The sequence below is a fragment of the Coffea arabica genome, chromosome 11e, assembly GCF_036785885.1.
Source record: "Coffea arabica cultivar ET-39 chromosome 11e, Coffea Arabica ET-39 HiFi, whole genome shotgun sequence".
NCBI lineage: Eukaryota > Viridiplantae > Streptophyta > Magnoliopsida > Gentianales > Rubiaceae > Coffea > Coffea arabica.
Window position 1 is genome coordinate 48,998,034 of NC_092331.1, and position 71,687 is coordinate 49,069,720.

General features: G+C 37.0%; 5 protein-coding genes, 3 long non-coding RNA genes, 1 other non-coding gene and 1 pseudogene across 10 annotated transcripts; 5 read left to right on the top strand and 5 right to left on the bottom strand.

The window, feature by feature from the left end:
- Positions 1–1,506: 1,506 nt before the first annotated feature.
- Positions 1,507–2,712, bottom strand: LOC113718371 (uncharacterized). Its single transcript, XM_027243279.1, has one exon. The coding sequence runs from the start codon at positions 2,710–2,712 to the stop codon at positions 1,507–1,509; it is 1,206 nt and encodes a 401-aa protein (XP_027099080.1).
- A 2,703-nt stretch (positions 2,713–5,415) lies between these two features.
- Positions 5,416–8,112, top strand: LOC113718373 (uncharacterized). The gene is made up of 2 exons (XM_027243282.2): positions 5,416–5,491; positions 5,567–8,112. The coding sequence occupies exons 1-2, from the start codon at positions 5,416–5,418 to the stop codon at positions 8,110–8,112; spliced, it is 2,622 nt and encodes an 873-aa protein (XP_027099083.2).
- A 3,382-nt stretch (positions 8,113–11,494) lies between these two features.
- LOC140021609 (uncharacterized) lies at positions 11,495–23,008 on the top strand. The gene is made up of 3 exons (XR_011825512.1): positions 11,495–11,725; positions 11,911–11,957; positions 22,395–23,008. It is a non-coding gene; the product is annotated as an uncharacterized lncRNA (long non-coding RNA).
- Positions 17,628–17,734, top strand: LOC140026301 (small nucleolar RNA R71). The gene has a single exon (XR_011830246.1). It is a non-coding gene; the product is annotated as a small nucleolar RNA R71 (small nucleolar RNA).
- Positions 23,009–27,762: 4,754 nt separating the features above from the next.
- LOC113718374 (abscisic acid receptor PYL4-like) lies at positions 27,763–28,572 on the bottom strand. Its single transcript, XM_027243283.1, has 2 exons — positions 28,568–28,572; positions 27,763–28,258 (listed from the first exon to the last, which is right to left on the bottom strand). Exons 1-2 carry the CDS (start codon positions 28,570–28,572, stop codon positions 27,763–27,765), a joined length of 501 nt encoding a protein of 166 aa, XP_027099084.1.
- Positions 28,573–32,465: 3,893 nt separating this feature from the next.
- On the top strand, positions 32,466–35,896 carry LOC113732494 (uncharacterized). The gene is made up of 3 exons (XR_011825764.1): positions 32,466–32,702; positions 34,493–34,571; positions 35,713–35,896. It is a non-coding gene; the product is annotated as an uncharacterized lncRNA (long non-coding RNA).
- Positions 35,897–38,134: 2,238 nt separating this feature from the next.
- Positions 38,135–42,386, top strand: LOC113719201 (uncharacterized). Its single transcript, XR_011825407.1, has 3 exons — positions 38,135–38,402; positions 41,644–41,772; positions 42,233–42,386. It is a non-coding gene; the product is annotated as an uncharacterized lncRNA (long non-coding RNA).
- A 736-nt stretch (positions 42,387–43,122) lies between these two features.
- LOC113719199 (phenylcoumaran benzylic ether reductase POP1-like) lies at positions 43,123–44,697 on the bottom strand (annotated as a pseudogene).
- A 4,268-nt stretch (positions 44,698–48,965) lies between these two features.
- LOC113719146 (disease resistance protein RPM1-like) lies at positions 48,966–52,153 on the bottom strand. Of its 2 annotated transcripts, XM_027244235.2 has the most exons (2): positions 50,174–52,153; positions 49,765–50,021 (listed from the first exon to the last, which is right to left on the bottom strand). In XM_027244235.2, the coding sequence occupies exons 1-2, from the start codon at positions 51,982–51,984 to the stop codon at positions 50,009–50,011; spliced, it is 1,824 nt and encodes a 607-aa protein (XP_027100036.1). In that variant the 5' UTR covers positions 51,985–52,153; the 3' UTR covers positions 49,765–50,008. The 2 variants fall into 2 exon arrangements, with proteins under 2 accessions (XP_027100035.1, XP_027100036.1); XM_027244234.2 differs by having other exon boundaries at positions 48,966–52,149.
- A 13,955-nt stretch (positions 52,154–66,108) lies between these two features.
- LOC140021731 (putative disease resistance RPP13-like protein 3) lies at positions 66,109–69,477 on the bottom strand. Its single transcript, XM_072073036.1, has one exon. It carries the CDS (start codon positions 69,274–69,276, stop codon positions 67,339–67,341), a length of 1,938 nt encoding a protein of 645 aa, XP_071929137.1. The 5' UTR covers positions 69,277–69,477; the 3' UTR covers positions 66,109–67,338.
- Positions 69,478–71,687: the final 2,210 nt, after the last annotated feature.

Consider the following 71,687-nt stretch of genomic DNA (forward strand, 5'->3'; position numbering starts at 1 on the left):
TAACCATATCCGCATACCAAGGCAAAGATGAGTTAATAGAAAATAAATGGTCATTGGGGAATGCTTCTCTCAATGGGAGCTCATCTTTGACGACTTGTACTCGACTCAAGTGATCTGCTACCAGATTCTCCGTACCTTTCTTATCTCGGATCTCTAGGTTGAACTCCTCTAGCAATAATATCCACTGTATCAATCATGGTTTAGCCTCTTTCTTGGTCAACAGATACCGCAAAGCTGCATGATCAGAAAAAATAATAACTTTAGCACCAAGTAAATAAGATCGAAATTCTTCTAAGGCAAAAACAACCGCCAAGAGCTCCTTTTCGGTGGTTGAATAGTTCAATTGAGTTCCGTTCAAGGCTCGAGATGCGTAGTAGATAGTATGGGCTGCCTTTCCCACTCTTTGACCCAGTACCGCACCCACTGCATAGTCGCTGGCGTCGCACATGATCTCAAATGGGAGGTTCCAGTCGAGGGGTTGGATAATAGGTGATGAGGTCAATAGCTCCTTTAACTTATCAAATGCCCTCTTACCTGTTTCATCGAACTCGAAGGATACATCTTTTTGCAAAAGTTGGAACAAGGGTGCTCCAATTTTCGAGAAATCTTTGATGAACCTTCTATAGAAACCTGCGTGACCCAAGAAGGAACGAACTTCCGGCATACTCGCGGGGTAAGGTAAAGTAGATATAACATCTATTTTTGCCTTATCAACCTCGATACCTGTAGATGATACTACATAACCTAAAACTATCCCGTGTTCGACTATAAAGTGGCATTTTTTTCAATTAAGCACGAGATTAGTTTCTATACACCTTACTAAGATTAATTTCAGGTTATCTAGACAATTTTCAAAACTTTTATCATATACAGTGAAATCGTCCACGAAAATCTCAATAATCTTCTCAACATACTTTGAAAAGATACTTACCATGCATCTTTGGAAGGTAGCAGGTGAATTGTACAATCCAAATGGCATCCTTCGATATGCAAATGTTCCAAATAGGCACGTGAAAGTAGTTTTCTCTTGGTTCTCGGGTGCAATGGAAATTTGGAAATAACCTGAAAATCCATCCAAGAAACAATAGTAAGCTCGACATGCCAATCTCTCTACTATCTGGTCAATGAAAGGGAGGGGAAAATGGTCCTTTTTCATGACGGCGTTTAGCTTCCGATAATCGATACGCTGTCGCCATCCAGTGGGTTTTCGAATTGGTACGAGCTCACCCTCTTGGTTTGATTCCACCGTCATCCCTGCCTTTTTCGGGACCACCTGTACTGGACTCATCCACGGGCTATCTAATATTACAAATATAATTCCAACGTCCAGCAGCTTTAAAATCTCCTTCTTTACGACCTCCATCATGAGAGGATTTAATCTTCGTTGAACCTGCCGCACGAGTTTAGCACCCTCCTCGAGTCGAATTCGATACATACACACTCGGGACTAATTTCTTTGATGTTGGCAATGGTCCATCCTATCGCCTGCTTATGTTTCCTAAGAATTCAAAATAGTTTGTCTTCTTGAACCTTTGATAAACCCGCGGAGATGATCACTGTAAGTGTCTCCCCTTCACCCAAGTATACATACTTCAGATGTTTCGGCAGCGGTTTCAGTTTCAAAACAGATGTTTGCACCACATATGGAAGTAACCTTTGGTGAGGTTCGGGTATGAAAATCGGTGCAAGATCATACCTTGTCTTTGTGGTTGGTAACGTTTGCAACGATCCAACCACACATTTAAGCTCTTCACTCAACTCTATCCCAGAGGTCATCTCGGACTCGAAGTGCCTGGTTAAGACGACCTCTAACGCATCCCTGCCTTCAATTTCAAAAACCTCCTGTATAGCAGGGTTAATAACATTTATCGAGAAAATAGAGCTAACATTTGAATCGGATGGATATTTTATGGTCTCAAAGATGTTAAAGTGAACAATCTCACCATCAAATTTCATAGACAAAGTACCCTTATTAACATCAATTTTAGTTCGGGCTGTGCTCAAAATGGGTCTACCTAACAATAAAGGTGACGGATCATGGGAGTGTTTATCCTCCATGTCGAGCACATAAAAATCAGTTGAAAAAATCAATTCATTAATTTTTACCAAAACATCTTCAATCAATCCATCAGGGTATGCATTGGTCCTGTCAGCTAGTTGGATTATTATCCCAGTCTCTTTCAAAGGGCCTAAATTCAAGGAAGCATAAATGGACTTTGGCATGACATTAATCGAAGCTCCTAGGTCTAACATGGTCTTTCCGATCAAAATATTACCTATCCTACAAGGAATAGTAAACATACCTGGGTCCCCGCATTTTGGTGGAAGTTTCCTTTGTAGAATTGCTGAAACATTTTCCCCAACTATAACTCGTCCATCCCTCTTCAATTGCTTGTGGTTGGCACACAACTCCCTCAAAAACTTTGCGTATTTGGGTACTTGTTTAATCGCATCCAACAGGGGTATGTTGATCTCTACCTTGCGAAAGATCTCTAAGACTTCTTTCTCCTTATCTTGCTTCTTTAGTTTCTCTAACCTGTTAGGAAAGGGAGGTGGATTAGTCTTAACTGTACTAATTGGGTTTGGGAGTACCTTTGTATCTTTGTTGTCTCTGCCCTCCTCTTTCAACTCTTTCTCAATCCGTTTCTCGTCCTTGTCTTTAGAAATCACAGGTTCGGGTCCTTGGACTTCCTTGCCACTCCTCAAGGTCATTGCGCTTACATTCTTTGGATTCACCTCAGGTTGAGATGACAAACTTCCCTTGAACTTGGGACTCCAAACGGTTGATCGTTATGGCCATTTGATTCATTTGATTTTGCAATGATTGCACATGTCCCAGTTGATTCCTCATGCTTTGCAGGTCTGAATCCGTCTTTTGTTGATTAGTAAGTAATTGTTTCATCATCTCTTCCATGGACGGGCTTGAATTTGAAGGGAGTGGTGGTGGATGAAGACGGTACTGCTGTGGGTGCCCTTGCTGTCTAATTGACACAAAGTTAGACTGCCTATTCCCTCCATAGCTAAGGTTGGGGTGATCCCTCGAACCAAGATTGTAGGTACTTGAGTATGGGTCGTACTGCTTTCTTGGCGCGAGCGCGTGGCCAACCATATTCACCTGTTCTGCAGTTTCTTCCTGAACCAGCGGATACATTTCCATAGGATGGCCCACGGCAGTGCATGTCCCACACACTTTGGCTTGTGAGGCACTCCCCACAGCTAGTTGTCGTACGAAAGACGTCAATTCGGAGAGTTGCTGTTGGATAGAGGACGTTTCTACCTCATTTACCTTACGCGTCGTGATGCCCTCTCTTGAACCAAACTGCTGTGAGTTCTCATCCATCCCTTCAATCAACTCCCATGCTCCTCGAGGAGTTTTGTTCACCAATTCCCCTCCACTTGCAGCATCGATTATACTTCTGTCCCTGAAAAGTAGTCCCTCATAGAAATATTGGATGAACAGTTGCTCACTTATCTGATCTTGAGGGCATTTGGTACACAGTTTTTTAAACCTCTCCCAGAATTCATAGAGAGACTCGCCTAGGTGTTGTTTGATGTCACATATCTCCTTCTTTAGGCTTGCAACTCGAGACGCCGGAAAGTACTTGTCCAAGAATTTTTTCTTCAGTTGGTCCCACATGGTGATACTGATAGGGCGTCATTTGTTAGTAATTTTATTATTAATTTCCCCTTTTATCCCTGCCAAATATTGTGTTAATTGTTGATATCTACTTATATTTGGTATCTGGACTTAATTTCAGGAATAAAACAGAAAACTACCAAAAAGGAGGGACTTTATGGAGAAAATGGAGACTTCTAAGGGTTTCAATCCTTGGGCCCTTGAATTGGTGGGGGACCACAAAGCTAGTGAAGGATATTTGGTCATTTGGGCTCTTCAAAGAAAGCAACGTAGAGAGACTTGGAACAAGGAGTAATTTGGAGACTTTGTCCACATGTGTGGGGACCACCTAGATAGCTCTTAGTCATCTTCCTTTTGGTCCTTTAAAAGGGAACAATGTAGAGAAGAAAAGGACGGCTTGAGTTTTAGCTTTTTAGTTTAGTTCTAGTTTTCTTTCTTTTGACTGGCCTCTGACACACGCCAGGTGTTCGACAATATTCCCCAACGGGGAAAACATCTTTTATTCTCTGCTTTCTATTAAAAAATGCAATGCCTTTGCAATCTATTAATTCGTATGGTGATTTAATTATGCGGCGCAGCTAAGCCTCCCATCTAGTCAAGGGTCAACTCGACGGCGCAGTCTCGAAAATCTGTGAGATCTAATTAGTTTTCACGCATTTCTCAATTTATTAATATTTGCACGTTGTCTGCTTGAATTTTCTTGGGATTATTTTATTAATTGGATGTCAAGGGCCCGATGTTCAATGTGATTTATTAATCTCGTGCCAATTTAGTCAATTAAATCCGTAATTGTTTGATTGATTAATATTAGTGGCAACTGGTGTGTTTACACATTAGGGAACGTGCAATCTAATTTAAATAACTCTCGTAGTGTGTTATTGATTAGGGTTAGGTTTTTCTAGTTATTAATGCAATTGGCAAATTAATTCCTACGGTCGTATCTAGGAGTATTTTTCTGGTTAGGGGTGATCAATGGTCGTACATCGGTCATCTATAAATTAAGGAAAAATTGGTCGTTAGAGTTCATCGGCGACTATAACTAGTCTATTAATAAATTAAGTGAACCTCTCTTGCATCAATGATCGGGTAAATGGACTGTGTCTGAGTAGTTGTATCCTTGGTTAGAATTTATTTATTCTTGATTTAATTCCTGCTATATCTGTGCTAGTTAATTATTTATTTTTAGTTGGATTGTTTAATTATTTTTAGTTGCCTATCGGTGAAATCCCCCTCTTACCAATTGGATTTTAAAAGAGACAAATATCTCCAGTCCCTGAGGAGACGACCCTATTTGTCACTGTCTACTATTCAGTAATTTTCGTCAACTAATTAATTCTGGTATATCGGATTCAGCAAACTCTTCGGGAACAGGGTGAATCAAGTAACCCATTGCACACCTAGAGTCCCTGCTCCAGTATCTAGGATTAATTTTTGACTGCTTTTAGTAGTATTTAAGTTTTTATTATTATTATTGCACAGGTTCGGCACCTGTCAATTTTTGGCGCCGTTGCCGGGGACTGGCGTTATTATTTGTTTCTTTTTAAATTCATTTTTGTTCTAATTTTCTGGCATTTTTCTAGTGTATGCCTCGGTCTTCTCGTACAGGTGATTTGATTTTTGACCCTGAAGTAGAGAAGACCGCGCGTAGAACGAGAAAGGAAACCAGACAGCTCAGAGAGGAGCAATCCAGTGCTACGTCTCAGAGACCTGAGTGAGAAGTTGAACCAACAGATTCATTTGGTGACACTTCGAGTGACTCGGAGCAGGAAGAAATCCCCATGGCTAATGCACGAACATTAAGGGAGTTGGCTGCTCCTGATTTAAATCAACAGCCTTTATGCATTACTTTCCCGAGTTTGAGTGATAACACTTCATTTTAATTGAAATCGGGTCTAATTCACCTTTTACCCTCTTTTCATGGTCTACCAGGTGAGAAGCCACATAAGCATCTGCAGGAGTTTGATGTCGTGTGCAACAGTATGAAGCCCCCGGGAATTACAGAAGAGCAGATAAAAATGAGGGCATTTCCCTTTTTCTTGAAGGATTCTGCAAAGGACTGGTTGTACTACCTACCGCCAGGTAGCATCACCACATGGGACCAATTGAAGAAAAAGTTTTTAGATAAATATTTTCCTGCATCCAGGGCTGCGAGTCTAAGGAAAGAAATTTGCGGGATCAAGCAGCACCCAGGGGAGTCACTCTATGAGTATTGGGAACGGTTCAAGAAGTTGTGCGGCAAGTGCCCCCAACACCAAATAAGTGAGCAGTTGCTCATACAGTATTTTTATGAGGGGCTCCTTTTTAGAGACAGGAGCATAATTGATGCTGCAAGTGGAGGGGCACTGGTGAACAAAATCCCTCGGGAAGCAAGAGAGCTAATAGAAGGGATGGCAGAGAATTCACAACAGTTTGGTACGAGAGAGGATGTCCCAGTACGTAAGGTGAATGAGGTAGAAACATCCTCTATCCAGCAGCAGCTAACTGAGTTGACCTCGTTTGTTAGGCAACTGGCTGTAGGAAATGCATCTCAGGCCAAGGTGTGCGGGATTTGCACTGGTATGGGTCACTCTGCAGACATGTGCCCAATGACTCAGGAAGAAACTGCAGAACAGGTTAACATGGCTGACCACGCGCCCGCGCCAAGAAAGCAGTACGACCCTTACTCAAGCACCTACAATCCCGGGTGGAGAGATCATCCCAACCTCAGTTATGGAGGAAATAGGCAGCCCAACTTTGCACCGAACAGGCAGTCTAATTTCGTGCCAAATAAGCAACCAGGGTACCAGCAGCAATACCAACCCCGAGCACCTCCGCCCCCAAACTCTGGTCCATCTTTGGAGGAGATGATGAAACAAATGATGGCAACTATTACGCAAAATCAGCAAAGGACGGAGGCAACCATTATGCAAAATCAGCAAAGGACGGACTCCGAAATGCAGGACATAAGGAATCAGATAAGTCAAATGGCTACTACCATCAACCGTTTGGATTCCCAGAACCAAGGTAAATTACCGTCTCAGCCTGAATTAAATCCGAAGAACGTGAGCGCAATGACCCTAAGGAGCGGGAAGGAAATTCAGGGGCCCGAGTCTGTGACTCCTAAGGACAAGGACAAGGAACGAATCGAGAAAGAATTGGAAGAGGAGGGCGGAGACACCAAAAATCCAAAGGTAATCTCGAATCCAATCATTGCAGTTAGGACTAATCCACCTCCCTTTCCTATCAGGTTTGAAAAATCAAAGAAGCAGGACAAGGAGAAAGAAGTCCTAGAGATCTTTCACAAGGTGGAGATCAACATTCCCCTTCTAGATGCAATTAAGCAGGTACCCAGATACGCAAAATTTTTGAGGGACTTGTGTGTCAACCGAAGGCGGTTGAAGGGAGATGAGAGAGTGGTAGTGGGGGAAAATGTGTCAGCAATCCTACAACGAAAGCTTCCACCGAAATGCGGGGACCCAGGTATGTTCACTATTCCTTGTAGAATAGGCAATACCTTGATTGGAAAGGCTATGTTAGATTTAGGAGTCTCAATTAATGTCATGCCGAAATCTATATATGCTTCTCTGAAATTAGGACCTCTGAAAGACACTGGAATAATCATCCAACTGGCTGACCGAACCAATGCATACCCTGACGGATTGATTGAGGATGTTTTAGTGAAAATTAATGAATTGGTTTTTCCTGCTGATTTTTACGTGCTTGATATGGATGATGAACACTCTCACGACCCATCACCTTTACTGTTAGGAAGACCCTTCTTGAGCACAGCTCGAACTAAAATTGATGTAAATAAGGGCACCCTATCTATGAAATTTGATGGTGAGATTGTTCATTTTAATATTTTCGAGTCCATGAAATATCCTTCAGGATCACATGCTGGCTTTGTTTTCTCTATAAATGTTATTGACCCTGTTGTACGAGAAGTTTTTGAAATTGAAAGCAGGGATGAGTTGGAAATCGCCTTGACCAGGCACTTCGAGTCAGAGATGGCGTCTGGAGTAGAGTTGAGTGAAGAGCTCAAATGTGTGATTGGAGTGTTGCAAACGTTGCCAACCACAAAAATAAGGTATGGTCTCGCACCCGTTTTTACACCTGAACCTCACCAAAGGTTACTTCCATCTATGGTGCAGGCACCTGTGTTGGAGTTGAAACCGCTGCCGAAACACCTTAAGTATGCATACTTGGGTGAGGGGGAGACACTCCCGGTAATCATCTCCGCGAGTTTATCAAAAGTCCAAGAAGACAAATTGATTCAAGTTTTGAGAGACCATAAGCAAGCGATAGGATGGACCATCGCCGATATCAAAGGAATTAGTCGCGCGGTATGTATGCATCGAATTCGACTCGATGAGGATGCTAAACCTATTCGGCAGGCTCAAAGGAGACTGAATCCCCTTATGATGGAGATAGTGAAGAAAGAGATCCTGAAACTGCTGGATGTGGGAATAATCTTTGCTATATCAGATAGCGCCTGAGTGAGTCCGGTACAGGTGGTTCCAAAGAAAACAGGGGTGACGGTAGAGTCAAATCAGGAGGGCGAGCTCGTACCAGTTCGAAAGCCCACCGGGTGGCGGCAGTGCATAGATTATAGGAAATTGAATGCCGTCACGAAAAAAGATCACTTTCCCCTTCCTTTCATTGACCAAATGGTAGAGCGATTAGCGGGTCGAGCTTACTATTATTTTTTGGATGGATTTTCAGATTATTTCCAGATTGCTATCGCACCTGAGGACCAGGAGAAGACTACCTTCACGTGCCCGTTCGGAACATTCGCATACCGGAGGATGCCATTCGGGTTATGCAATGCACCTGCTACCTTCCAACGATGCATGGTAGGTATCTTTTCAGAGTATGTTGAGAAGATTATTGAGGTTTTTATGGATGATTTTAGTGTTTATGGGGAAAGTTTCGATGATTGTCTAGATAACCTGAAATTAATTTTGGTTAGGTGTATAGAAACTAATCTTGTGCTCAATTGGAAAAAATGTCATTTTATGGTCGAGTACGGGATAGTTTTGGGTCATATAGTGTCATCTAAGGGTATTGAGGTTGATAAAGCGAAAATAGATGTTATATCTACTTTACCTTACCCTGCGAGTGTGCGGGAAGTGCGTTCTTTCTTGGGACATGCAGGTTTCTACAGGAGGTTCATAAAGGACTTCTCCAAAATTGGAGCGCCCCTGTTCCAACTTTTGCAAAAAGAGGTGCCATTTGAATTCAATGAAACATGTAAGAAGGCATTTGATAGGTTGAAGGAGCTATTAATCTCCTCACCTATTATCCAACCGCCCGACTGGAACCTGCCATTCGAAATCATGTGTGACGCTAGCGATTATGCAGTGGGCGCGGTGCTGGGTCAAAGAGTGGGGAAGGCAGTCCATGCTATCTACTACGCATCTCGAGCCTTGAACGGAGCTCAGTTGAACTATTCGACCACCGAAAAGGAGCTTTTAGCTGTAGTTTTTGCTTTAGAGAAATTTCGGTCCTATTTACTTGGTGCTAAAGTTATTATCTTCTCTGATCATGTAGCTTTGCGGTATTTGTTGACCAAAAAAGAGGCAAAACCACGACTTATAAGGTGGATACTATTGCTACAAGAGTTTGATCTGGAGATCAGAGACAAGAAAGGGGCCGAAAATTTGGTAGCAGATCATTTGAGTCGAGTACAAGTCACCGAGGACGACCTGCCACTGAGAGAAACATTCCCCGATGAGCATTTATTTTCTGCTAATTTATCTTTGCATTGGTATGCAGATCTTGTTAATTTCCTAGTTACTGACAAGTTTCCTGCAGGATGGCCTAAGGCAAAACGGGACAAGTTAAGGAGTGACGCAAAGTCTTACATCTGGGATGACCCTTACCTCTGGAAGCGTGGTGCCGACCAAATCATTTGCAGATGTGTAAGTGAAAATGAATTCCAATCTATTTTAGCTTATTGTCACTCTTTTGCATGTGGAGGTCACTTTGGACCAAAAAGGACGGCTCGTAAGGTTCTAGAGAGTGGATTCTATTGGCCGACCCTCTTTAAGGATGCCTACTCGTTTTGTAAGTCATGTGATAAGTGTCAACGAGTGGGTAATATTTCTCGTAGGGATCAAATGATCCAAACCCCAATGATTTTTGTTGAGATTTTTGACGTTTGGGGTATTGACTTTATGGGTTCTTTTCCTTCGTCTTATGGTTTTCTTTATATATTGCTTGCCGTAAACTATGTTTCGAAATGGGTGGAAGCAAAGGCCACCCGTAATAATAACTCCAAAGTGGTTGCAGAATTTGTCAAATCTAATATCTTTGTCCGCTTTGGGATGCCGCGAGCAATTGTAAGTGATAGGGGTACCCATTTCTGCAACAAGACGATTGCTGCACTTTTCAGGAGGTACGGTGTCTTGCACAAAGTCTCCACTTCTTACCATCCTCAGACAAACTGTCAGGCGGAAACATCAAATCGGGAGATCAAGTCAATTTTGGAGAAAGTGGTTCGCCCCGATAGGAAGGATTGGAGCATGCGACTTGAAGATGCCTTATGGGCGTATAGAACGGCGTACAAGACGCCAATCGGCATGTCCCCTTATCGTTTGGTATTTGGGAAGCCATGTCACCTCCCTGTCGAGTTCGAGCATAGAGCATTTTGGGCAGTTAAACAATGCAATATGGACATCGAAGAGGGCGGAATTCAAAGGAAGTTGCAATTACAAGAATTGGAGGAAATTCGCAATGAAGCCTATGAGAATGCTGTGATTTATAAGGAGAAGAATAAGATATTTCATGACCAGCAGGTGTCTAGGAAAACGTTTGAATGTGGGCAAAAAGTTCTACTGTACCACTCGAAATTGAAGTTATTTCCAGGTAAGTTACGTTCTCGTTGGATCGGTCCCTTTGTTGTAACTAATGTCTTTGATTATGGTGCAGTGGAGATCCAGAGCCTAAGGACGGAGAAGAAATTTGTGGTAAATGGTCATCGTCTCAAGCCGTATTATGATGGGGCTCCAATTGAACGGGTAGAGACAATGCATTTGGAGGTCCCGATTTGCTTGGTTTAAGCAAATTATGGGCTATGTCTAGCCAAAGACACTAAAGAAAGGCGCTTGTGTGGGAGGCAACCCGAATATTGATTTTATTGTTTTTAGTTGTTTATTTCTTTCGTTTTGTCGTTTCTCCATTGGGTAGTATCAATGCTAATATCTCCTCCACTGTGACCAGGAAGTGACATCTTGGCGTGCCCACGCGGTGTTTGTATCTTCTGAGACCAGAGGACGAAGACCAATCTTGGCATGCCCGCGCGGTGTTTGTGTTTTCTGAGACCAGAGGACGAAGACCAATCTTGGAAGCAAATTTAATGAATTCAAATTTCAGATTTATATTTTCATTTTGGAAGCAAATTTTGTCCAGAAAATTCAATGCCACTTAATTAATTTAGACCTTGTTTACTAACCCAATTCAGCACTTAAATTTAATAGATTCAGATCTTAATATGTTCTCATATGTTTGATAACGAAAAATTGAACATTTGAATTAATTAAGTGGTATTGAATTTTTTAGGCAAAACTTGTTCCAAAAATAAGTGATAAATTATTCATTTATCAGTGAATGTAATACACTCAAATATATTTGATTTAATATTTAACAAATCAATAATTTAATGAAATTAGATTTCAATTTTGAGACTCTAGTTTTATCAGACGCACCCTTAAATTGTGGGAAATTGAGTTATAAAAAAGGACCTAAATTATTTAGTATAAATCACGTTTTATATTAGTAAAGTTAGTGGAAGAACTAGTATAAACCTCATTTGCGAAATATAAATACGAGTATCATTTGCCATACAAATTACAATCCATTAACTCAATAATACTGGGAATGAAACACCAGACTCAGAAAAGAATGGCGAAAAAACTTGCGACTGCAAAAACAAAAGAAAAAGCAAAAGAATTGGAAGAAGAAGCAATGAAAGTGGAAATGAAAACCAAGGAGGAGCTGAAGCCCTGGGAGCAGCACTCTGCTGTGATCATCATTCCTCGTTTTGACTACAACGCCCCTCTTCTCTCCTCAGTCATTCCCACTCCGGATTCCTCATCACCTGCCCCATCAGTAAGGCCTCTCATCCCAACTCTTCTGTCCAGAAAGCTATGTTCTTTTTTTTTTTTTGCTATTTTTGTACCTTATTGGCATTTATTTATATAATTTACATCTGGGTTTTTGAAATTTTCAATTTGATTGTTTGGGATAGTCTGGGCAGTGTGGTGATTGATAAAAAGGCTTCCTTTGTTATGTAGAGAGGGAGAAGAGTGCAACAAAAGAAGCCATGTCAATTCTTGAAAAGGTAATGAATTCTACTAGTTTTGTCTCTTGTCAGTTCTCTGGAATAATGTCAAAATAAGGAAATTTTAGACATAAAGAAAATTCATGCTGACTTGAGAATTAGGACAGTTAAATTGGTTTAGTAAACTTGGTTTTATGGGATTCTTAAATTCTAGGCAAGGTTGGGAACTTGGGGTATTTGGAAGTGAATAAGACTGTAGCGGACTTGAATTACTGGTATAATGTGTTCGCTGCAATAATTGTTTTGGTTTAAGATGAAGAGTGGCAATGTTACGGAATTGGTTTCTAAAGAAAGAAATGTTTGAAAGATTAAGCATAAGTAAACGGGGAATGGGACGGCGACTAATTGATAAAACTGAGGAAGTTTGGAGAACTGGGTGAGCTGTGCAGAAGATAGGCACAGGCATATTGTGTTGACAGGTGCCGAACCTGTGCAATAATAAATACTAAAAAGTCCTAATTACCACCACAATTAATTATAGAACAAATCCGAGTACGGGAACAGGGACCCTAGGTGTGCAATGGGTTACTTGATTCACCCTGTTCCCGAAGAGTTTGCTTGATCCGATATACCAGATTTGTCTATACAAATATTAATTTTGCGTACAATGGCAAGTAGGGTCGATTCCACAGGGAGCAAGTAGGAAATTATTTCTTTCCAAATCAATAGAATGGGGGATTTTTAATAGGATGTAAATGAAAAATAAGAATAACACTAAAGCAAACTAAATTCAAAACTAATTCACAAAGCACAAGTTACTAAAAGTAGCAATTAATGAAATTCTACCCAAATGATCAACTGCTCAGGCACGGTCCAATTAAATGATCATCGATGCAAAGATATTTCATTCATTAATTACTAGGCTGGTTATAGTTATCAACAAGTTCTGACAACCAGTTCTTCCTTACCTTTTCGACAGTCAAGGTACGACCATTGACTGCTTCTCTAACCAGATAACAACCCTAGGTACGACTGTAGGAATTTAATTACCCAATTGCACTAAAATTAGAAGAACCCAACCCTAACTAATAAACACGCTAAGAGGGTTTATTTAAATTAGATCCTACGTTTCCCCAACATAAAGCCAATTATGGTGGTTGTCACTAGGTATCAACTAAACGAACAATTAAGGATTCAATTTAGTTAATGTGACAGTAGGCTATTAAATTAAATCAAATACTCGGCCGTTGATATTCAATTAATAAAACACACATGAACAATTAATTCAGGAAACGCACGAATATCAATAAATTGAAAGAAATAATGAAGATTCGATTAGATCTCACAGATATTATGGACCGCGCCCTCACGTCAACCTTTGGGTAGAGGAGGAAATTAGCCGCTCCTCATCGTATCAATTTCGCGTGATTCAATTGACATCATCCGCACAATTACCCAAGAATCAATTGCCCAGAAATTGGGGAGGATGAATTAATCGAAGAAACAATCAACGAAAAACCTAGCTCTGTCTTGTATTGGAGCCGCAATTACAAAGCAAAAGCCAACGGAGAATTGTCAAAGGCGAAAGGAGCGAATTCAAGAGTCAGAGTCGCATAAAGTAAAAACTACAGAAAAGGAGAAAGTCTCCAATGTCTGACCCAAAGCCGCAGAAGAAACAAAAGAAAAAAACAAAAGCGTCTGACCAAAAATTGCAAAAGGTAAAACTAAAGCTAAAAGTAGTGATCCCCCCGAATCTTGTTTTTTCCTCCTTTTTATAGCCGCCGTCAGTAGTATTCCTCCCAGGAGGAGGCTTTTGCCTAAGGGGCGCTGATCCCACGCTTCAGGTTCACGTGGACCGGGGTCCGGCTTTTCGGCAACGTCTACCTTGTCTGGCGTGGCCACGCCCTAAAATGAAAGGTCTTCTGGAATTTTGCCTCGTGAAAGCACTTTTTACACCAACCACCTATAATTCATACAAATATGAAATATTCATACAAATATGAAATATGAGCAAAACCTCAATATTTAGCACAGTAAGTAGCCAAAATTAGGACAAAATAACCGTGCAAAATGTGCCAAATAATTGCTCTATCAAATCCCCCCACACCTAGACAATGCTTGTCCTCAAGCATTTCGAAGCTCAGAAGTACAACCAAGAGAGCAAAGGTCATGTAGTAATCTATACTAACACAAATATTTCAGATCCCTGACAATGTTGCCAAAATTAGAACACGCCGAACAGGTAGTAGTTCAAAGAAAATATATGAATACTAGGAACGTTCAAATCAACATCACGGAATACCATTACCATAGGCTTGCACATTTATCAAATCTCCACCACTCAAAAGTGAACTAAATACACAAATCAAAGGGACTTTAATAGGGTTGTAATGGGATTTAGATAAAAGGCGGGATAAGAGGGTGAAAATAAGGTGTAATGTGTCAAGAGAATGTCCGATATCCACCACATAACCACAACGCTTTACCGGGGAAATTTCCCAAGCAGGGCGTTTCCATTTGCTATTCCCACTGTGCAAGTGCCGCCATTTTTTTTTTCTAACGACAACTCGCAAGGCGTGGGCATGCCTTGTAGGCTGGAGTCTTCTGTTCACGAGCCCCCCTTGAACTAAAATTTTTTTTTTCTCTTTTTTCTTTTTCTTTTTCTTTCGATCTCAGATATACAGAAACAGTACCATACAGCATCTACTCTGAAAACACTTGCGACCATAGATTTATTTGCCTTGTATAAGTAATGAATTTCAGACATCTCTTTATGACTCAAGGTTGAACAAGAAAGTCTAAAAAAAAGAAAGGTCATGGGTTATCAAACACGGCTAACAACCGAAAGCGGAGGATAGAATCTCTAGTTGGTTTACTATTGGGAGACAAGATGAATGCATGATTTTTAGAAAGTTAAAGGAGATTACATCCTAAATGCCCTTATCATTTCAAATGCATCCAATTCAACAAAAATGTGGTCTCGACATGTATAAACTAGCAAGTTCTAGAATGCCAATACCATGTGTGATACCCACTCAATCAAACAAAAATAGAGCAAATAAGAATAGTGTGCTCATGTATGGCTCAAAAGCTCACAAGAGTTTCCAAAAATGGGTCAAGTCCCGTATACTCAATATCTAACAACACAGTCAAGGGAAGACAAAATGCATAGCTAGTATATTTACCCACATACCCACGCACCTTGATTATGTCATTCATCACAGCAACATGCTCCAGCATTAACAAGCATAGAAATAAACAAAAAGCCGACTAACTACAATGTTTTCATCATTTTTTTTTTCATTTTTTCCATTTTTTTTTGTTTTTTTTTTGTTTTTTTTTTTGAGTAACAAAGCAAAAGGAAATAATGGAAGCTATTCCCCCACACCTAAAACCTACATTGTCCTCAATGTAGAAAAGACAAATGAAGTATTAGGAGAAAAGAAGAGAAACTTCCCTGACCACCGGGGAGGGAAAGCGAGACACTAAGGCGGAAGAGGGTGAGGCGGCGACGGACGCAACACGAACAGGAAGGAGAAGACTGAAGCTAAAACAAAGTGAAAAGGGATTAGACAAGACAGGATAAAAAAAAAAGTAGAAAAGTGGGGTTAGGAGAAAAAAATTTTCTTTTTGACTTTCGTTTTCGGAAGGGTTGGAAGGCGTGGGCACGCCTTGGAAGTTATAGTCTTCTGACCATCAATTCCAAAACTCCATTCCTAAGGTGTGACGACCTAGCGTGGGCATGTCTAACTGCCAACTTCCTGTCACAAAATAACAACCCACTAAATGACACTATCACTTAACAAAAATTTCAAAAATATAAGAAAACTAAAACAAAAGAAACCTTGGATTACCTCCCAAGCAGCACCTTTCTTTAATGTTTTTGGCTAGACATAGCACCACTCTTTAGTCTGGATGTAATTGAATTTTCCTTGTAATTGGTGGCCCTCCTCCGGGATCCACGTGGCCATTGAGTGCAACCTTTTTTCTAAATTTTCTCTCCATTTTCACCTCATGAATTGCTTTCATCCTATAGGACTTGTTCGCAGCAACCTTGAATTTACCCCTACAAGCAAACTTAGAAAATTCTTGCACAGAGGGATTAGTGGCATAAATAGCAAACACAGAATGGGAGTTAACAGGATGTTTCATTGTATCAAAAATATTGAAGTGGACTATTTCTCCATCAAATTCCATCGTGAGAGTACCCTTACTAACATCAATTTTAGTCTGGGCAGTACTAAAAAATGGTCTTCCTAATATAATGGGTGATGGATTTGGGGCACTTCTATCATCCATGTAAAGCACATAAAAATCAGCAGGAAAAATTAATCCATCTACTTGCACTAAAACATCCTCAATTATCCCATCCGGATAAGCACATGTACGATCAGCCAATTGAATTATTATCCTCGTTTCTTTTAATGGTCCTAAATTTAGAGAATCATAGATTGACTTAGGCATCACATTAATAGAAGCCCCTAAATCTATCATGGCATTTTTGATACTAGAATGTCCAATCTTACAGGGAATAGTAAACATACCTGGATCCCCGTATTTGGGTGGAAGTTTCCTTTGAAGTACAGCTGATACATTCTCTCCTACCATCACTCTCTCATCACCCCTTAGCTTTCTTTTGTTAACGCACAAGTCTTTCAAGAACTTTGCGTATTTGGGTACCTTTTTGATCACGTCCAATAGGGGGATGTTTACTTGAACTTTGCGGAATACATCCAAGATTTCTTTTTCCTTTTCTGCCCTCTTTGTCTTTTCCAACCTGCAAGGAAAAGGAGCTAGATTAGATTTAATAGGGATCGAAGGAATAGATGTTACCTTAGGCTCTTCGCGAATGCGCCCTTCCTCTTCAATCTTCTTTTCTATCTCCTCCTCACTTTTGCTTTTTGGATTTTCCACTTTAGGCCCTTCCAGTTCCTTGCCACTCCTTAGTGTCATGGCACTTACATTCTTGGGATTTATCTCGGGTTGCGATGGTAATTTCCCACAAATGTGGGACTTCAAGCGGTTGATGGCAGTTGCCAGTTGGCTTATTCGGGCATCTTGGTCTTTCTTATCCGCTTTGGTGTCCTGTTGGAGCTGCGTGGTATTCGCGACCAAGGATCTGATCTCCTGTTGGAGCTGAGTAGTAGTCGTGGCCAGGCTTTTGACAATATCCTCCAGGGAGCTCCCTGAATTGGAGGACGAGGGTTGAGATTTTGCTTGCCATGGCAGGTGGAATCCTGGTTGACGATTAGGGAAATGATTTTACTGCCTGTTCCCATAACTGAGATTGGGGTGGTCCTCCAACTCGGATTGTACGTATTGGAGTACGGGTCGTATTGCCTGCGGGGCGCGGGCACGCCTCCGGCCATGTTTACCTGTTCCGCCTCGTCCTCTTGCAAAATGGGGCACGTGTCCGTGCAGTAGTCCATGCTAGTACAGATTCCACTCACCTTCGCTCGCGGCGTGTCTCTCATGGCTAATTGCCTAACAACATACGTCAATTCTGACAGTTGTTGCTGTATGGATGAAGTCTCTACCTCGTTGACTCTACGGGGAGGGTTGCTCTCACGGAAGCCAAATTGCTGGGAGTTCTCTGCCATGGCTTCGATAAGCTCCCACGCTTCCCTCGGTGTCTTGTTTACAAGTGCTCCCCCACTCGCAGCATCAATGATACTCCTATCTGTTGATTGGAGCCCTTCATAGAAGTATTGGATTAACAGTTGTTCACTAATTTGATGCTGCGGGCATCTAGTGCACAACTTGTTAAATCTTTCCCAGTATTCATACAATGACTCACCGGGATACTGTTTAATGCCGCAGATCTCTTTCCTCAAACTCGCAGCCCGGGATGCAGGGAAGAATTTTTCCAAAAATTTCTTTTTCAACTGTGCCCATGTGGTAATACTACCCGCTGGTAGGTAGTATAGCCAATCTTTTGCTGCATCCTTGAGAGAGAATGGGAAAACTCTAAGTCTTATCTGCTCCTCAGTGACCCCAGGAGGTTTCATGCTAGAGCAAACTACCTCGAACTCCTTGACATGTTTGTGGGGTTCTTCCCCAGAAAGACCGTGGAACAAAGGTAGGAGGTGAATCAATCCCGACTTCAGCTCGAAGGCGGTATTCTCAGCCAAAGTAGGGAATGTGATGCATAAGGGCTGGTGAGTCAGCTCCGGGGCAGCCAGCTCCCTTAATGTTTGGGTGTTGGCCATGCTTACTTCGTCTTCTACTGACTCGTTTGCAATAAATAAGTGCCCTTCTTTTCGTCTCTTGGTCTCTTGCCTCCGCCTACGCGCTGCCTTCTCAACCTCAGGGTCGTATATCAATTTACCTGTGTGAGAAGAACGGGGCATAAACTAGCAAAAATACCAAGAAGAATAAAATAAAAATGAAAATTGAATTTGAAAGGAAACAAATAATCCAAACGCCAACTCCCCGGTAACGACGCCAAAAATTGACAGGTGTCAAGCCTGTGCAATAATAAATACCTACTCGAGAAAAATGTAAATTTTACATATAGCGGTGAGTAGGGTCGAATCCACAGGGATTGTGAATAACTTATTTCTTTTAGAGTTCGAAGTATGGGGGATTTTTAATGGGAGGTAAATGAAAAATAAGAATAACACTAAAGCAAACTAAATTCAAAACTAATTCACAAAGCACAAGTTACTAAAAGTAGCAATTAATGAAATTCTACCCAAAGGATCAACTGCTCAGGCACAGTCCAATTAAATGATCATCGATGCAAAGATATTTCATTCATTCATTACTAGGCTGGTTATAGTTATCAACAAGTTCTGACAACCAGTTCTTCCTTACCTTTTCGACAGTCAAGGTACGACCATTGACTGCTTCTCTAACCAGATAACAAACCTAGGTACGACCGTAGGAATTTAATTACCCAATTGCACTAAAGCTAGAAGAACCCAACCCTAACTAATAAACACGCTAAGAGAGTTTATTTAAATTAGATCCTACGTTTTCCCAACATAAAGCCAATTATGGTGGTTGTCACTAGGTATCAACTAAACGAACAATTACGGATTCAATTTAGTTAATGTGACAGTAGGCTATTAAATTAAATCAAATACCCGGCCGTTGATATTCAATTAATAAAACACCCATGAACAATTAATTCAGGAAACGCACGAATAGCAATAAATTGGAAGAAATAATGAAGATTCGATTAGATCTCACAGATATTATGGACCGCGCCCTCACGTCAACCTTTGGGTAGAGGAGGAAATTAGCCGCTCCTCATCGTATCAATTTCGCGTGATTCAATTGACATCATCCGCACAATTACCCAAGAATCAATTGCCCAGAAATTGGGGAGGATGAATTAATCGAAGAAACAATCAACGAAAAACCTAGCTCTGTCTTGTATTGGAGCCGCAATTACAAAGCAAAAGCCAACGGAGAATTGTCAAAGGCGAAAGGAGCGAATTCAAGAGTCAGAGTCGCATAAAGCAAAAACTACAGAAAAGGAGAAAGTCTCCAATGTCTGACCCAAAGCCGCAGAAGAAACAAAAGAAAAAAACAAAAGCGTCTAACCAAAAATTGCAAAAAGTAAAACTAAAGCTAAAAGAAGTGATCCCCCCGAATCTTGCTTTTTCCTCCTTTTTATAGCCGCCGTCAGTAGTATTCCTCCCAGGAGGAGGCTTTTGCCTAAGGGGCTCTGATCCCACGCTTCAGGTTCACGTGGCCCGTGGTCCGGCTTTTCGGTAACGTCTACCTTGTCTGGCGTGGCCACGCCCTGAAATGAAAGGTCTTCTGGAATTTTGCCTCGTGAAAGCACTTTTTACACCAACCACCTATAATTCATACAAATATGAAATATGAGCAAAACCTCAATACTTAGCACAGTAAGTAGCCAAAATTAGGACAAAATAACCGTGCAAAATGTGCCAAATAATTGCTCTATCATGTGTTGTTCAAATGCATTAGGTATTGGAGAGGGGGGAACAAACAAACTAAAGTTGTTTACTGTTTTAAACGTGATAAATTTTTGGAAATGAAGTGTAATGCTAATGGTCTTCATTTGTGAGAATAATGGCAAAATTATGCATTTAACACTATTTCCATCTGTTGAACTTAGTCTAGGAAAAATGTTTATGATTTTTGGGTTCTAAACTTGATTAAGATTTCGGTTTGCCGACAAACAGAAGGATAAGATGTCAATTATCCTGCCAATAGGTTATTAACATATGAGTCTAGTAGCTGGTTTCAAATTTTTTTTGCATATGATCTTCCACTTCATCCATTTATTTGTAGCCGGTGCATTTTTAGGTCACAGATTAGTATGGTTTAGTCCTTGTTTACAAGTCTTATTCAACTTGTTTTGCTTACACTCTGTCATTTGTCACTTGGTTCAATCGAGTGACTGCTTAAGTCTGCTGTGCCTTCTTGAGTAAATGACATGATTCGACATCCAAAATGCATCACTGGTTAAATTCTTTATCACTCACAGCTTTCCAGTATATATATATGAGTTACCAATTTCCTTGAATTTGAAGAGGCTTATGGATACATAGTAACCTTAGCTTAAGCTTGAGCACATAACTCATACAGGGTAGGCACAAATTCACCTTACTAATACAGAACCTTTGCATTGTTTTCTTTGAAAATAAATCAGAAACAATAGATAGAAGATATGCAATATTTTCTGGCATAAGAAAATTTTTTTAAATATAAAAGCAATTTAATAAGTGTATCGTTATATTTCTCTAAAGAATGACATGGTCTTAAGTGATCATATTTCTGGAAGGAGAAGACCGTTAGTCCAATTTTGTTAGGCATTTGAGACATCAGATATTATATGCATGAAATATATAGCTGATTGCCAATCATCTATTTTGAGTTCTCAAGAAATAGATATATAAGCTTCAGTTTTGCTTTTAACATTAAAAAGGCATTCTTCATTGCAGCAGCTTTGGATAATTGTCTTTTATTCATACCTAAAGAGACTTGTATAGGCATGAGATGTTGCACTCTTCTAGGGCCCAAATAATAAGTGGACAATTTAGAGTTAGCTTAAAATCTTGTGGCAGACAACTTGTTTGCAATTGTTTTTGGATATATTTACACCAGAAGCCAAGCGTTGCTGAGGTTCATCACTATGTGACAGAAATGAATGAGTTTTAGTTATATTTGAAGTCCTCTCCAATGCCTGTATCATTTTTATTTCTTGGACCTCTCTTGTTGCAAAAGGAAGACAAATGATGAACCAACTTGGAGAAGGGGGAGGTGTGCATCTGGTGCTTGCAACATTCTATTCTTTTAACTTCACAGAGTTTTTATAAAAGCTGTGTGCTGAAATAGGGCTTCAAACTGATGTTGATATATTGATACATTATGCGTTCCATTCTTTTTTTATGAATGCCATCAATATTCACGACTGATGCAAACAATGAAGAGTTTAAGGGAAGAGTAAATTTTAATATTCTTGGGAACTTGGCTGAAGATCCAATTTACCCACTTTGAAGAATGGGTAATCTTTTTAGGATCTCGTGTATTTATTAAAAATTTAAATTCTACGTATTTCAGTAGACTTGAAATTTATGGTGCTTTAGTAGCTTATGGGTATTTTACTTGTTATGGGTATTGGGTAAACTGACAATGGACACTTCGGCCGTTGTTTGAGACCATAGGCTTATTCATTGACTTTGATGGAAGGGCTTTTAATTGAAATGTTGGGATTCATCACCTCAATTTCCTGTCATAAGATATTCTGGTCCCCAGGGCTGAGCTGAAGCCTGGTACGTATTGCATGTACTACTGTACACACACCCACAGATCCAGGTTTGTTAGGCCATCCGTGAAGGAGTTATTTAAGTTATTCATTGGTGAATTTTTTATGCATCTTTGTCTTGGAAGTGATGTCCTAAACCTTTGTGTCATATGTGGCTTTCTTCCTGACTTTTTACTATCATCTTCCATTGCATGTGGTTATTTTCTTTTCCTGTCCTTGAATATACACCAATGAGATAGTAAGAGTTCAACCTATCTTCCCCACTGTCAAATAACATTCAATGTTAAAAGCTTGTGTTCAAATTTTGTATGAATGAGTTTGCTGCTTTTAAGACTATTAGTTAAAAGAGTTCAGGGCATTTTTTACTGATCAGCAGCCTGTGTACGTCAGAAGCTATTTTAGTGTACTTCTAATGGATTTCAAAAGCTGGGGAAGTGCTTTGTTATCTAGGCATGGGTCTTAAGCTTGAAGCATGCTCTGTGTTGTTGGAATAGCGAGTTGCTGAATTTGTGCGCTAAATAGGGCTCTAGGATACAATTGGTGCAGAAAATTAGAACAGGAGTAGGGAAGAAGAAATTTAGAAACCGTTGCATCCATGGGGATACTATTTTGTACCGGTTCTCCTTTTCAAACTGCCAACATAGAGATCTGATACATCACTCCTACAATGGACAACCTTGCATATTCTCCAAATCTCATGTTATTTTCATATGCATCAATAACTATCTGTATTCGTCTACTTCCATCAGTTGCAAGTATAGAAGACTTTTATATCCTGATTGCTGATTGAAACCTGAAGAATTCCATGAGAACAGAAATATCTGCGACCAATCGAACTATTGACTTCTAAAGATGAGAATCCCTCTGAATCCTCCTATGGAGATAAGAGAATTATGTGTCAAATATAGATAATCTTTTCTTGCTGGCTATTCTATGTAAACTGTTTTCTCATGGAAACTGTTTTCTTGCTGGTGGTGATCTATTGTCTTTCCTTACTTTTTTCTTTTCATTAATTTTTTACAAAATTTGATTGACTTTTAGCACTTTTGATCTTAGAAGAATGCTTCTTTCTACAACTTTTTTGCTAACCCGGTTCTATCTTGATAGCTGTATTAGTTTATGAAATCTTGGTTAAAAAAGTAACAATTAGCACAAGGATAATCAGAAATTGATTGTACAATAGATGGTCTAGGGGCAGAATACTCGAGTTTCGGAGCAATTCTGACATAATTGTTTGATATGATTGTTAGCAGAGAAATTGCAGTTTAATGAAATGTAATTCTTGAAGACAATAGCCTATGGCTTTTATATACTTATGCTACTGAACTTGTGCAGAATCAGCATGCATGATATTTCTTCACCATCTTTGTTTTTTGTTTATAGATTATCTGATTGATTCATCCAATTTCATTTTTCTGAACTATCTCAATGGGAAACCTGCTTGCAGATAATGCAAATTAACATGTATGATGACCTGCAAATCTACAAAGAAAATGAAGAGGGTGGGGATTTGTCCGTAAGAACAGGTAATGCAACTTGTATGCATGAAAAAATAAGAACAAGTTTATTAAAACAACTAGAGCCAGAATATAATGGAAGATTCTGAACTTTTTTTGTCAGTGGCTGTTTGGCTTCTTTACCTTTTGGTTCTGAGCCAGAGACTCCACAACTAGCACAAATTTTACACCATGGCATGTCCTGATTGAGAAATTCATCTTCACGGGCTTAGGAAGAGGGCAAGAAGCATTGATGGTCAACTTCACTGTCCTGCTCATCCTCCTCTTTGGAGTATCTGTTGGTTTCACTGTTCTTCTTCCAAGAAGTTATTAAAGAAGTAGTCATTGGAAAATCTTGTAATGTTTCGTTATACTTATATATAGTTTGGCCCAAATATTGCAGCTAGACTAAACATTTTGTAGAGTAATGATTCCCAAGTTTGTTACAAGTGTTCTGAGTATTTGAATAGTTTATTTGGTCAAATAGTTCTTTTAAAACCTGCATTTTATGCATGAGATTTGTGCCATTGGCATATGAACTTTTTTGGGACTATTGGAGCAGGAAAATGGCCATCATTTGTGTGTACTAGTACTAAAAATGGGCTCAGTTTTGGACTGAACGAAAACTATAAGTGCAGGTTTGAAAATAAGCTACTAGCTAGTAGATCAAGTTGATGGTTTGAACAACAGAATCTTGCCCCCTTCAATCTGCAATTTGGCTATGTCAAATCAGTAAATTGTCAAGTTAATTCTGAAAATTTCTTAATGCTCTACAAAAATGCTGGTATACAATAATCAGTTTATGTACTGGTCCAGGAATGGCCCATAAGCTTGAGCCTATATATATATCTGTGAACATTGAGACCAATGAGCATTAAGAATCTGGGTCGAGTTCTAAGAAGTCACACTCTTCTCTTTGAATTCGGCCTAGTATACTATATAGTTCATGGGTCATGTCCAAAACAATGCCTAGAAATATATAATCTTCTGCACGTAGTTGAATGACAGTTTTGATCTTGCATCACATACACTGTTTGCATTATCATCTTTAATCACATAAAACCATCATAATTGAGGAAAATTTGAACTCTTGATTGAAAAGCAAAGAACTATATGGAGATTTTCTCCAAAGATGCAGTTGTAACCACGTCTGCAGGCTATCGCCAACAGAGTTTCTAATCAATCACATTGCCTGAAGGACATACTTTCCACTCACAGAGTTTCTAATCTACACAGGACTTCAAATCCATATGTGAGTCCATGAGTTCTATAAAAGCTTGTTCATTTAATTAAACTGTAACAATACAAAATTGGATTAGACTGATCCCATGGAATTATCCCTGCCAAGAATTGCAAAATTAAAAAGCAATCAGCATCACTTTGCTCTAAACATCTATTCTAACTAAAACGGTGCTGCAAATCTCCCTATAGCACACGAATTTGGGAAAGAAATTCAAGATATGAATGCCACTCTACAGTCAGATTTTGGCCACACCAAATAGTACAACTTGTGTCTGAAGTATCAGTAGTGTAACCTTTTTTTCGTATCATATTTTTCCGTTATAACTAAACATGTATGAAAGATCAGCATGAGATAAAACAAAGTTCATTACCTTTGCAACAGCGAGCTTAAGAACATATTCCAACACAATTCAGGTGACTCAATGAGCAGAAGAGAACCAGCTTAAAAGTTCCTGTCAATTTCCAATGCCAAACTTACTAGTGAATGTTGATTACGTACAGTAAAAATGGTTCATTGGCAGCTCTAACACATAACAGATTTATGTGAACAAGTATACAAACTCCGAAAAAGTAAAGGCGGTTGTAAAACAGGGCAAGGTAAAAGAATGAAAGAAATGTGATTGGATCATAACCCAGGATAGATGCTAAAACCCAGATCAACTATGAAATGAAGACCAGAAATTCAGCACTACCAAGAAGAATGAAACAAAAAAACTCTCATTCACCAACCTTTCATATATAATCTGCACAGAAGGATTTTGAGAACATACGCTAAGAGCTGCCTTCTAAAGCATAAAAAAAATCCCTCCTCCTTCATCCGGACTTGGGACCGGCTGTGTGATGTATTGTGTCAACACAGGTGGAGTTAAAAAACTTCATGTCTCAAGTGCCAAGCATGATAAGCCATCTCTTCGCGATCATAGACAAGTCACCTTGGACAATGAATACCCCCTATGCCATTGAATGCGAGGAAAAATTGACGAGTACTCCCACTCAAAAACATGTAGAGCAGGCTGTATCAAATAGCAGTAATTGGTTAATTCCCAGTCTTCAGCATGTGTGAGGGATGAAATGTCATCTAGCCTAGTAAAGGGAATTTGTTCGAGCATAACAATTTGATATGAATTCAGCACTAACCGGCCCATATGACAATTATATTAAAAAAAGATGGTGTGCTCACAGGAGTTGGGTTAAAAACGTCCAAAAGACTCGTCTCAACTTTCCATCCGAAACCAAGTTTTTTGGTTTAAAACCCCAATATACCTAAAAGTCGAAGGTCCAAGTGAGATCTAGGATTGCTCACCAGAACCAGGGCGTTAACAATGGTAACGACAATGGTTGGCCTGCACTATAGTTGCGGTGGGGTTCCCCCCATTGTCCCTCGCTGTGTGAGTGCAAGGACTTGGCTGCAGCTTGTTAATAGATTTTGTTTTTCGACTGCAAAGCTGTCCTTGTTGTGGCAATTGCAATCCTAATTTTTTTCAGAAGCACCCTTTTTTTTGGTGCTATTTTGTGCTCTTTTTGCACTTATTCAGTTTTAGGTCTCCTGAGATTCCAACTGGCTCACTCAGGAGATGTTTGGCATGGGAACCACAACTGCACCCTCACTTATTATTTGGTATAGCGAGACTCTAGACTTGGCTTACTCTGCAAGAACCGAACAGGGAACCACAACAGATACATGGCACTAACCTGCCCCTGATTGCTTTATCGCCTCACCAACTTATTAAGTATATTAAGATGTCAACTCCAATCACTAGGCGCAGACTTCAAGTTTTAACTCATACTTCTTTCAGTTTCTAAGCCAAGGTAGAAATGGAAAGAGGCCAATTAGTATTTCGTTCACATCAAAAGCTACACCGTCGCATTATAACACAATTACAGGGCTAGTTGTTATAAGTGCAAAGGTGTGTGAAGTAGCTTTAGACAGATTCCCAAGTATAGCTAACTTTGATGCCTGAAAGTGGAAGTACCTATAATTTTCACCTCTGCTATTTAGGCACATTTATAGGGAACGCACTTGGACATACTAATAGGAACTCAAGTGATCAGTACTAATAGGAACTCAAATGATCATCAGTAGCTATTAAAATGTTCACAAACAGTTAAAAAGTTAAGAAGATAGCGTTTATAGGCAGGCTAAACAGGGCAAAAAAGAATCAAGTGCTGTTTAATTAACAAAAGGACAGAAATTCCAGTATTGATCGTGTAGAGTATTTATGAGACATTAAAGCGGCAGATTTAAAATTATGCATTACCTTTTTTTCCTTTTGAAAACAATAACACCTCATGCATAGTTGATAGATACGTGTTAGGTAGAGCTAAGCCAATTTTCTATTCTTGGGGAAAAAAAAGACATTCAATGCCTTTTTTTCATTTTAAAAAAAAAATTCATTCCCTACTAATAAAAAAGTAAAGGAATAAAGAAACCAAAATCCTTTAGTTTTTCGGATTTTTTTGTTTTTTCAATTTTTCGTTCCTTACTTGCAAATAAAAAAGTAAAAAGGAAACCATGATCATTTTTCAATTTTTGTTTTTTGTTCTTTGCTTGCAAATAAAAAAGAAAAAAAGAAAAGGAAATATTTTTTCACTTTTTTTATTTTTCAATTTTTTTACAATGCTTTTTCTACTAAAAAAAGTAAAGAAAAGAAAAAAGAAACCAAAATATTTTTGTGCTTTTTTTGGATTTTTGGATTTTGTTTTTGTTTTTGTCAATGTTTTTGTTTTTTGCTTGCAAATAAAAAAGAAACGAAAATCTTTTTCACTTTTTTTATTTTTCAATTTTTTTTAAAAATGCTTTTTCTACTAAAAAAAGTAAACAAAAAATAACAAACCAAAATATTTTTGGGCTTTTTTGGATTTTTTTGGTTTTGTCAATGTTTTTTGTTTTTTGCTTTCAAATAAAAAAGGAAAAAAGAAACGAAAATCTTTTTTCACTTTTTTTATTTTTCAATTTTTTTTTAAATTCTTTTCCTACCAAAGAAAAGTAAACAAAAAAAAAAGAAGCCAAAATAGTTTTGTGCTTTTTTGGCTTTTTGGATTTTTTTTTGGTCTTTTTTTTCAATTTTTTTGTTCTTTGCTTGCATATAAAAAAGAAAAAAAAAAGAAAAGAAAATCTTTTTCACTTTTTTTATTTTTCAATTTTTTTGAAAATTCTTTTCCTACCAAAGAAAAGTAAACGAAAAAAAAGAAGCCAAAATCTTTTTTGCTTTTTTGGATTTTTTTTCAATGTATTTTTAGCAAATAAAAAAGGGATAAAAAAGAGGAAACCAAAATCTTTTTTTATTTTTTGTCTTTTTTATTTTTACATTGTTTTTTGAAATTTCTAATTCTCTTCCTAGCTAATAAACAAAAAAACCAGCGAAACAAATTGAAATTTTCAAACCTGTTGTTGCGCTTTGCCCGCCAAATCCTCAGCAACTCTGGAAAGGGTCCTCAAGTTCAGTTTCACGATCGTATCCACAAAGGCACACGTCTCTTCTTTCGTGTTGGCCTCGGCCGCATCAATCACGTACGTCTCCACAACCACCGTCTCATCGCCGCCATTGGGGTGTAGGCTCATGATCGAGCGATAGTTCGACAACCGGTGGTCGCCGCTGACAATGCTGAACCCGAAGATGCGCTGATCATGATCAAGAATCTCCAGCCGCTCGATGCTATAAGAGGCTGGAAGTCCTGACGCGACATCCACACGGCGTAAACATCCGACTTGGTTCGCCTGGCCATCTATGATTCTGCAGGATCTCACGAACGGCTTGTAGCGTTGAGGATTTTCAAAGTCGGAAACCAGAGCCCAAACGACGGAGGCAGGAGCTGCGATAGTTTGGAACAAAGTAGATGAACATTCGTTCGGCTGCAAAACAGGGTTGTGGTCTCTGGAAATGGTTGGGGGAAGCTAAAAAACCATGGTTGTGGAAGGGGGCGTGGGAGGAAATTTTTTAACAATATCTTCAATGAAAACGATGAAGGAGTTTCTCTTCTGTGAGGAAGTTAGAAGAATAGTGACTGTGTATTTATAGGCGTAGGAGAAATTGCTCCAATTCCTAAGAGGAGAAGGATTATTGCGAAAATAAGGAAGGATTAGGATTATGATTTCCTATGTGGAAAAGGATTGGATATCAGGTGGCAGTGGCAGGCTGGCTGGCAAACCATCCGTTCTGCTAAATTTGGGTTGATCGAATTACGCCATTAACAATTGGATAAAATATAGAAAAGCCCCTTAAGGTTAAGTGAAAATACAAAAAAACCCCATGTAGTTTCTAAGCATACACTCCGGTAACTTATGGTTTGAACTAATTTAAAAAAGTGATGGAAATCGTTTGAATTAACGGGTTTGAAATACACGCGCTTCTTTTGCGAGTATTTATACTGGAAATAAATAAATTTTCAATTGATATACATATTATACTCCTAGAGTTATAATATAGAAAAGCCCCCCTCCCTTTCCCCCACCATGATTAATCAAACCTACAAAAAAAACCCTTATAGTTTCAAATCATACAATCCAAATCTCATGGTTTGAATTAATGTGAAAATCGGCAAAAATCATTTGAATTAATGAGTTTGAGGTTGCTTGACATGAAAAATAATTTTTTAAATTGAAATTTTTAGTTGATATACCTATTAAACACCTTAGAACTCATAAAATTTTCAAAAAAACTCCCAATATAACTCATCTTTATTTCTATATATAAAATAAATAAATGAAAATTCTCAAATAAAACTCATCTTATTTCTATACATAAATAAATAACTAGAAACTACCAAATACAGCTTATCCTATTCCTATACACAAAATAAATAAATCAAAATTACATGTAACCATGGGGGGTTTTTTTCCACAGATTGGTTTAATCACAGGGAGCTTTTCCGTGAGTTTGCTTAATAGGATGGTTGTTAGAAGGTCTTTTATTGCTTATATACATTAGGGTAATTGTGTCATTTCGTCTACCTCCGCTAGTTTTGACGATTTCCATTACTATCTCAAATTAGTTCAAACCATGAGAGGTCAAAATTTATGATTTGAAATCATAAGAGACTTTTCTGTAGGTTAGCTTAACGACTGGGGAGTTTTTTATATTTTACCCTCCTTTTAAATATTGAACTTTTTCATTTTTTTTCTTGTTTTATTAGAAGCATATATGTTACAAGTTTGAACATAACAATTCAATATTTTGATTAGAGATCTATTTTTGGGATAGTTTAAGTTATAAAAATAATATATTTGTAGAAAAGAAGTCAATTTGTAGTAGTATGCTAATATACTGGCTTTTTTGGATTGCCATTCTCTGGACAAAAATCTCAAATATTTTGGGAATATTCCCTTGATACATTTTTTCAATGATCTTTTTACTTCATATAAATCACATCTAAAAAGGTGTTACAATATACCCTTTCAGAAAATGCAATCCAAACAATATACTTCCATGATCAATCATAGTAGTATTGCGATTAGGAACCTTTTTTGCAGTTAGAATAAAAAAATAAAAAATAAAAATAGAACCCAGACAACAAAATCGATTATGTGACTTGACTCTCATGATTACTCGACATAATTCTAATCAAGGTGAAGGTAACTTGTAGTATTTTCGGTAATTTATTTCAAAGGTCAAAAGGCAGTTTGGGTACAAAAGAATACAAGTACTAAACTATAGGTTTAAATTTAATTTCATTTAAATAAAAAAACGGAAGGATTTAGGCCTGTCAATTGAGCCATCTAAAGTGAGGTTTAACAAACTCAGATTCGGCTCATATAGTTAGTACCACTTTTGGATTTCGAATTATGAGATTTGAAGTGATAAATATGAAACTCATGCTTGACTAACAAAATATTCGGATTATAAGTTTAATTTTGACTAACTCAAGCTCACTTAAAACTCCTTAATTTCCTTAATATAATTACTATAATTGTTAAGTTTTAAACTAATTTAATATCTACAGAACCACAGAATTAAAACTATATAGGAACCAGTAACAGTTCATTAAAAAGTATATAAAACCAAGAATTTTTCAATAATCATATATCCAATTAATTCTAAAGTTGTGAATTGAACTAAAGATATGACAAATGTCATCCTAAATTCCTATAAAATTTCATAAAAACGCTTTATATCAACATAATAACGTTGCTGAACTAAAGAGCTTTTTTTCTTAATAAGTTACAATCAAATGACAATATATACATAATATATAAAATAAAAAAAGGAAAATTCTAGTATTAATATAAAATTTATTATCATTCATGCTAATGACCTGTGCATATAGGCCTTGAATTGTTATAGTTAGGAATTGTAATTATAAAAACTAGCAAACATAAATACTAATATGAAGTGCTTTTAGTCATTATGGGTTAATCATCAGTTAATTGCTAATAGTATAAAACAATAATCACATATATAAAACCAAATTTGAGACCAATTATACCAAAGGGAAGAAGTGTATGAGACATTAGTGGCATGAATAAATGAAGTAAAAAATAAAAAGTTTAATTAGAAATGCAAGTACCCATTTAAGACAATTGCCTTGTAATTCGCATCTTATTTATCCTAACACCCTCAATATCACTATTGAAAACTTAAGCGACTGAAATGATTAAAATTTCAAACATTATGGTCCAAAAGTACAAAATCAAAATTGTTAAATAACAGTAATTAGATTTTGACCTTAGTCATTGTTGAGTTTTCGTCATTGTTGAATGTACCTACTACCAAAAGCTTTGAGAACCAAATTTATTTTTTTCGGAACATTAGAAACTAATTTAGCACATATGCTAAAAATGGAGACTAAAACTACAATTCTCCGTTTTTCCAAAAGAAAAATCTACACCTTTTTTTTGTTTTATTTTTGTGCACACATGTGGTTTTTTTTTTCACCTTTGATATCACACAACGGCCCAACCGACTGACATTAGTCTATAGATTCAATTATTAAAATGACTTTGTGAATTGTGAGGGTGGTAATACGTAGAAAAATTTTGTTTGGTAGAATTTGGGTAAAAGAGAGGTGTGTTTGATAAAATTAAAATTTGAAAACTGAAGTTTGAAGTTTGAATTCCATTAAGTTAAGTTGTTGAATTGTTAAGCATTAGGTCTTATTTGGTAACCCAATTCAGCACTTAAAATTAATAGATTCAGATAATAACATGTTTAGACGCATTGGTAAAAAAAAATTGCACATTTGAATTAATTAAATGACACTAAATTTTCTAGACAAAACTTGCTCCAAAAAATTTTGGTAAAGCTAGTAACATATAGTTCAAAGTTTTGTTGTTTTTTTTTAATTTCAATTTTTTGCAAAATTTCCTGTGTTTAAATGGGTAAATCATAAGCTTTCCATTGAGTTGTTCTATGCTATACCTTACTATTTTGAATTAGGACCATGCATATGGTTTTACATATTAAAAGTGATCAAGGACATGAGACAGGATTTGCGGAAATGGAGTTTAGTCGTGACATGTGTCGATGTGAGGACTCGCAAAATTTACTTACTTAATCTCCTATTTCTAGCTTATTTAATTATTTATTTGGCCTTTTGCTCCGAATATTATTTTCTAAGCTCTTGAGACCTAATTACATGAAAATATAGTTTCATTATATTTTTAAAATGACTTGTTTCAAAAATTAATTTCCGGAAGCTCGTTTAGTGAAAATAGTGAACACGTCTTTGGAAATCTTGATCGATTGAGAGTACAATAGGTTTGAAATATTGGAGACATGTACAATGGACCTAAATTAGGCATTTTAATGTTTAAATACTCAAGTGATAGTTATTAGTACTATCGTTATAAGAATTTCTCGGAAGTTTCGCGTTATCGCGCTTAAATTGGAGATACGCGTTTTTATACGCGCGATTTAAATTTAGGAACTTTAGACCCTTATTTTGGGACGATTGAGAGTGAATAATATTTATATGAATATAAGTGCATTAGAGGTTTAGTGCACCAGTGAAACAAATTCGAGAGGAATCGAATACGAAACGCGCGGGAAAAAGAGTTAACCTTTGAATCAATGAGAGCCACACATTTTAGTTTCACATGGGTGCATCACACCAGATCAAAACCCTCCACTTTATCACCTCAAACAGCCGTGCAACTCTTCTTTTCCTTCTTCGTTCCAGCCGTGCAACTCCAACGAAAAACAAGACCAAGTTCTTCATTTTTCCTTCATCAAATCTTCATCAAACCTCTTCCAATTCACTCCAAATTCGAACTACACTTAACTAAACATTTAGAGATCCCATTGAGCTAAGAAAAGGAGCTGCTATCCAACGTTTTCTTGAGCATCTAAGGGGCCAAAATTTCTGCCTTCATCCTCTAATCAAGTAGGTGTTAATCCAACACTTAAATCTTGCTTTATGAAGATCATCTTACATGTATAAGGTAGTATTTGCATTTGGGTAGCTTGTTTATGGTGTAAAATGAAATGGGTGGGCTCTATGAACTCCCACCTTTGTCTTGAGGACTGATCTCATGCTTGATGATGGATTTAATGGTGGTTTAGTGCTTAAATTAGTGGATTAATGTTGTATTGTTGGTAGAAAATCATAGGAGGTGCTTGGAGCAAAAGTGACCGTTTTACCCCTGCCTTGTCCGACCATTTTTGTGCACAATTTTGAGGTTCTAATGACTTGATTATATTGTTTACATGTTATTGTGAATGTGTACAAAATTTCATTGAAAAATAACATGATTTGGTTGGTTAAATGAGTTGATTTCCAAAGTTAGTAAAACTGGAAAATGAATCCCGTATTGCCCAGGCAGTCATCTTGTATCGGTTATAACTCTTTACTCCGATGTCGAAATTGAGTGCCGTCAGTGGCATTTGAAACTAGACATTCTCAGCTTTCCATTGGTACCAAATTCACATTCTAGTTCTACTTGAGTGAGCAACACCATTCGATTGAAAATCACTGTCCTGTTTCGTTTCTCTCCAGGAGACAGGACAGGACTTGTATCTTCATGCTCAAAAACGAGCTGTTTGTGAATGGAATTTGAAAATGGTTTCTTCTGAGAAAATTCAGCTTTATGAGAGAGCTTTCCAACGCCATCAACCACGTCCAATTCCAAGTTGAATTGAGTGAGTTGTGGACAAAGTTAGAAACAGCTACAGTGATAGAATTTTCCACTTGGACAGATTTGTAACTAACAATGATTTGGGACTTGTTATTTCGAAATTCTTGGTATAAATCACCTACCAAATACAGCTTGGATGTTTCTTAGACATTATCTATGCAAATGAACCATATTTGAGAGGTTTTTAGTGGCCAAATGTTTGAGAAAAGGAAAACAAAGGTACGAGGCAGATTGCCTTGGAAATTCTTGAAAACTTCAACAGTTTTGTTAATTGACTCTTCGTGCTAGATTTTGCTTGAAAATTTGCAGAGGAATAACCCCTATATGGTAGTGTAATACTGCTAAATTTGGTGCCATTCCAAGTCCGTTTCAGTGTTCAACCAACGTCCCAAAGTTCATGTTTAAATCTGGAAATTCTTGATCGAGGAGGAAATTTTAGCCAACTTTGAGCTGCTATATCTTGGCGCTCAAAACTTTGATTCTTGTTCCGTTTATTTTGTTTTAAACTTTGATTGTAGCTCTAATTGAGTTCTAAATTTCGGAGGCTAGTTCGTATTGTGTGAATTTTGCTGGATTTTCAAAGTTGGTCAAAAACCAACCCCGAAACTGTCATAATGGTCCCAAGCAGCAACTTTGAGTCAATTTTTGAATATCTTCCGTTTGGAATCATGGAAAAGTATCTTCTAGGAACTTTTAGTGCTTTTGAAGAAGTTTCCAAAGGTATCAAGCTTTCTAATTATGGACCTACATAGTGCAAGATACGATTTTTCTAAATTGACACCCAAAGCTGAAATTTGTCAATTTCTTAGAAAATGAGATTTTGGAAACTTGCCTTCTTTTCTCGATACCGATTGAACATTTTGAACTCGATTTCATGGAAAATATTAGTCTCTCTCTTTAGACTTTAAAACTTTACTCTTGAGTCTCGATTATTAATAATTAAGGCCCAATTAATGAATTCCCCTTAGATTGTATAACCTTCTTTGATAAGTAGGGGTTCTAAGTGATAGTGTATAATAGTTAATGGTTATTTGCCCAGGCGCTCAAGGGGACCTTCAAGAGGAACTCGAAGTGGACGCCTAGACATTTGTTTGAGTATTACTCTCTTGTTGCTATAGGTGAGTGTTCCATATAGGAATACGTAATTGGAATAAGTCTATGACATGCATAACCCATGATTATTAAGTGTTAAGTGCTATATGTTAAGTATTTACCACACTCATGCATATCTGAATAAGGTATACTTGAATTACTCGACATGAAATACCTGAAATATGTATATTTGAACTATTCGATATGAAATGCTTAAAGAGCATATTTATGTGATTACTTGAAATACTAGATATGAAGTGCTTGGAGAGCATATCTACATGATGTGTTTAAATGATTAATTATGCTATGACAGCATAAGTCGGTTGGAGTGAATCTCCTCGACTCTTATGTGGAAAAAGTGAAAAACGGCCAATGGTGGCCTATTAAAATGACATATGTCTACCAATTAACCGTAATTACCACCGTTCACCGTTTACCGTGTTTACTTACCGTTTTCTAATCCATTCGGCTACTTGCTCACTTGATTATCTGCTTACGTGATCACCAACTTACTTGATCACTTGATTATCATGAATCGCATGTTATATAAAGCTGTCCATCATTGTTAGGCGAGTGTGTACTTTACCTCACTCGACCTACTCAAATGATGAATTTTACCTTTTGCCGAATTACTTGATTACTTGTGCATGTTGTAAGCTCTAAGCTGAATTGGGCCCTGCTCATCGTTACTAACCTACTCGAGCCAGGACTGGGCTCGGTCGGGTAGGTTGGAACCTTGGGACACCGTTTCGGTATACTCGAGTATTACCACTGGAGGGATAAGGCGATGGCCAGACCGTACCGTGGGGATCCGGAAGTCATAAGGTGCAGATGACCGACAGAGTTCCACTGGAACACCGTATCCTACAGTATATGTTTACCTTGTATCATGATGATTGTTTCGTGCTAAAATGCCAACATGAAATCCTGAGCTATGCCTGTAATAAGCTCCAATCACTCGTGAACTATACATGCTAATGTCTCACACCATGATAAATGTCTCAAATTACCCGTACAATGATTATCACCTCATGATAACATGCCATTGTGTAACCTTGAGCCATGCATATGATATGCCCAACTTAATTGATTTATTTGAACTGTTAGAGTGTCTTGGAACCTCACTGGGCTGTGTAGCTCATCCCACGTTGTGATTTTCTTTTACAGGGTTCGAGACCAAGGGTGCTCGTGAGTAGTACTAGATTGTTTTCTTTTGGAGACTTTAAGTTATATTGTAACGGATGGCTATTGTACCCTTTTCCGTTGGGTTGTATTTAAGCTTGAAAGCTGCATAATTGTAAGTGTGAGATATTTGAAGTACTTTAATTATGTATTGAGGTTACTTAAAGTATTTCGAGCTTTTGAATGATGGATTGTAGTGAGTCCTGGCGAGAGCTGGGCAGGCGTCCCGCGGATACCCTTTGGTTCGCCTTAGGGAGAAGTGGGGGCGTAACAGTCGAGCCTGTATAATAATAAATACTTACTTGAGTAAAATATAAATTTTGTATATAGCGGTGAGCAGGGTCGAATCCACAGGGACTAGAAAACTTCATTTCTTCTAGAGCCCAGAGTACAGGGAATTTTTATAAAATTGAGAATATTAAACAACTCAGATAAAAGGACTAAATTATAATCAATTGAAATTGAATCAATAATAAACGAACTCTAGCCAAGAAATGACTTCAAAGATGGTTCACTCAATTTATCACTGATGCAATAATAATTTCATTTACTCACTGATAAACAAGTTATAACTGTCAAATAAGTGATGACAATCAACTTCTCCTTACTGTATTGGTGATTAAAGTACGACCATTAACCACTGCTCTAATCAAGAAATAACCTAAGTACAACCTTAGAGTTCTATTTTTCAATTGCTTTAACAATTAGAGAAATCATGTTCTAACCAAATAACATGCTACGAGAGTTATGAGTTATTTTAAATAACCCATATGTTCCCCTAACAGAAATCCAATCATGTCAATTATCACTAGTTTAAAGCAATTAAACAATTACAGATTTAACTGCACTAATTAGTTTTAGGTTATTAGATTAATTCAAATACCGGACCCTTGATATTCAAATAACATAACAGGCACAAGAAATTAAACCAGGGAACATATAAATACCACTAAATAAAAGAAATAAATGTAATCAATTTGTTCTCATAATTTTAGTTGAATCAAATCTTCCGTTATTTCTTGATTAGAATGAAAAGCTTAGTTCATCTCCACCGAAGAAATCGCACGGGAAATAGTAGAAGTAATTTCCACGGCCATTCTTCAAAAATGTGATGAAATCCACAGGAAAAGAAAAGTAAAACATTGTTTCTTATTTCTTCTGACAAGAAAAGCAAAAGTCTCGCGTTAATTTGGCTTTTTCACGAAAGAAAAGAGTGACAACGATGATGTTTTGTTGCATCGTTCCCTGTCTCTGCTACAACTACTACTCCGAAACAAAGTCTACATCCTAATAAAATTAACCAATCTTTTTCAAGATGTGGTAAAAGATAGATAAATTAGTATCCTAATAAAAGTAGAAGACTATCATTCGGTCAAAAGTTTTGATTATTGCGACCTCAATTTAAAATTGGAGATCATGTGCCAAATCCCAAATTTCCCAAACATGCAAGGTTAAACGTTGACGGTCCACGCTAATTTGCATAGAAGTTCCATTAAAAATTACATCTTTAATTTCTTTTTGCTCTAGATCCTTACAATTATCACCGATTACTAAATATAAGTAGAATCCATCAATTAATGCAATATGGACTAAAATCAAGGAGAAAATATTCATAAATTTAATGACAAAATTTGCAACTTATCAGTCGGGTGACTTTAAGAATTTTTTTTAAAAGTGTAAGTAGAAGGTTTCGAATTCAAGATATCTCATTTGTACTCCTCTCTAATGAAATCTCTCTCCATTTTTCACAATACATATGTAGATGGATAACATATGTTTTCATCTATTAGAATGAGACGTGATCATTTTAAATTTGACTAATCCTAACTCTTGTAAATAAATAAAAACACGTGTGGTGCATTCAGATGTGCACTACGAAAAATAGAGAAAGAATTTACTAGAGTTGAGTCAAGTTATTTGACTCATTCGCCATCCCCCCCCCCCCCCCCCCCCCCCCGCCCTTTAAAGATTTAAAATCTACCTTCAACCAAATAAATAAAATTGCTTCATGCCAAGAATAAACTGTGAAGATTCCCGGTTATGCTAATGCTAAGTAAGGAACTGCGTTATCCCTTCACTAATATCTAGAATAATTCTATAGGGTTAGAATTTGGCTATAAGGACTGAAAAATTTAAGAATTAAACAGTAGTATGCTTTTAGTAACCTGTTTAGCAAGTGAGTTTTTTGGGTATTTATCTAAAATTTTACTGTAATTTACTGTAGAAGTTTTTTAAAAATTTTTAAAGTGCGTAAATTTTTGAATATTTTGAAATGTATAGTTTAAAAATTTTGAGAAATTTTTTGAGATTAATATAGTTAAAATTTTTAAAAAACTCGTAACAAACAGGGCCTAAGTGGGAGAGAACTGGGTAGTATAAAAACTCGTTTATACGCAAATTTGAAGGGGTGGCCCCGCCACCGGATGAGAAGAAAGGCCCCGGGGGGGGCGGGGAAGGAGGCGAGATAAATACTGGAACTTAAATGGCTGAAATGCTTCGGACAACACAAAGAGGAGCAGAAGAAGTAGTCAGAGTGAAACTAAAAACCAAGGAGGAGCTGAAGCCCTGAGAGCAGCACTCTGCTGTGAATGATCAGAATTCATCGTTTTGACAACAACGCCCCTTCTTCTCTCCTCAATCATTCCCACTCCGGCTTCCTATCTCCTGCCCCATCAGTAAGGCCTCCCTTCCCCTCCTACGCAGAAAGTTATTTTTTTTTAATTTTCTGTTTTGTTATTTCGTACTTCATTCGCATTTATTTATGGAATTTGCATCCGGGTTTTTGAAAAATTTGAATTTCATTATTTGGGTTAGTATGGGCAATATGGTGATTGGAAAAAAAAAATGCTTTCTTTGTTATGCGGAGAGGGAAAAGAGTGCAACAAAAGAAGCCACGTCAATTCTTGAAAGGGTAATAACTTCTGCTGGTTTTAGTTCTTTCCAGTTTTCAATGTCAAAATAAGGAAATTTTAGACATAAAGAAAATTCATGCTGACTTAAGAATCAGGACTGTTGAATTGGTATATTGAAGTTGGTTTTGTGGGATTCTTAATTTCTGGCCAAGTTTGGTAACTTGGGATATTTGTAAGTGAACAAGACTGTAGTGGACTTGAATTGCCTATATAATGTGTTTGCAGCTGTAAATGTTTTGGTGTAAGATGAAAAGCAGCAGTGTTATGGAATTGGTTTCTAAACAAAGAGATATTGAATTATCAAGCATAAGTAAACAGCGAATGGGATGGCGACTAATAGATAAAACTTATGAAGTTTGGAGAAGTGGGGAGCTATGCAGCAGGTAGGTACAGAAATATTGTGTTGTTCAAATGTGTTAGGTATTAAAGAGGGGGGAAAAACAAACAAACTAAAGTTGTTTACTGTTTTAAACTTGAGAAGTGTTCGGAACTGAAGTGTAATGCTAATAGCCTTCATTTGAGAGAAAACTGAGAGAATAATGCAGTCGACACAGTTTCCATCTGTTGAACTTAGTCTAGGAAAAACGTTTATGATTTTTGGGTTCTAAACTTGATTAAGATTTCAGTTGGCAGACAAACAGAAGGATAAGATGTCAATAATCCTGCCAATAGGTTATTAACATCTGAGTCTAGTAACTGGAATCTTTTTTGCTTTTGATCTTCCGCTCATCCATTTATCTGTAATTAGTGCATTGTTAGGTCACAGATTAGTATGGTTTATTCCTTGTTTACATGTCTTATTCACCTTGTGTTGCTCACTCTGTCATTTGTCACTTGATTCGATCAAGTGACTCCATTTAAGTCTGCAGTGCCTTCTTGAGTAACTGACATGATTCTTCATCCAAAATGCAACACTGGTTAAGTTCTTTGTCACCCATATCTTTCCAGTTTATATATATGAAAGAGTTACCATTTTCCTCAAATTTGAAGAGGCTTATGGATACGTAGTTAGCTTAAGCTTGTACATAAGTTAACTCATTTCGGCTAAGAACAAATTCACCTTACTAATACAGAAGCTTTGCATTGTTTGCTTTGAAAATAGAACAAAAACAATAGATAGAAGATATGCAATATTTTCTACTGTAAGAAAAAAATTTATAAATATAAAAGCAAATAAATAAGGGTATGATTATATTTCTCTAGAGAATGACATGGTCTTAAGTGATCATAATTCTTGGAGGAGAAAATCATGAGTCCAATTTTGTAAGGCATTTGAGACATCGGATATTCTGTGCATGTATTATATGGCTGATTGTGAGTCATGTAGCACGAGGTCTTGAGTAGTAGATATGTAAGCATCATTTTTGCTTTCAACAATAGAAAGGCATTCTTCATTGCAGCAGCTTTGGATAATTGTCTTTTGTTCATACTTAAAGGAACTTGTGTAAGCATGGGATTTTGCACTATTCTAGAGCTATAAGGAACCAAATAATAGGTGGATGATTTAGAGTTAGCTTAAAAACTTGTGGCAGACGCCTTTTTGGAATTGTTTTTGGATATATTTACACCAGAAGCCAAGCATTGCTGAGGCTTATTACCATGTGAATGAAATGAATGAGTTTCAGTTATATTTGAAGTCCTCTGCAAAGCCTGTATCGTTTTTATTTTTTGGACCTTTGTGTGTTGCAAAAGGGAGGCAAAGAGTGAACTAACTTGGAGAATGCGAAGGTGTGCATCTAGTGCTTGCGACATTCTATTCTTTTGACTTAATGGAGTTTTTATAAAAGCTGTGTGTGCTGACTGTTTTCTTAGGACATTCTATTCACGACTGATGTAACCAATAAAGAGTTTAAGGGAAGATTAGATTTATATAATCATGGGAACTTGGCTGAATATTGAGTTTACCAACTTTGAAGAATGGGTAACCTTTTTAGGATCTTGAGGTATTTGTTAAAAGTTTAAGTTCTACATATTTCAGTAGAATTAAAATTTATGGTGCTTTAGTTGCTTATAGGTATTTACGTATTATGAGTGTTTGGTAAACTGACAGTGGAGGACACTTTGGTCGTTGTTTGAGACCCCGGGCTTATATATTGACTTTGATGGAAGGGCTTTTAATTGAAATGTTGGGGTTCATTGCCTCAAGTTCCTGCCATAAGATGTTCTGGTGCCCGGGGGCTGAAGCCCAGTACATTCTTCATCTTCCACCGGACACGTACCCAGACACCTAGGTTTGTTAGGCCATCCATGAAGGAGTTAAAGTTATTCATTGGTGAATTTTTTATGCATGGCTATTCTAGGTAAACAGTTTTCTCATGAAAACTGGCGCAGAAATGGCATCTGGTCTAGCTGGTGGTGATCTGTCGTTATTCTTTATGGTTTTTTTTTTCCATTGATTTGCACAAAATCTGATTGACTTTTAGCACTTTTGATTTTAGAAGAATGCATCTTGGATTAGAAATTTTTTTCTAATTAGGTTCCATCTTGATAGCTGTATTAATTTATGAAATCTTGTTCAAAAGAGTGACAATTAGCACAAGGATAAATCAGAAATTGATTGTACAACGGTCTAGGGGCAGAATACTCGAGTTTGGGAGCAATTCTGACGTAATTGTCTGATGTGATTTTTAGCAGAGAAATTGCAGTTAAGTGAAATGCAGTTCTTGAAGACAATTGCCTTTGGCTTTTATATACTTATGCAACCGAACTTGTGCAGAATCAGCATGAATGATATTTTTCACCATCATATTTTTTTTCGGGGTTTGGTTGATCTGATCGGTTCGTACAATTTTATATATATGAACTATCTCAATGGGAAAGCCTGCTTGCATCTAGAGGGTGTAAAGTGTAAAAATCAGCTTAGTATCTTGTCACCGGTAACTGCAGTACATTTTCTTACATGTCTTGTTCTGTATGTAAAGCTAAATAGGTTAATAATTCAAGTTAAGTCACATTTATGTTCTGTGAGATGTCGACCAGTTATATGGTTAAATACTCTTTGCAGTATTTCAGATCTTTGAGTGTTTGGATGCGAATATGTCAGCTAAAGGGATGAGAATATCAGTAAGTACAGAGGAGGAACTTGGCAGCAGTATGGAGAGGAAAGATGCCGCCGATGACTTTGGAGAACCTGGTAATAGTTTAAGTCTGGTATTTTAGTTTATACGCATGCTTCTACCGATAATGCAAATTATAATGTATAACTACCTGCAAATCCCTCAAAAATATACAGATATAACTACCTGTAAATCTACAAAGAAAATGAAGAGGGTGGAGATTTGTCTGCAAGAATAGGTAATATGACTTATATGCATGAAATAATAAGAACAAGTTTAGTTAAAAAAAATATGTTACTATAAAGAAAGGGAATGGGTAAAGAAAATACCTTATGATAGCTCCATCCCTGTGACATACAGTGGTCCGTGGTGAGGAAGGTTTTTTTAGTTCAGTTTTGAAATTGCACATATTCATGGTTGGCATTTGGGAAATTGATGAACTCGGATGTTTGATCATTTGTTGTTTAGTGTACCAAAGGACTTCCGAATCAACCATACTGTATATACTAAACATCTTAACTATTTTTTGTTGTTTAGTATACCAGAGGAGCATGGTTTTTTGCTGTAGTATTTACTCCAACAGAGGTAGATGACAAGAATAAGCGTGAGGATGTGTATCTACAAACAGTGTATCTTAAAAAGTGCTTAACCACAGGGAATGTATGAGGATCACCTTTTGCAATTTTTTTTTGATCGGGGTTCAAAACTCATTTTTAGTTGTTTTAATCAGCACAAAACGAATACACATGCTCTCAAATTATTTTTTATATATCATTTTCTAGGTGATGGCAAGCTTAATCATGACTTTAATAGCTTAGTAATGACATATTCTTTTTTATTTTGGTGATGAAATCTTAATTCCTAAACAAATAGGTTACAACCTCCAAACATGTTTCATGTTGATCTTTTTATATAACATACAATCTCCAAATTTATATATAAAAACAATGAAATCCAAATCCAATTGCGACTGTGGAGAAACATCACTCTCATGAAAGCTGTTGAACAAGGGTGGAGAAACATCAAGATCAAATCTACAAGCACAAGACTTTTGACTCAAATTCGGAAGTTCATCAAAATAGCTACAGATTTGTTTTCTATGAGCTTCTTGTATGGAAGTCTTAGTAATTTGGCCTTAGGCAACTGTTTAGATAAGAAATGGTCCACTTCCTGAAAACTCAGGTCTCAAAGGAGCTCAATCAGATGAGCAGAACTATGCCTGTGTATCTCAATATTTTCTGAAATTCCGGATCCTAGGCCGGGACCAAGGAGACGAGGAGTATATGATTTGTCTTACATTGTCCGGAATTTAGCACCGTTATCCAACTTTCTCGACTATGTAGTTGTAAGTATGAAGAAAGGATGCTCAGAGGCAACCAGATGATGATTTCAAGTTGGAAGAATTCAAGCCAAGTACACAAAAGACGGGATACAAATTAAGGGCATATTTTATTTCAATCACATTCATGACAATCCTCATCTGGAAGAAGAACAAAATCTAGTAGCACAAAAGAAACTGCTGCAAAAATCTGGTAGAGCTAATCTGAAAGTATCTAAGCTAATTTGATACAAACTGGCTGAGGTACTCATCAAGTGTGGTGTATTTAACATCAAGATAGAGCTCCGTTGCCTCCATGCCAAAAGAAGCCTTGATCTCAAAGTTGGCTATTTCTCCCTTCACGAAAAATGTGTATGCCAAAGACAGGAGCAATTTTAATGGCATTGAAGCCTCTGCGAAAGATACAAGAAAAGAAAGCAATTTGATTAAAACATGGAATAGGTGTTAATAATAGTAGATGCTATAGTATTAAAAATTAGCAACTTGTGCACTTTCTTCTTTTTGTTAGATGACCTTGAATTTTTTTAAGAACTTCGTCCCCTGGAACGTAGATCTTTTCGAGGGTCTTGCCAATTTTCTTTTCCCACAATGATACTATTTCGTTGTAGGACATGGTGTTGGCAGGGGGTGTAATGTACGCACTCTTGTTCAGAGTCCTTGGGTCATCTGCTGCTTTGATGGTGTACGCAGCAATGTCTTCTTCCTTGGTGAAAACAACTGCAACGAAACATGAAATTAACGAAAAAATTGAGAACTCTAAAAGATGATACTAAACCAATCAAGATATGCAGCAGACAAGCCCCTTTCGGATACCTTTTGGATTTCCATCGCCAAGAATGACAATTTTGTCTCTGGGAGGACTTGCAGAGAAAGAGTCTCCAAAGTTGTTGAGGATATAATTCAAGTAACCAGCAAATCCGTTAGATACTAAATAAGTGTAAGGTATCCCTTCTGCCTCAATAGCTCTGCGGATCTCAACCTTGGTCCTGTTTAAGCTAGCAGCAGGCTCAACAGCGTTCGCACGATCCGCATCAACCCCAAATTCAGAAGGTAAAAATCTCTGAAACCAAATACAGCTCCTTCTTTAGGAATATGGAAGTCACAACTCACAAAGGGACAAACGCAAAAAATAAAAATCAAGAAAGAATTTGTAACACTGTATTGTGCTTACTTTGATGTTTCCAGCTTCTTTAATTGCTTCAATAATCTTAACTTGATGAGCTGCCAAATCTCCCCCGACTGCAGAGATCACTATGTCAACTTGTTTGATTGCATTTACCAACTGCTGATGATTGTGTAGATCTCCCTGTTCAGTCCATACGTACATGTCAGTTTCTGTAATTTCTTGAAAAAAAATTGAAACAGTATTTAAACAACGAAGAAAGAAATAACAGCACACATGAAGAAATATGACTCCCAAACTCTTGAAACTCTTCTATGATAACTGCCCTTTTAGGATCTGATATTGTGCTTTCTCGGACCAATGCAAACGTTGGGTGCCCTGCCTTTGCACTCGCTTCCACTAAATATTTCCCGATGTTTCCAGTGCCCCCAATGATCAAAATCTTTCTTTTCACATCCATTTCCAGCTCTAGGATAGTAGACTACTGTTGCAAATTGGGTGGAAACCGTGAATTGATGAGTTGAACAGATGCAGAAATGTGCTTGGCTGCAGCTTCGTGCATGGTTAATTTATAGAGGAAAAAGTATTGAAACTGGCAAGCAACGCTGTCGCTGCAGTTTCCTTTCGATGCTCTATTGGCTTCTGAAATTTCTAAAGTGCTCCAAGAACCAATCAACGGAAGTTAGACAGTTGAACATTATCACGAGGTTTCCCAAAAAATCATAGCACTAACGGATTCTTATTGGCCAAGATGCGCAATGTGTAGGGGTGCCTGGCAATTGCGAAAGAGAAAGGTCAAAGTCAATTGAATGTCCTTGTGAAACTACTCATACGGGAGATTTAGTGGTAGGATTTCGTCCCTGAATTAGTGATGACCAAACCTGAAGTAAGTGCTGATGTTGAACAAAATGTTGAAGTGAACAAAAAGAGCATAAACTTAGTACTAAACGTTAACAATGTGCTAGAATCTCTTCATTTGCACCGATACCACGAGAAAAAGAAAATGAAAAGAACAACATTTTGTTTATATTTCATCATATACTGATAGAAGCCTGTATTCATAGGCATTTAATCCAAACAATACAATTAATATAAGTAATAGACACAGTTTGCTTAGACACTACAATTCAGAAACTAGTCAAGAAATGGAGTCAATCAAGAGATTTATTAATAGACACAGTTTGTCACAATCTATGGAATTAGCCATAAATCTCTCATTTTTAAGGGTCTTTTTTTTCTTTTTCTTTTTTTTTTTAATTTCTTGCTCATTAATTTTTGTTGGGGCAGGTGGTATTTTGAGCTAACTTGTGTGCATTTTGGATTAGTCCAACTTCCAACCCTTAAATATTCATCCCAAGGACATAATTAAAGATGGTAGAGCTTCGCTAATTAAAAATCTAGTTAATTTGTTTAATATCCGATTTGGTAAGCTTGTCCAATTAGTGCTAAACCCTTAGGGCATGTTAAAATATGTTTACAAGGCACTGTGCAGTGTGCACTAGACCAGCCTTGGGCATGTCCTAACCTATGGACAATGTGATTTTTGAAAGCTAGATCCTCAAATGATGATATATAGTCAATTTGTTCATTTAAGTTCCAACGTATTTTGCTTATAGCATTAAGAGCATAGATTGTAAAATATGGTATGGGTATAATACGAGGTATATGTATGCCTATTATACAAGATTTATTTTAAAAAGTACAATTAAAAATTTGGCATGTTCGGCAAAATTACTCATATAAATTTGTACATGTATAGTATGAACATATTTGAAAATTATGGAACTGAAAAAAAATTTACTATAGTTTTCAAAGAATATGCCACTTCTATGCCAATATTAAACTTATTTTAATGTATGAGATGTTAAATTTATTAAAAAAATTTACCATATTATTTAAATATGTATAAATCTACAATTTTGTATTATATGTTGCTCTTATTTTGTATATAACTCATGAACATGTCATTATCATTAAATTTTAATTTTTTTTTAAAAAAAATTGAAATGTAATTCACAAAGTATAATACATGACAAAAATTTATTACGTGTTTCATAGAGTTAATTGAAAAGTATGAGTATTTTTCTAAGTATTTTTGAAATCTAGGCAATATATGGAGTTTTTTGTATGATACATAAGAACGAGTATTATATAAGTACACTACAAATGCCTACTAACTAGGACTAAGAGAAAACAAAATGAACAAACTAATATCTTCAAATCATTTACACGTATTACATCCCTTCTTTCTTCAAGGATGGTTTTTTTTGCCAACAAGGAACTAGATGAGAGACTTTGAAGTCAAGCCAAGGGAGCATGTTGATTTCTTTATTGACCCTGTTGCTGTAGTATTTCCTCAACCAGAAGTAGATGACAAAAATAAGCATATGAGGTTGTGTATCTATATATGGTGACATTTTTTTTTTTCCTTTAATTCTATTCTGTAATAGTACATATGTTTGGCAAACTGGTGAACTCAAATGTTTTTTGCCACTGCACTTTTAAAACCCTGTTGTTGTATGAATCTCCTTGTTGATGGTACAGATTGTCAAGATGCTTTTACTGTGGTTATTTTCACTTCATTTCCAGAATATCCAATCCACTTAAATATTTAAAATAGAAGTTTTACTGAGCCTGATTTTGAATTCTAAATGAATCTGATAAGGAAGCCCATTGAGATCATTTTCCCAACATCCAATGCATACTTCAAGAATATGAGAAATTAATTATATGTTTATCTTCACTTTGCCTATCCAAATCCAGTACTTTGTGCATTAGCTCAATAGGCATATCATAGAACCCAAAGGCATCAGTTTACATGGCCTGTGGTATCTGAATCGCATTGATTGAAACAGGTTCCATGCTGTGTTCATCGCAACACTGTCAAGTTTGAGTGTGAACCTCCAACTTTCTGCTGTGATATATAATGCCAAGTTTTAGCTTAGCTCTTCTTGAAAATCACAAAGAGTTGCTTAGAGTTATTCACTTCCAAAATCGAGGATTCAAATTCAATTTAGGAAAACATCCCGGCATTTAATGACGTGTTCTCAATCACATTAGAGTTTACACATTTCAGGTTCAAGAACACAAGCACCATAACAAGTGTGGTTGGTTGTTTTGCAGAAGCGATAGAACAAAGTATATACAGCTGAAAAAAATAAATAAATAAAAGGAAACAACAAGCTGCAGCAAACAACAAAACATATCAAACGCTAGAAAGAACAAAATCCTTGCAAGAATTATGTGGAAATACCAAAATACATGAAAAAGAATGATCATATAGTCAAAATCCTCGAAGCCAATTAAAAATTAGAAGCCAGGAGGGCACCTTAATCAATCAAACCATAGTTTAATTTAGAATTCCATTTTATGTTGTTTCAATTAATTGGCTCTAAATATTATAGCTATGAGGCTAAATAAAACCACTGGCAGAGGAGAAAGTTGGCGTCAGAAAGACAATCAAATTCTTGTAATCCTCAAGTCTAAGAATTTAGCATGATAATCAGCACATCATACTACGTCTAAATTGCCGACAGAAAATGGAAGTGTAATATTTTATCTTTATAAATGTCTTTGAGTGGAACTTCTTTAGGTTACAGGACAAATCATCGCAAATGTGATCTTCTACATATAACCCTTTGTTTTCACCATTTTTTTCCCTTCTTCTTGTGTTTCGTTTTTTGTTTTCCATATTTCTCTTTTCAAGTCAATGGTCTTATTTTTTTTATTATGTTTCTTGATTGCAACTTTTTGTGTGCTAGAGGAAACCTATGCATGAGTACAGGTCAAAGAAAGTTCAAAGATGCAAGTAACGCATTATAATTTCCTTTTGAGTAAGGTGACTGTAATTTGACTTCAATAGAAAGGAAATCAGCTGTGAATGAGTTTGGATAGTGTTTTGTGATATCAAAGCACTATCAGTCAAATTTTATTTGAGAAAAATATACATACAAACTAAGAATATAGAAAGAAAAAAAAAAAAAAAGGAACACTGAACCTTCAGTTGGGACTTTGGACTTTGAAAGGTGTTATCGAAGCTTTACTAATTTGACAAACTTCATCTTTTATGCTTCATACACTTTGATCTTGTTTTTTCTTCGGTAGATGCTCTGTTCTATGTCTTGCTGAACCAGAAAAATTTTGATGGAGTTAACTGGAAAAAGAAAATCTAAATCCATACTTGTACATACGCATATTTTGAGGAATTGAGGTTGATTGTTACTATTTCAATATGAACTTAAGTCAATGGTCTTTTTTTTTTTTATCATGTTTTTTTATTGCAACTTTTTGTGTGACAGAGAAAACCTATGCATGACTACAACTCGAGTAAGGTGACTGTAATTTCACTTCACTAGAAAGGAATAAGTTGTAAATAACCTAAAAAAAATTGTAAATAAGCTTGAATAGTGTTTTATGATATTATTTTGCATGTTTTCTATTGACATATCAGTCAAGTAATATATTTTACAAGTTTTCTTGCATTATGTTTCTATTCTAGGAGCTGAAGGCAGTAGCATGTGCTTACTAAACCTGTTTATTGACTAAAGGCACATTAATCTGTGGTTAAGGTTGAGAAGGGGCAAAATCCCTTATTTTCTGAAAATTTTTTCCATTTGCATATTCTATAGGCATGCATTTCTAAGATCAAGAACCAAATTTCATTCAAAAGTTGTTATACATACAAACTAATTTCACTAACTGCTTCATACACTTTCAAATTAACTTAATGAAGACTGCCTTCTCTTTTCTGTAGTAGGTGCTCTGATCTATGTTTTACTTAACCAGAGCAAGTTTGATGGGGCCAACTATTAAAAGGAAATCTAAATCCATATATATGAACACACACTATGTTCGAGGAATTGAGCTATTTCATGATATGATTTGATACAAATGTAATAAGCAGTAGAAAGGAAAAGGTTAACGAGAGCCCATGAAATAAAAGGAAAAGCTAGTAAGCAACCTGAGACTTATACAAGAGATGAGTTGACTGAATATCAGTTAATGTTGAAAGCTGCAAAGAGTTGTCTCTTAGCTTCTCTTCTCTTAGAGGAACGTGCCTTCCCACCGACCATCAATCCAGTGACCAATGACAACTTGAGGGATATGAGAAATTGTCTGATAATCTTCACTCCGCTTATCCAAATTCTGTACTTTGTGCATTAACTCATCAGACATTTCAAAAAACCCAAGATATTCAAGTCTGGTCAAGTTTTGGATGCCCGAAGGCAACTCCTGCATCAGTTTGCAACCACCTAAGCGCAGTTTTCTGAGACTAGGCATTGATTCCTCTTCCACTCGAACCCATTTCAGTCTTGTTAATTGCCCGAGCTCTAAGTCCTGGAGTTTTCGAAATCCTCCAACCTTAAAACATATTGTCTCCCCTTCATAAGCACGATAGAGAATAAGTGATACCAGATTGGGCAAATGTCCGAGGGAGCCCATTGCATTCTCATCTTCTCCCAACCTACTATTGTCCAACTGTAAGATTCTCAAGGATTGAAGTGATGTCACCCATTGCGGTACTCTCTCTAAACGCCCCTTCAACAACAGAGACGTGAGGAATCCAAGTTTTGGAGAGACGGAATGTTGGAGATCAAGGATCTCATCTTCTTTAATACAGGAGATGACCAATTTTCGAAGGTTGGTCAGCCTCAAGAGGGAGGACAGCAACTCTTTTCCATCTTCTCTTCTCAGCTTTGTGATGGCTAATCGTCGCAATTGCGTTAGCTTTCCAATCTCCCTTACTATTTTATCACTGTCTGCTTCTATACCAAACAAATCCTCCAAACAAACAAGCTTTCCAATTCCATCTGGAGATTTGCAGCCCCAAACTGCATACTCATTTGAATAATCACCCACTCCACCTAAGCAAAGACAACGGAGTTTTCTTAGATTTAGAATATCCGCAGGCAACTCTGTTACATTCGTTCCTATCAGATCTATAACTTCAAGGTTTTGAAGCTTCCCAATAGATTTTGGAATAATTTTAACTCCAGTTCCACTGAGATTAAGATACCTGAGATGAAATAGTTTGAAGACTTGCTTTGGGATGTTGTCCAATTCAGCTCCATGCAAATCCAACACCTTTAGCAACTTGGGATCACCACTTAAGAACTCGGATAAAAATGTAGTTGTGAAAGGATCTTCATACCCAAATATTGCCACAGACCGAAGACACTTTAAGCCACTAAATTCTTGTGGATTATCAGTGAAGTTGTGGATTGCTAGGTGTCGAACTTTTGTAGGCCATCTTGTGTAATATCTGGTGGCCACAGTCGTGAAGTCCTGCTCTTTGGATTTTGAAACAATGATTTCACGTAGAAAATCATGGAGACCACATGTTTCCAATCTGCCATCGGCAAATGAGGATTTAACTTGGATTAAGCTTCTGTTGATGAGTTCTTTCATATATCTCATAGCAATATCAGTGGATGTTATTCTTTCTTTCTCTTCTACAAATCCTAGTGCAATCCATTTCAGAAGTATATCATCCACATCAATTGGATAATCTTCAGGGTAGATGCTTAGATATAATAGGCAGCTTTTAAGATAGTAAGGCAAATCATTGTAGCTAAGTAAGAGTACCCTTTTAATCCTGTCAAGCTTACCACTGCCATCTGCCTCGCCGCCAAAACCATGAAGAATCATCTCCCATTCATCTGTCTTTTCCATGTCCTTCAGAGCCAAAACACCACCTATTGCAACAATTGCAAGCGGTAGGCCCTCACATTTTTTCAATATTTTTTTAGCAACTTCTTCTAGATTTGGAGGGCAGTCATTGCTCTGAAATGTTCTATTGCAAAATAGAGTCCAAGACTCTTTATCAGTAAGAGGCTTCATCTTATAGATGAAGTCAAGTGATCCTAAACAAGACGCAGAAGCTACATCAGCTATTCGTGTTGTCAACACAACACGACTAGTGATATTGCAGTCAGGCAATACACATTTGATAGCTTCCCAGGCATCTATACTCCACACATCATCAAGGACAATAATGTACCTTCTTTCTTGGAGGAAGTCTTTGACAAATTCACTCAGCGTAAGAACATCCATGGATTCCACTTGGGGAGGGACCGGCTGTCTGATTTCGTTGTACAATTGTTGGATCAGGTTCTTGATGATGACGCTGAACTGAAAATTTTGAGAAACAGTTATCCAGGCATGGCTCTGAAATTGTTTCTTCACTGCAGCACCATCGTAGACTTTTTTCACCAGGGTAGTCTTCCCGAGTCCGCCCATTCCCACAACCGAAACTACTTTCAATTGGGAATGGTCATCAAGGATTTTTGAGATGAGCTCTGCTTTTGGCTTATCAATCCCAACAAGTTGAGCTTCTTCAATGAAGAGTGATTGAGCACGAATGTCAAAATCTGCATTCACCTGACGGGAAGAGCTGAAGCGCCTTTCATGAGTACCATATAGGGACTGGTACCTCTGATGCCTTGCTGAAATCTCTCCAACTCTGGCCTTGATGTCTTTTATCTCCAAAGAAATTTGATGGCGAGCTTTCAGATTCTTCATTGAGTTATAGATCTTTCCAACCTTGCCACAGAATCCATCCATGTAACCACGAGCAAAGCGGAAGGTAAAATCATCGAGAACATCCTCTGTATCATAAGCAACTTCTCGAACCTGATTTAGCCATTCTTGGAGTTGAGAATCATTATTGTCTTCCTTTGCTTCAGCTTCTCTGAGGAAAGCCTTCATGCTCCCGAGTTCATCATTGATGAATTGAACATCTGATTTAAGCCCCCCCGAAAGTGTGATCTCTTGGGAAAGCAAGGTTGAGAGCTGTTTAATCAAAAAACCTACGACACTCTCTGCCATGATGCTCAATCAAATTTCTCAAGAGTCGACAGGCCAAGACTTCACAGTGGCAAATGATCAGTAGAAAAAGGAAGGTACCTTATCGCTGCTTTTTGTGATGCTGTCTGTCTCTTCCAGTAATGCTTTCCAGAGTGCAAAGGACGATTCAATAGTCTCCATGGGCCATAGTCAAAAGTTTCCCATTAATTTTTGCAAGTGGCCTTCCCCACCCATCCCCATCTACATAATTTATATTTTAGGAATATAAGAATTTGCCAAAGGAATATAATTTATATGTTTTGGTACTCAATATTTGACTTGTATATCAAACTGATCCCGAATATTTTAGCCAAAATAAATCTATTCTCCAAATTTTTTGATTTTGACTTTACATTTTTAGTTCCTAATGTTTGAGGTTATGATCGATATGGTCCCTTTAGTTTCAAGTAGTCATAGCCAGCGGCTTTAAAATGAAAAAAAAAATAGGTGAATTGAATTATAAATGTGGCAAATGCCTTCATAAATCCCTATAAAATTTCATAAAAACACTTTATGTCAACGCAATAGCATCGTTAACGTTGAACTTAAAGAGTTTTATTTTTTTTTTGGATAAGTTACAATCGTATGACAATAGATATACATAATATATAAAATAAAAAGAAAGGAGAATTCTAGTATTAATATAAAATTTATTAGCAGTCAAACTAGTCTACTACACAAGTTCTTGCTTGAATTGCGCATAGCGTTCTTAATTTGTTAGAGTTAGGAATTGTAATTATAAAAACTAGTAACATAAATACCAATATGAAGTGTTTTTACTCATTATGGTTAATTATCAATTAATTACTAATAGTATAAAACAATGGTTTCGTATATTATACCAAATTTGAGACTGATTTTGCAAAAAGGAAGAAGTATATGAGATATTAGTGACATGAATAAATGAAATAAAAAATAAAAAGTTTAATTAGAATCGCTAGTACCCATTTAAGACAATCGCGCTGTAATTCACATCTTATTTTATCCAAACACGCTCAATATCACTAATGAAAACTTAAGCTACTAAAATGATTAAAATTTCAAACAATAGGGACTAAAAGAGCAAAGTCAAAACTATTACATAGTGATAATTTGATTTTAACCCTTAGTTATTATTGAATTTTCGTCAAATGTCCCTAATGCACCTAATATCAGAAATTTTGAGAACCAAATATATTTGGCCGAACATGAGAGACTAATTAGCACATATGCTAAAAATTGGAGACTAAAACTACAATTCACTCGGTTTGTAAAAGAAAAATCTACACCTTTTTGTTTTATTTTTTGTGCACACATCTGATTTTTTTTCTTTTTTTTTTTACTTTTGATACCACGCAATGGTCCAAAGCAACTGACATATGTTAATAGATTCAATTGTTAAAATGATTTTATGAATTGTGAGGACAGTAATATGTAGGAAAATTCTGTTCGGTAGAATTTTGGTGGAAGGACTAAATCATTTAGTTTAAATTACATTTTAGTAAACTAAGTGGAAGAATTAGGTTATAAAACCTCATTTGTACCCAAAAAAAAAGAGGGGGAAAAATAAATATAAATCTCATTTGGCATACAAATTACAATCCATTAGCTCAATGGAAAACATGACCATTGGAAGTGACGACAACTTATCGCCACACATTGCATTAGTAAGCCAACTTGCAACTTGTGTCTCCGGTGACATAATATAATTGCTGAAAAGACCACTTAATTCTTGTTGTCTTGAACAATGGGTCATCTTTAATTCTCCTTTATCACGTTGCCGAAAGAGCACGCACTAATATTAAGTTGAGCAATGTTACTTTTTTAAGAAATAAATTAACATAGTTTTTACACGGCTAACCTTGTTTGATTCTTGTCATATGTAAATTAGAAATCAAGTGCTTCAGTAAAAAAGTAGCTACCTCGGCATTTTATCCTACTTTGGAAAATTACTCAAATTTACCAAATATAGCATTTTATTTATGACTATTATTGTTTTCAGACTTAAAAGTTTTTTATTTAAAATACAAACAGGATAAAATGCCGCCAAATAAGGATAATCCGGCATTTTCTTGTCCTCAACACGTGGCCTCATCTTATCAATCATCATATTCGTCCATAGAAACTGATGCTCAAAGTTTTGTTTTACAATTAGTCATTTAACTCATTTATCATCGTATTCATCCACAGAAATTGATGTCAAAGTTACCTTTCGGATACCATTAGTAAGAGTACAACATATTATTTGTTTACTTGTCACTAGAGCTTTCTTAGATTCATGTTGTAAATGGAAAATTTGCATAAAAATTTTGTTTTTATTTGTGGTGTAGGAGAGTTGCTCCCAAATACAATCAAACTCCTAACGACAAAGGGGATACTGAACCTTTTCCAAGTTTGAGTATTTCCTTTCTTTAGATTGAATTTTGATGGTTTATATAGATTCGACTCATTTGTTTTGATTTTGCCTTCTTCCTTAACAATCGTATTATATTCAATCATTTGTACCTCAAATGAAAAGTAAATGTAATTATTCTTTTGACAAACAGGTTTGTAGAATTGCTGAGCGAAGTGCCTATATATTTGAAAAAGACGATCCAGGGAATTGCTTGAGAAGATGCACAAACTAGAATTTTTGTTCAAAGTTATTAATGTCTTCAGCACAACGTTTGGTGTTAATTCTCAATGTATTCAAATTCTAATGGGAAAAATTAGACCATTAATGAGATACCAAAAAAAAAAAAAAATTCGAAGTCTAATGCCATTCAGATATAAGTTTTTTTGATCGAATGAATCGCCACGTAGGTTGTATAAAAGGCTGCCGTTGTTTTGTTTTGATCAAATGAAACATCAATAGCTAGTTTTAGGTTAAAACTAATAATAAACTCTTGTTCAAATTACTATAATATTAGAGTACTGTTATGGAAATATTAAAAAAATTGTAGTATTACTAATTACAAGAGACGTTCGTAACATTTATAGCTAGTTTGGATATTTAGCTTAGAAAAGAAAAGACGGGAAATGTTAAGTTATGAAAGAAAAGAAAAGAATAGAAAGGAAGACGAGATTTTAATGTTGTTTGAGAATTTTAGAAAGAAGTTGAATGATTTTGAATATATATACCAATAACTAGTTTAGGGAGTTTTCTTAGCATAGTTTTAGTTTTCTTTTCTTTCTTGGCTCCTTTGATGGCCTGGACCTCAGTTAAATTACTTGGAGATTTTCTCATGAGGCGTGGCTAAGTTTCTCATCTAGTCGAAGGCCAACTTGAAGGCGCGGTTCCAAATATCTGTGAGATCGAATAAATTTTATTTATTTCTTTTATTCATTGGTACTTGTACGTTACCTGATTTAATTGTTTATGCTTGTTATGTTATTTGAATGTCAAGGGCCCGATATTCGAATTAACCTAATGATCTAATGCCAAATTAATTAATTGAATCCGTAATTGTTCAATTAATTAATACCAGTGGCGACTAGCGTGATTGGTTTCATGTTAGGGAAACGTATGATCTAATTTAAACAAACCCTCGTAGCGTGTTTGTTGGTTAGGGTTGGGTTTTTCTAATTATTACTGCAATCGAGTAATTAAATCCTATGGTCGTACCTAGGGTTATTTCTTGGTTAGGAAAATAGTTAACGGTCGTACCTTAACTATCGAGAAATTAAGGAAAGGTTGGTTGTTCATCGCGTGTATGACAACTATAACCAATCTATTAATGAGTAATTGAATTATCTTTGCATCGATGATCAGTTGAATGGACCGTGTCTGAAAAGTTGCACCTTTGGCTAGAGTTGTATTGATTATTGATTAATTCTTGTTTATTTCTATTAGTTAGTTAATTAGTTATTTTATATTTACCAAAAAAAACCCCCATACTTTGGATTTTAAAAGAAACGAATTATCCCCAATCCCTGTGGATTCGACCCTACTCACTGCTATATACAAAATTCGTATTTTTCTTGAGTATGTAATTATTATTGCACAGGCTCGACACCCTGTCAATTTTTGACGCCGTTGCCAGATTAATTTGTTTCTTTTTGAGTTCATCGTGTTTTTATTTTTTTTTATTTTTCTCTTATTTTTTTTATATAGTTTATGGCTTCTAACACTCCGTATTTTGATGATAGACTGGATTTTGTTTCCAGGGAAGGCAATGAGGCTAGTTTTTTTGCTAAGTTTGCATATTCAGAGGCACTAAACTCTATTAGAGACAGAATGGCTACTGCAACCTGTAAAATTTGTTATGCCAGGGATCATTCAACCGGTATGTGCCCCGAATATCAAGATAATCTGAGTGTCCCACTCAATAATTATGGAGATTTTTCACCCTGGTCTCAAACATGGTATAACCCTAATCCAAACGGGTATGATCAAGGATGGTGGGATAACTCCAGTTATAATTATACAACAGGGCCAATGAATTTTCAGCAGTATGAGTCTCAAGAATCATCATCTATATCAGGTATGTCTCTTGAAGAAATAGTTGAATCAATAGCTACTAATACATATCAATTCCAACAGGAGACACAAATGAGAAATGGGATGATGAAGGATGCAATGAGTAATCTGGAAGATCAAATATGTCTATTGACATCCAGAATAAATCGATTGGCTTCTCAATTTGAAGAATTGCCCTCGAAAACCATTGTTGATTTTGAAGAAAATGAGAGTGCAATTTGCTTGACTAGTGATGAGGAGATGCAAGAGTGTCAAAATGAGAGATCTGCAGATGCAATTGAAAAAGAACCCGAAAATGAAGAAATGGAACCCCAACCGCAACCCATTCAAGTGAAAGAATCCAGTGAAGAATCATCAAATGTGGTGACACCACCTCCATTCCCTAACCCGCATTTTCTTAACTCTTACTCTATGATTTCTGTTAATGAGATTGATTTTGTTATACCGGAAGTTCTTGAGTCTCATGGCAGGAATGAGTTAAGAGTAGCTATGGTCAAATATCTTGAACTATTGAATGCTCTTGATGGAGGAGTGGATGAAGAATTGCGATCAATGCTTGATTATTTGGCGCCATCAACTAGTCCATGGAAAATCGTAACTCGTGTGCTCAAAAATTACTCCATCTATGAGGGTTACCAGGATCATATTGAAGATGAAGCATTGAAGCGAGCCACAAGATTTTATCCTCCCTGAACAAATATGGCAATGTCTAGCCAAAGACATAAAAGAAAGGCGCTTTTTGGGAGGCAACCCAAATATTGATTTTATTATTTTTCGTTGTTCATTTCTTTCGTTTTTTGTTTCTCAGTTGAGTAGTAATCGGTCTTCATATTTTTCTTCACTGTGGCAGGAAGTGCAATCTTGGCATGCCCACGCGGTGTTTGTGTCTCCTGAGGTCAGTGGACGTTTTATAATCCTGGCGTGCCCACGCGGTGTTTGACGACCCAAAACCATTTTATTTTCTTTTATTTTTTATTTTTCTCTTTTTTTCTTTTCCACTTTTTTTTTTCTTTCTTTTCTTTCCTCCTTCTTCCCCGCTGCCCCTATTTCCCTTTTCCTTCTTTTCTTCTTTCGGCCGCCGGCCATCCCACCCAAAACTGACCCCCGCAGCCTCCATCCGACGCCACCAGCCGCCGCTAGCCCTCTCTCTTCCATCGCTGACTTCCACTGGACGCCGCCCGTGAGCCCAGCCCCAGCTGCCCCCGAGCTCGGCCCTCGCTGCGCGCGGCTTCTCTTTGCCAAGCTCCACCTCAGCTTGTCCGCCAATGTCGCGCGGCTGTCACCACCTGTCCTATTTAGACAGGTGGAGGTATTGTGAATTCTGCCCCAATTAGTTTCACTCTCTGAAATTTGTGGTTGGATTTCTTGATTGATAAAAGAAGGTGATAATTTGGGCATTTTCTAGGGTCAATTTTGGACAGAATTGGTTTAATTGCTGCCATAGTGGGGATATCTTCTGCTATTTATTGAATTGTTGGCCTTTTGATTACTTTTTCCCTGCGACTCACCAGTGGTACTGGTTGAGATCTTTTGCCTATCGTTGTGGCTTATATTTGAAGATACTTGCTTATTTTGAAGTTTCAGTTCTTGTGGTTGAGTTGCTGCCGTTAAATTTAATTCTTTCCTGTCTGTGCACCAGTGGTACTGGTTGCAGTGTTGCTTACAATTCTTAAATTTTCTCGAATTCTAATCGGTAGTTGCTGGAATTGCTTGTTTGCTGGGATTCTTAAAATTCTTAAGGCTTGGTATCTTGAAGTGGGTAATTGAATGTCCACTTGGTGACATTTGTTGAGCTTCACTTGCTCCAATTGGTTGAATTCATTGCTCTGTTGGGGTCCCTACTGGTATCACTTGAGTTCTGCTTTGTTAGTTTCTGTATCGTGCCCCTTGATCTTATTTTGACTGAATTGGAGACCCAGTGCATATTCATTCAATTTGCTGTGTTGTTAGGGTACTTTTCTAGCCTTTGGGGTGCCTCAGTTGTGCTTTTTATTAATTGGGTTGGCCATGTGGTTCCCTCCTTTCCTGTGTATACACCAGTGGTACTAGTTGTGCTAATTTGCTTACAATTTCTTATTTCGATATGATTGAGCATCTGTGACTGAGTATCCTTCGATCTTGCTGCTTTGTTGGGATCGTTTTTGGTGTCAATTGAGTATCATTTGGTACTTTCTGCCTGGAGTCTATTGAACTGCCTTTGGTTGGGGTTTATTGCATTTAATTGGTGCATTGGACGGCTCCTGTGCCATTTCCGTTGCTTATTGAAGTAGGTTGCCTCTATTTGCCTTGGGAGTTATTTGCCCCAATTGACTACCATTTTGGTCTTTTCGATTTCTGGTACTACTTGGCGTTGCTTGGAATTATCAATACTTTGGGTTGGTCATCTGCTTTAATTTTTCCCTGTGCCTGCACCAGTGGTACTGGTTGGGGTGTTTTGAATACATTCATGGATTCTATATGGTTGCCTGTCTGATAGCCAACTAATACCCTTGTGATTTGGTTATTGTCCGACTTTTGAACTACTGTTACTGGAGTGCCATTTTCTTGAGCCATTTGCTAATTTTAGTAGGTGGAATTGGATACTAGACTACCCAATTGGAGACAGTTTGCATTTGCTTGTTGAGGGGACCACCCAGGGGCTAACGACTGGGTCCAACTCCGAATGCAAGTTGAGAGACTGGAGACTCGATTGACCCACATTGACGTCGACTTGCATAACATGGTGCGGAATTTGGCAGTACCCCGCCCGACCCACCCTTGTTTTGACAACTTCAGGGAAGTATCGTTGCCCTTCTCCTTCCTTTTGCTGTTAGTTTATCACATTGAGGGCAATGTGTGATTTAGGTGTGGGGGGGTCAGTTTTGGGTGCTAGTATTTTTATTTTTAGTTTCTAAGGGCTTTTTCTTTATTTTTAGTTTGATATTTATCTCCTTTTTCGTTTATTTTCTTTTCTTTTTTTTTCTAGTGGTCAGTCTTCATGTGAATACCAAGTTTGATGCTGGATTGTTGTCTCTAATTCTGCTATTGCTAAGTTTATTAATAAAAAGGTATCGAGTTGATGTGGTTGAGTTCAGGAACATCTCTTTGGTGAATATCAATAATTGCTTAACTTTTCCAATTTTTGGTTAACTTTTCTAGGCATAGGGAATGATTGTTGGCATTTTTCATGTGAATTGGTCCAGTTATTAATTTTAGTTCTCCATGTCTGGAAATTTGAGGCTGGCTACTGTTACTTTTGTGATTTTTTTAGTTATCATGCTATATGGTTGTAAATAAAAGTTGACTGTACTCCGCTAGTAGTTACTATTGAGTAAACGGGGATCTTCACCTAAAGTGTCGATTTTCGCGTCAAAAGGTAGTAGTTGCTATGAGTGCGTGGTCCCGTAGTGATTGGATCTGAGTAACCGGGCTCCTCCATCTGTCAAATGTTAGAGTTCGCGTCAAAAGGCTCTAAGGGCTATAGACTAAGTCTTTTGTTACTCAAAAAAAAATAAATAAATAAAACAAAAAAAAAACAAAAAGAAAAAAGTAAAGTAAAGATTGTGTTAGTATGTGAATAAGCCAGCTTGCCGGTTTGTGATCTTAATGTCGAGATTTTGGTTAATAGTTGGACCATTTGCTGATAAATGTGAGTAACCATTCCTTTTTTCTTAGATTAGTTTGCTTTAAATTGGAGGAGTTGGTGGTTGGGAAGCTAATCGGGGCGATTTTTCTTGGATCTTGACCTGTGATGCTTGATATTTGTTTTTTTGGGTATCTTGGCAATACGGTAGTTGGAGCAATAGTCATTGTCGAATTTTTGGTGTTTAATTGCTGTTCCCATGCTTGAGGGCAAGCATGATTTAGGTGTGGGGGGAATTGATAGGGTGTTAATTGTTAGTAATTTTATTGTTAATTTTCCCTTTGTCCTTGCCAAATATTGTTTTAATTAGTAATATTTACTTATATTTGGTATCTGGACTTAATTTCAGGGAATGGAACAGAAAACTACAAAAAATGAGACTTTCTGGAGACAATTGAAATTTCAAACAATCGGGCCCCATATGGTGCTACAAGGAAGCCTTTTTCGGTTGTGTACGTGGACTTTAGTATTAGATAGATGACTTGTACAAGGGAATCTTTGACTAGCAATAGGAAACTAAACAAGGAGGAATTTCGGCAGAGCCTCAATTCTTTGGCTCTTGGACTCCTTATTCGGCGGGGACCACTGGATAGCAGGAAGTCATTTCCTTTGGCTTTAAAAGAAGACAAACGTAGAGGAGGTTATCTTATCACTAGTTTTAGGGAGTTTTCTTAGCATAGTTTTAGTTTTCTTTTCTTTCTTGGCTCCTTTGATGGCCTGGACCTCAGTTAAATTACTTGGAGATTTTCTCATGAGGCGTGGCTAAGTTTCTCATCTAGTCGAAGGCCAACTTGAAGGCGCGGTTCCAAATATCTGTGAGATCGAATAAATTTTATTTATTTCTTTTATTCATTGGTACTTGTACGTTACCTGATTTAATTGTTTATGCTTGTTATGTTATTTGAATGTCAAGGGCCCGATATTCGAATTAACCTAATGATCTAATGCCAAATTAATTGATTGAATCCGTAATTGTTCAATTAATTAATACCAGTGGCGACTAGCGTGATTGGTTTCATGTTAGGGAAACGTATGATCTAATTTAAACAAACCCTCGTAGCGTGTTTGTTGGTTAGGGTTGGGTTTTCTAATTATTACTGCAATCGAGTAATTAAATCCTATGGTCGTACCTAGGGTTATTTCTTGGTTAGGGAAATAGTTAACGGTCGTATCTTAACTATCGAGAAATTAAGGAAAGGCTGGTTGCTCATCGCGTGTATGACAACTATAACCAATCTATTAATGAATAATTGAATTATCTTTGCATCGATGATCAGTTGAATGGACCGTGTCTGAAAAGTTGCACCTTTGGTTAGAGTTGTATTGATTATTGATTAATTCTTGTTTATTTCTATTAGTTAGTTAATTAGTTATTTTATATTTACCAAAAAAAACCCCCATACTTTGGACTTTAAAAGAAACGAATTATCCCCAGTCCCTGTGGATTCGACCCTGCTCACTGCTATATACAAAATTCGTATTTTTCTTGAGTAGGTAATTATTATTGCACAGACTCGACACCCTGTCATCCACCATACCCGCAGTTAGACACCCAGGTATTTTAGACCATCCATGAAAGAGTTAAAGTTATTCATTGGTAAATTTTTTATGCATGGCTATTCTATGTAAATGGTTTTCTCATGAAAACTGGAGGAGCACTGGAGTCTGGTCTAGCTCGTGCTGATATATCATCGTTCTTTACGGTTTTTTTTTCATTACTTTGTACAAAATCTGATTGATTTTTGGCAATTGTGATCTTAGAAGAGTGCATCTTGCATTAGAACTTTTTTCTCTAATCAGGTTCCATCTTGATTGCTGTATTAATTTATGAAATATTGGTTAAAAGCGTGACAGTTAGGACAAGAATAATCAGAAATTGGTTGGGTTAAAAGCGTGACAGTTTGGACTGGCCTCTGACACACGCCAGGTATTCGACAATATTCCCCAACGGGGAGATTTTCTCATGAGGCGTGGTTAAGCTTTTCTAGTCAAGGGGACAACTGACGATTTGGTTCGACAATTACTGTGAGATCGAATCTGTTTTAATTATTTTCTTCATTTATTGGTATTTATATGTTTCTTGATTTTAATTGCTATGGCCTTGTGTATGATTGATTAGTGCGCAATAATTAATTATTCATATAGGCTATTTTTGCTAAATAGGGGTAATTGAATCCGTAATTGTTCGTTATCTCTACCTCAGTAGCAACTGGCGTAATTGGGTTTATGTCAGGGGAGCATATGATCTAATTTAAACAAACCCTCGTAGCGTGTTTGTTGGTTAGGATTGGGCATTTCTAATTATTAATGCAATCTAGAAATTAAATCCTACGGTCGTACCTAGGGTTATTTTTGGGTTAGAGAAATAGCTAACGGTCGTACCTTAGCTATCGAGAAATTAAGGAAGGGTTGGTTGTTTATCGCGTGCATGACAACTATAACTAATCTATTACTAAATGTTGGAATTATTTCTGCATCAATGATCAGTGCATGAACCATTTCTAAAGTGTACCCTTGGCTAGAGTTTCCCCAATCATTTCCTTTAATTAATTATTTTCTGCAGTTAATTTATTTAGTTAGCATTTAATCCAAAATCCCCCATACTTTGGACTCTAGAAGAAACAAATTATCCCCAGTCCCTGTGGATTCGACCCTACTCACCGCCATATACAAAATCTGTACTTTTCTTGAGTAGGTATTTATTATTGTACAGGTTCGGCACCTGTCAGTTGTACAACAGATGGTCCAGGGCCAGAATGCGAGTTTGGGAGCAATGCTGACATAATTGTTTTACATGATTGTTAGCAGTGAAATTGCAGTCAAATGAATTGTAGTTCTTTAAGACAATAGCTTGTGATTTTTAGATACTCATGCATCCGAACTTGTGCAGAATCAGCATGAATGATATTTCTTCACCATCTTTTTTTGGGGGGGGGGGGGGGGTGTTAGGCGATCTGATTGGATTCACTGAATTTCATATGTATGAACCATCTCAATGGGAAAGCCTGCTTGCATCTAGTGAGTGTAAAGTGTAGAAATCAGCTTAGTGTCCTGTCACCTGTAACTGCAGTACATTTTCTTACATGTCTTGTTGTGTATGTAAAACTAAATAAGTTAATTCAAGTCAAATCATGTTTATGTTCTGTGAGATGTTGACCAGTTATATGGTAAAATATACTTTTCAGTAGTCTAAATGCTGAAGGTTTTGAAAGTTTGGATGCGAATATGTCAGCTAAGAGGAGAATATCTGTAAGTACAGGGGAGGAACCTGGCAATAGTATGGAGAGGAAAGATGTAGCCAATGAATTTGGAGAACCTAGTGATAGTTTAACTCTGGTATTTTAGGTTATGCACATACTCCTACAGACAGTACAAATTACCATGCATAACTACCTGAAATTCCTCCCTAGGGCTTGATTATCAAAATTACAGAAATCATGTTTAAAAAATAAGTTTCAAAATGCACTAAGATAGAGGACATATTGCTCATTCATTAACTTGAATATCAAACAAAATATGATCGTGTTTCCTCTATTCAGAGAGGATTAAAAGATAAAACCCAAAAACAAGGAACTTAAACTATGTCCCAATTTTGGTCTGTAGTCAGTTTGGCAGAGAACTTGAGTCGGTTTGGCATGTAGTCAACTTATCACAGGCTGGTGGTGGTGGTAAAATCCGTGCTTGGAAACTCGAGCAGCAAATGCTGGCTTTTAGCTTAGGGGTAACTTTTGGTTCCTGTAGATCCCTGATTTATGGCTTGGGAGGATTGTATTTCCACCTTACTGAAGATGGATCTAATTATGTCATGAAGCCTGACGATGAAGAGGATCACACGGTTTACTTCAACAACACCTCCAAGCCTGCGAACAGGTGGTTCAAAGTTCCTCCCATGATTGCATGCAGATTTTTGCCCACTCACCAAGCAATCAGTGGTAGCAAAATCTATGTCCTTATGGAATGAGGTAGACGATCCATGGGGGGAGTATTTGGATCTGTAATCTAACTAATCCCAATGGCATCCTCTTGAGCTGTAAATTTCCTTTTGGTGAACCTCCTGTTGAAGGATCTCTCTCTCCCTCCCTTGGAACAAAAATTTGATCCTCAGCGCTACATCCTGTTTCGTATTGGTGCTGGGGATCAAGTTGTTATCGTGTGTTTTAACGCGGAAATTGACAAAAGTGTTCAAGGTTTGTTGAGGATCGTGATTGGTTCATTATTATCCCTTGTGTGTGGAAGGGAATTACTTGTTCACAACTTTCGGCGTCAGTGTTTTTGCCTATCATGTATTTGACGGGAGTTTATTTGAATGACCTGCTCCGTTCTGTAGTAAAGTCAAAAGGGTTGCCTGACCATTATTTCCCTCCTCAAGAGTATTGTCATAGTCCAATGCCCTTACTGTGAATTGGCTCAAATAAGTTTGCTAACCTTTGGCTTGTGACTGTGGGGGAAAAAACCACCACATTGAGTGTGTTCACCACTTGACCAATCAAGGAGGAGGACTGTTCCCCTTCCCCTCCTTGGGAGGGAAAGAAGGAAGATTGTACTTCTTATGCGAAGGAGACATGGGAATCTGGTTTTGTTGCCAACATTGAACTAGATGGAAGTCTTGAACTCGAGCTAGGGGAGCATGTTCATTTCTATATAGACCCTGGTGCTGTAGTATTCCCTCAACCTGAAGCAGATGTGCATATGTAGTGGTCCTTGGATGTTTGATCAGTTGTTGTTTAGTATACTAAAGGACTTCCTAACCAACCATATTGTATGTACTAAAGCATCTTTACTTCTTTTTTCTGGTTAGTATACTAAAGGTTGGTTTTTTTTGCCAACAAGGAACTAGATGAGAGACTTTGAAGTCAAGCTAGGGGAGCATGTTAATTTCTTTATTGACCCTGTTGCTGTGGTATTTCCTCTGCCAGAAGTAGATGACAAGAATAAGCTTATGAGGATGTGTATCTATATATGGTGAGAGACTTCATAATATAAGGAAGAACGGCTAGCCCATTGAGATCATTTGCCAACATGCAATGCATACTTCAAGAATATGAGAAATTAACTATATGTTTATCTTCACTTTGCCCATCCAAATCCAAATCCTGTACTCTTCCTACATCAGTTTACATGGCCTGCGGTATCTGAATCGCATGGATTGAAACAGGTTCCATTCCAAGCTGTGTTCATCGGAACAATGTCAAGTTGTGACATATAATTAATGGCAAGTTTTAGCTCAGCGCTTATTGAAAATCACAAAGAGTTGCTTAGAGTTATTCACTTCCAAAATCGAGGATTCAAATTCAATTTAGGAAACATCCCTGCATTTCATATCATGATGAAACAGAGTTTACACATTTCAAGTTCAGGAACACAAGCGCGGTTGGTTGTTTTGTAGAAGCGATAGAACAAGTATATATAGCTGAAAAAAAAATAAAAGGAAACAACAAGCTAACGGTCTTATTTGTTTTCATCAATTTTTTCCCCTTCTCGTGTTTCGTTTTTTTTTTTTCCATATTTCTCTTTTCAAGTCAATTGTCTTATTTTTTTTTTTATTATGTTTCTTGATTGCAACTTCTTGGGTGACAGAGGAAACCTATGCATGAGTACAAGTCAAAGAAAGTTAAAAAATGCAAGTAACGTATTATAATTTCCTTTTGAGTAAGGTGGCTGTAATTTCACTTCAATAGAAAGGAAATAAGTTGTGAATGAGTTTGGACAGTGTTTTGTGATATCATTTTGCATGTTTTCTATGGATGCTATCAGTCAGGTAATTTCTGGCATTAGATATGTTTCTATTCTGGGGACTGAAGGCACTTGCATGTGCTTACCAAACCTGTTTATTGACTAATGGCACATTAAACTCTGGTTAAGGTTGAGACCAGGGCAAAATCGCCCTTAGCTTCTGAAAAATTGTTTCATTTGCAAATTCACAATTGAGAAAAACCAGCTCAAGAATAAAATCATACAAATTGAGAAAAAAAATATATATATATTCTACAGGCATGCATTTGAGAAAAATATACATACAAATTGAGAATTTAGAAGGAAAAAAAGATGCAACTGAACCTTCAAGTTTGGACATTGAAAGGTGTTATCGAAGCTTCACTAATTTCACTAACTTCATCTTTTATGCTTCGTACACTTCAGGATTAACTTAGTGAAGACTGCCTTCTTTTCACTTTAGTAGGCACTCTCCTCTATTTGTTACCAAACCAGAACATGTTTGATGGAGGAAACTTTGAAAAGAAAATCTAAATATATATATGTACACTTTTGAGGATTGATGTTGATTATTGATATTTCATGATATGATTTGATACAGATATGACAAGCAGTAGAAGGGAAAAGGCAAGCGGGAACTCAACGAAACAGAAGGGAAAGCTAGTAAGCGTACTTTGAAGAGATAGCGCTGAGAACTGCAAGAGTTGTCTTTTAACTTCTCCTCTTAGAGGAACTTGGGTTCCCACCGATCGCTAATCCAGTAACCAGTGCAAACTTCGGGGATTTGAGAAATTATCTGATAATCTGCACTTTGTTGATCCAAATTCTGTACTTTGTGCATTAGCTCATCAGACATATCAAAGAACCCGAGAAATTGAAGTCCGGTCAAGTTTTGGATGCCCGAAGATAACTCCTGCATCAGTTTACAACCAATTAATTGCAGATTTTTGAGACTAGGCATTGATTCCTCTTCCGCTGTCACCCATTTCAGCCTTTTCAATTGCATTAGCTCTAAGCGCTGGAGTTTTCGAAATCCTCCAACCTTGAAACATAATGTCTCCCCTTCATAAGCACAATAGAGAGTAAGTAATACCAGATTGGGCAAATGTCCGAGGGAGCCTGTTATATTCTCATCTTCTCTCAACCTACTGTTAAACAACATTAAGGTTCTCAAGGATTGAAGTGATGTCACCCATTGCGGTACTCTCTCTAAACGGCCCTTCAATTTCAGACGTACGAGGAATTCATGTTTTGGAAAGACGGAATGTTGGAGATCAAGGGTTTCATCTTCTTTAATACAAGAGATGACCAACTCTCGAAGGTTGGTCAACCTCAAGAGGGAGGAGAGCAACTCCTGTCCATCTCTTCTCAGCTTTGTAATGGATAATCGCCGCAGCTGTATGAGCTTTCCAATCTCCCTTACTATTGTATCACTATCTGCTTCTATATTAGTCAGATTTTCCAAGCAAATAAGCTTTCCAATTCCAAATGGACATTTACAGCCCCAAATTGCATACTCATTTGAATAATCTCCCTATCTGCCAAAGCTAAGAGAACGGAGTTTTCATAGATTTAGAATTTCCACAGGCAACTCTGTTACATTGGTTCCTTCCAGATTTATAGCTTCAAGGTTCTGAAGCTTCCCAATAGATTTGGGAATAATTTTAACTCCAGTTCTTGCAAGATTAAGATACCTGAGATGAAATAGTTTGAAGACTTGCTTTGGAATGCTGTCCAATTCAGCTCCATGCAAATCCAACACCTTTAGCAACTTGGGATCACCACTTAAGAACTCGGATAAAAATGTAGTTGTGAGAGGATCTTCATACCCAAATATTACCACAGACCGAAGACACTTTAAGCTACTAAATTCTTGTGGATCATCAGTGAAGTTGTGGATTGCTAGGTGTCGAACATTTTTAGGCCATCTTGTGTAATATCTGGTGGCTACAGTCGTGAAGTCCTGCTCTTTAGATTTTGAAACAATGATTTCACGCAGAAAATCATGAAGACCACATGTAACCAATCTGCCTTCGGCAAATGAGGATTTAACTTGGATTAAGCTTCTGTTGATGAGTTCTTTCATATATCTCATAGCAATATCAGTGGATGTTATTCTTTCTTTCTCTTCTACAAATCCTAGTGCAATCCATTTCAGAATTATATCATCCACATCAATTGGATAATCTTCAGGGTAGATGCTTAGATATAATAGGCAGATTTTAAGATAGTGAGGCAAATCATTGTAGCTAAGTAAGAGTACCCTTTTGATTCTGTCAAGCTTACCACTGCCATCTGCCTCGCCACCAAAATCATGAAGAATCATCTCCCATTCATCTGTCTTTTCCTTGTCCTTAAGAGCCAAAACACCACCTACTGCAACAATTGCAAGTGGTAGGCCCTCACATTTTTTCAATATTTTTTTAGCAACTTCTTCTAGATTTGGAGGACAGTCATTGCTCTGAAATGTTCTATTGCAAAACAGAGTCCAAGACTCTTTATCAGTAAGAGGTTTCATCTTATAGATGAAGTCAAGTGATCCTAAACAGGACGCAGAAGCTACATCAGCTATTCGTGTTGTATTGACAACACGACTAGTGATATTACAGTCAGGCAATACACATTTGATAGCTTCCCAGGCATCTATACTCCACACATCATCAAGGACAAGAATGTACCTTTTTTCCTGGAGGAAGTCTTTGACAAATTCACTCAGCATAAGAACATCCATGGATTCCACTTGGCGAGGGACCAGCTGTCTGATTTCATTGAACAACTGTTGGATCAGGTTCTTGATGATGTCATTCAACTGAAAATTTTGAGAAACAGTTATCCAGGCATGGCTCTGAAATTGTTTCTTCACTGCAGCGTCATCGTAGACTTTTTTCACCAGGGTAGTCTTCCCGAGTCCCCCCATTCCCACAACCGAAACTACTTTCAATTGGGCATGGTCATCAAGGATTTTTGAGATGAGCTCTGCTTTTGGCTTATCAATCCCAACAAGTCGAGCTTCTTCAATGAGGAGTGATTGAGCACGAATATCAAAATCAGCATTCACCTGACGAGAAGAGCTGAAACCTCTTTCTTGAGTACCATATAAGGACTGGTACCTCTGATGCCTTGCTGAAATCTCTCCAACTCTGCCCTTGATGTCTTTTATCTCCAAAGAAATTTGATGGCGAGCTTTCAAATTCTTTATTGAGTTATAGATCTTTCCAACCTTACCACAGAATCCATCCTTGTAGCCACGAGCAAAGCGGAAGGTAAAATCATCGAGAACATCCTCTGTATCATAAGCAACTTCTCGAACCTGCTTTAGCCATTCTTGGAGTTGAGAATCATTGTCTTCCTTTGCTTCAGCTTCTTTGAGGAAAGTCTTTATGCTCCCGAGTTCATCTTTGATGAATTGAACATCTGATTTAAGCCCCCCCAAAAGTGTGATCTCTTGGGAAAGCAAGGTTGAGAGCTGTTTAATCAAAAAACCTACAACACTCTCTGCCATGATGCTCAATCAAATTTCTCAAGACTTGAGTCACTTGACAGCGGCAAATGATCAATAGAAAAAGGAAGGAAGGTACCTTATTGCTGCTTTTTGTGATGCTGTCTCTTCCAATAATGCTTTCCAGAGTGCAACGGACAATTCAATAGTCTCCATGGGCCATGGTCAAAAGTTTCCCATTTATTTTTGCAAGTGGCCTTCCCTACCCACAGGCCACACCCATCTATATAATTCATATTTTAGGAATTTTTAAATCTTTCTATGACTGCTACTCAAATTTTTCCAAAGGGCGAAACGCGGTTTTGTTACTCAATGTTTGACTTGTGTATCAAACTGATTCCGAATGCTTTAGCCAAAATAAATTTATTCTCCAAATTTTTTTTTATTTTGACTTTACATTTTTAGTTCCTAATGTTTGAAATTTTGATCAATATGGTCCCTTTAGTTTCAAGTAGTTATAGCCAGGGGCTTGAAAATGAAAAAAAAAAAAAAGTGAATTGAATTAAAGATATGGCAAATGCCTTCATAAATCCCTATAAAATTTCATAAAAACACTTTATGTCAACGCAATAGCATCGTTAACGTTGAACTTAAAGAGTTTTTTTTTTTTTGAGTAAGTTACAATCGTATGACAATAGATATACATAATATATAAAATAAAAAGAAAGGAGAATTCTAGTATTAATATAAAATTTATTAGCAGTCAAACTAGTCTACTACACAAGTTCTTGCTTGAATTGCGCATAGCGTTCTTAATTTGTTAGAGTTAGGAATTGTAATTATAAAAACCGGTAACATAAATACCAATATGAAGTGTTTTTACTCATTATGGTTAATTATCAATTAATTACTAATAGTATAAAACAATGGTTTCGTATATTATACCAAATTTGAGACTGATTTTGCAAAAAGGAAGAAGTACATGAGACATTAGTGACATGAATAAATGAAATAAAAAATAAAAATTTTAATTAGAATCGCTAGTACCCAATTAAGACAATTGCGCCGTAATTCGCATCTTATTTTATCCAAATACGCTCAATATCACTAATCAAAACTTAAGCGACTAAAATGATTAAAATTTCAAATAATAGGGACTAAAAGAGCAAAGTCAAAACTATTAAATAGTGGTAATTTGATTTTAACCCTTAGTCATTATTGAATTTTCGTCAAATGTCCCTAATGCACCTAATATCAGAAATTTTGAGAACCAAATATATTTGGCCGAACATGAGAGACTAATTAGCACATATGCTAAAATTGGAGATTAAAACTACAATTCACCCGGTTTGTAAAAGAAAAATCTACACCTTTTTTGTTTTATTTTTTGTGCACACATGTGATTTTTTTTTCTTTTTTTTCACTTTTGATATCCAAACCAACTAACATATGTTAATAGATTCAATTGTTAAAATGATTTTATGAATTGTGAGAACAGTAATATGTAGGAAAATTCTGTTGGGTAGAATTTTGGGTGGAAGGACTAAATCATTTAGTTTAAATTACATTTTAGCAAACTAAGTAAGTGGAAGAATTAGGTTATAAAACCTCATTTGTACCTAAAAAAAGAGGGGGGAAAATAAATATAAATCTCATTTTGTTATGAAATATAAAAAAATGTGGATGTCCCTTTGTATTCCCAAGGGGATTAATTCTTTATTTATGGCTACATTATGTATAGAAGTTACAATCCATAAATCTAATCATGTATTGGAGAAACCGTTTCATAGGTTTCTTCATATTCTTATAGTAGTGGGTGTTTAATAGGATTAATGTACCTTTAATCTTGTAGTACCTATATATATAGGTACATTAACACCCTTTGTAAGGACTTTTGTATTAGTTGGAATAATAAGAATATCACTCTTCATTTCTCTACATCTTTCTCTAATATCTCCATTTATACTATAGTAGTTTATTAGTTTTACAATATGTTATCAGCACGAGTCTCTACTTTTGAGCAAAAGGTGAAAACGGAGGCTCTACCTTGAACAAAAGTGAAACACAAGATTTTGCCGAAATTCTGCTCGCATTTCTTCAAGTAAATTCTGAGGTAAATTTCTAACTCACAAACTTATTTCAATTTCTTATGGCTAATATTTGAATTATCGGAAAAAATACAAGTGCCTATTGCTAAGCAATCACTAAACACAAACATATACTGTTTGACACCTATGAGGTAATATTTCTTCTTTTAATTCTACTTATTTACATTTAGAATTATTTGTTATAGATACTTATATTCTGATGCATTGAGTTTTGGAGATGCTATTATAGAAAATCAATTATATTTGAGGATCTACTTGTCCTTTGAAATATTTAAAGAAAAAGATTCGACCACCTGAAGATGGTCGTTCTTTAACGAAAATATTTGGCCACTAGAAGATGGTCATTATTTCAAAAGCCTGGTATGA

What these genes read in the sequence shown, in the direction of transcription:
- LOC113719146 (XM_027244234.2), bottom strand. Translation starts at nt 51,984, where the DNA reads ATGGCAGAGAGTGTCGTAGGTTTTTTGATTAAACAGCTCTCAACCTTG.
- LOC140021731 (XM_072073036.1), bottom strand. Translation starts at nt 69,276, where the DNA reads ATGGCAGAGAGTGTTGTAGGTTTTTTGATTAAACAGCTCTCAACCTTG.
- LOC113718371 (XM_027243279.1), bottom strand. Translation starts at nt 2,712, where the DNA reads ATGACCTTGAGGAGTGGCAAGGAAGTCCAAGGACCCGAACCTGTGATT.
- LOC113718373 (XM_027243282.2), top strand. Translation starts at nt 5,416, where the DNA reads ATGGCTAATGCACGAACATTAAGGGAGTTGGCTGCTCCTGATTTAAAT. An exon ending in TTTATGCATTACTTTCCCGA is followed by an intron (nt 5,492 to 5,566) that starts GTTTGAGTGATA and finishes ATGGTCTACCAG; the next exon opens with GTGAGAAGCCACATAAGCAT.